The 67500-nt window shown below is 47.9% G+C and overlaps 3 protein-coding genes and 1 long non-coding RNA gene across 8 annotated transcripts in view; 3 read left to right on the top strand and 1 right to left on the bottom strand.

The window, feature by feature from the left end:
- The first annotated feature begins 6133 nt into the window (after positions 1–6133).
- On the top strand, positions 6134–16231 carry LOC117395187 (isovaleryl-CoA dehydrogenase, mitochondrial). Of its 2 annotated transcripts, XM_058992038.1 has the most exons (13): positions 6217–6355; positions 6582–6849; positions 7720–7809; positions 8225–8276; positions 8462–8631; positions 9084–9177; positions 9443–9573; positions 9949–10045; positions 10506–10599; positions 11277–11358; positions 12130–12234; positions 13463–13535; positions 14485–16231. In XM_058992038.1, the coding sequence occupies exons 3-13, from the start codon at positions 7804–7806 to the stop codon at positions 14616–14618; spliced, it is 1038 nt and encodes a 345-aa protein (XP_058848021.1). In that variant the 5' UTR covers positions 6217–6355; positions 6582–6849; positions 7720–7803; the 3' UTR covers positions 14619–16231. The 2 variants fall into 2 exon arrangements, with proteins under 2 accessions (XP_058848020.1, XP_058848021.1); XM_058992037.1 differs by lacking the exon at positions 6582–6849 and having other exon boundaries at positions 6134–6355.
- Positions 16232–19517: 3286 nt separating this feature from the next.
- LOC117423918 (bromo adjacent homology domain-containing 1 protein-like) lies at positions 19518–51015 on the top strand. Of its 3 annotated transcripts, XM_058992036.1 has the most exons (8): positions 19518–20252; positions 36022–36106; positions 40634–42394; positions 43443–43801; positions 43933–44092; positions 44930–45009; positions 45926–46017; positions 46533–51015. In XM_058992036.1, exons 3-8 carry the CDS (start codon positions 40654–40656, stop codon positions 46717–46719), a joined length of 2619 nt encoding a protein of 872 aa, XP_058848019.1. In that variant the 5' UTR covers positions 19518–20252; positions 36022–36106; positions 40634–40653; the 3' UTR covers positions 46720–51015. The 3 variants fall into 3 exon arrangements, with proteins under 3 accessions (XP_058848019.1, XP_058848017.1, XP_058848018.1); XM_058992034.1 differs by lacking the exon at positions 36022–36106; XM_058992035.1 differs by lacking the exons at positions 19518–20252; positions 36022–36106 and adding an exon at positions 37321–37970.
- A 6717-nt stretch (positions 51016–57732) lies between these two features.
- LOC131698542 (uncharacterized) lies at positions 57733–62311 on the top strand. Its single transcript, XR_009307626.1, has 3 exons — positions 57733–57851; positions 61038–61164; positions 62002–62311. It is a non-coding gene; the product is annotated as an uncharacterized LOC131698542 (long non-coding RNA).
- A 3742-nt stretch (positions 62312–66053) lies between these two features.
- Positions 66054–67500, bottom strand: part of LOC117422241 (prolactin-releasing peptide receptor-like) — a 6693-nt gene continuing 5246 nt past the window's right edge. For both annotated transcript variants that reach the window (XM_058992032.1, XM_058992033.1), the window contains exon 2: positions 66054–67500. This exon is cut by the window's right edge and continues 1031 nt beyond it. In XM_058992032.1, coding sequence (XP_058848015.1) covers positions 67330–67500 — 171 coding nt within the window. In that variant the 3' untranslated portion in view covers positions 66054–67329.

Raw genomic sequence — 67500 nt, 5'->3', positions numbered from 1 at the left:
CGAGTCAGCGCAGGGGTGGTAGCGGTGAGCTGAGATTAAAAAATAATTGGGCATTTCAAATTGGGTAGAAAACAATAAAAACTAACTGGCAACGACTAAATTTTTATAAAATAAAATAAAAAAAAAATATAACCATTTATTGCGGTATGCTGTAGTAAAAACATCAGTACTACAGTAAAATGGGTACATTGTCCAGCCAACCTGGTGTGAAAACTCCAGCCAGGAAAAAGAAAGAAAGAATTAAAGGAAAAAAGAAAGGAAGAAGGAAAGGAAGAAGGAAAGAAAGGAAGAAAGGAAGGTTAAAAGCAGCTCTTGAGTCTGAAGAGGTTGTTTCCGATGGCGTAGATGTAGGGGCTGGCGGTGGAGTAGGAGGCAGAGAGGAAGAAATCAGCGTGGGACCAGTAGGGGAACTCCTGGGAGTCCAGTGCAAACTGGAACACCAGGTGCAAGATCCAGGCCAGCTGGAAGATGAAGAGGGCTGCCAGCACGGCCCGGGTGCTCCTCTGGAAAGCAGCCTGCCTGCCGGGGCGCCCAGGCCGGGGCTCAGGGCCGGGGGCAGGGGGCTGGTCTGACAGGGCCTTGTGGTTGTGGTACAGAACCTTCACCATGAGTAAGCTGCAGACCAGGACGATGACAAGGGGCAAGCCGTTGAGCAGGAGCATGTAGGCCATCTTGTAGACCTGGCGTCCGAGCGAGCAGTCCAGCAGGGGGCAGTCAAAGAGGTCCGAGGAGCATGCGCGGGAGTCGGTCTCGTTCCCCTGGCCGTAGGAGACGAACTGATCCTCCTTGGGCAGCTCCATGAGGGCGGAGGGCAGGCTGAAGGAGAATGCCACTACCCAGCTGACAGCGCTCAGGAGCCAGGCGTTCCTGACCCGGTCCAGCACGGTGGGCAGGCTGACCCGTGTGGCCGCGTCCCTCAGCTTCTGGTACCGGAAGACGCAGATGAGCAGGGTGAAGAGGATGCTGCCGATCTCCCCCACGCCAGACATGAGCTTCAAAACCTTGCAGAACCAGCGCTCTGGTCTCAGCCCAGCCAGCTCGGTGAGGATGTCCGGTATGTCCACCAGGAGGCTCTCCACCAGGTTGGAAGAAGCCATGCCCGCCAGGAAGATCTCAAAGGTCTTGAAGCCAGATTGCTTCAGCACGGACACCAGCAGAGCACCATTCCCTATGATCCCCAACACACACACCAGAGACCTGCACACGAAGAGAGCTATCACTGCGGGTTCCATCTGAGCACAAGAGGGAGCGGGAGAGAGCAGAGAGGAGAGAGGAGCGGAGTCAGGACTTTCTTATAGTGTACAACCCCCCCCCCTTCCCTGGGTCTCCATGGAGACGGTGTCCATTCAAGTTGAAATAAGCAGTGACAAGTTTGTTAGCAGGAACAGGAGGAAATGACTCCCTCTTTAAGCCTTCTTCACTAAAGGGGCCAGAGTTTGTTGACATCCCCTTGGAGCCCCGGGGAGCTGTGAAGGGTTGGCTGGATGCTTCACTGATTGGCTGTTGTGTTCGTGTAAAAAAACTGAAAGGTGGGGGGGGCTCTGTAATTGTTCTCATTAGGGACGATCAGAATTTTTCCAGATGTACAGTTAAATGAGGCATGATGTTTTGTTTTTTTTAAAGACAATAGACCACTTTTTAGGTTTGCGCACATATCTGCTACGCTAGCCTAACTATAACATAAAGCAGAAAACATATGAGGAAGAAGAAGAGTGTTGTATGGTGTCTTTGTTATTTACAGCATTGTGTGAGTCCTCATGTCAGGGTTCTGTCGTGTTTTCAGGTGTCTTTGTTATTTACAGCATTGTGTGAGTCCTCATGTCAGGGTTCTGTCGTGTTTTCAGGTGTCTTTGTTATTTACAGCATTGTGTGAGTCCTCATGTCAGGGTTCTGTCGTGTTTTCAGACACCACAGCAGTCTGCGCTCCCGGTATCCATGCTGGTGGAGTGAGGCTGACAGAGATCTCAATGCATGTACTCCAGGGGTAAAAACAGAAGTGGGTAAAGCGCCCTTTGGGGTGCTCCAAGCCGGGCAGTGGCATGGTACCAGCGCAGAAGGCACCAATGCCCAGTCGATTACCCACGTGTCACTTGTGGGGGCCGTGCAGAATTGTGGGTTGAACTTCAATCACAGAGTCGCTTTATATAATACATTGGAGGATGTGTCGGCTTTAACCCTTGATATTTGCTTCTCGCAGGAGAGCGTGTGAGCCCTTTATTCCTGAAATGAGAAGGGTGGTAAACTCAGTATACCCGCGGTTACCCTCGCCTGCACTACTGCCTGTACTGTACAATCTGCTGGGGTCTGCTGCTTGCCATTATGATGGCTCTCGCGACACTACCCTCCCACGTCACTGTGAGCACCATAGGGACTACCCTTCCTGATACACAGGTTTACCAAATGCCAGTCATGCACGCTGGCAACGCAGCCCGCTGTGCCATATTGTGAATATACAATGATGTGAAAGGAAGCACATGGGTTTAAAGAGGGCCGTGGCGATGTCTTCATGTCACCACACAGCCCTTGGGTAGGAATGTGAGGGCGATCCTCGCTGCTGCCCAGTGCCAGTCTGTGCTTCAGGTTCAGGCACACTTAAGGCTGTAAGGTTTCCTGTGCTGCACATAGCATTGCACCTTCTGTGCCACTGGGGTTGATTTTTTTCCACTGACAGAGGCAAAAGCTGATTCCCAGTACTGCATGTGTAAAGATTTTAACGAGATTGTTCTAATTAGTGTCAGGTTTAATGAAGGTGCTGGTACGGTGATTGGGAAATGAGGCTTCTCATCAAAGGGGAACGGCGTGTAACACATGACAGGGTTTCTAGAGCTAGCGTGCAGTATTATTTATATCCACACGTGTAAGTGAAGCGCTTCTAACATGACTCGGACAAGCCAAGCCCTCCTTCCGATTCATTTCATCTCGTAGCTGCTTTTATAAAGCACACTAACACTTCCCTGTGCGAGGACGGGCCTCAAAGCTTTATTTAAAGAGTGGAGTTTTGCTTCTTTGTTTTTTGATGTTTTATTTGCCACACTAGAAGGTATAGCCAACAGTGATCTCAGCAGGAACATCCATAGGCACTGTCCCAGCACCATGGCTACAAACAGAGAGAGGCTTGTCACTGTCCCAGCACAGAGCTGAGTGCCACAGACACCACACCATGGCTACAAACAGAGAGAGGCTTGTCACTGTCCCAGCACAGAGCTGAGTGTCACAGACACCGCACCATGGGTACAAACAGAGAGAGGCTTGTCACTGTCCCAGCACAGAGCTGAGTGCCACAGACACCACACCATGGCTACAAACAGAGAGAGGCTTGTCACTGTCCCAGCACAGAGCTGAGTGCCACAGACACCGCACCATGGCTACAAACAGAGAGAGGCTTGTCACTGTCCCAGCACAGAGCTGAGTGCCACAGACACCGCACCATGGGTACAAACAGAGAGAGGCTTGTCACTGTCCCAGCACAGAGCTGAGTGCCACAGACACCGCACCATGGGTACAAACAGAGAGAGGCTTGTCACTGTCCCAGCACCATGGCTACAAACAGAGAGAGGCTTGTCACTGTCCCAGCACCATGGATACAAGCAGAGAGAGGCTTGTCACTGTCCCAGCACCATGGCTACAAGCAGAGAGAGGCTTGTCACTGTCCCAGCACCATGGCTACAAGCAGAGAGAGGCTTGTCACTGTCCCAGCACCATGGATACAAGCAGAGAGAGGCTTGTCACTGTCCCAGCACCATGGGTACAAACAGAGAGAGGCTTGTCACTGTCCCAGCACCATGGATACAAACAGAGAGAGGCTTGTCACTGTCCCAGCACAGAGCTGAGTGCCACAGACACCGCACCATGGCTACAAACAGAGAGAGGCTTGTCACTGTCCCAGCACAGAGCTGAGTGCCACAGACACCACACCATGGGTACAAACAGAGAGAGGCTTGTCACTGTCCCAGCACCATGGCTACAAACAGAGAGAGGCTTGTCACTGTCCCAGCACCATGGATACAAGCAGAGAGAGGCTTGTCACTGTCCCAGCACCATGGATACAAGCAGAGAGAGGCTTGTCACTGTCCCAGCACCATGGCTACAAGCAGAGAGAGGCTTGTCACTGTCCCAGCACCATGGATACAAGCAGAGAGAGGCTTGTCACTGTCCCAGCACCATGGATACAAGCAGAGAGAGGCTTGTCACTGTCCCAGCACCATGGCTACAAACAGAGAGAGGCTTGTCACTGTCCCAGCACCATGGCTACAAACAGAGAGAGGCTTGTCACTGTCCCAGCACCATGGATACAAGCAGAGAGAGGCTTGTCACTGTCCCAGCACCATGGCTACAAGCAGAGAGAGGCTTGTCACTGTCCCAGCACCATGGATACAAGCAGAGAGAGGCTTGTCACTGTCCCAGCACCATGGGTACAAGCAGAGAGGGGCTTGTCACTGTCCCAGCACCACGGGTACAAACAGAGAGGGGCTTGTCACTGTCCCAGCACAGAGCTCAGTGCCACAGACACCGCACCATGGGTACAAACAGAGAGAGGCTTGTCACTGTCCCAGCACCATGGCTACAAACAGAGAGGGGCTTGTCACTGTCCCAGCACAGAGCTCAGTGCCACACACACCGCACCATGGATACAAACAGAGAGAGGCTTGTCACTGTCCCAGCACAGAGCTGAGTGCCACAGACACCGCACCATGGCTACAAACAGAGACGTATTAAGGGAGGGCACTAAACCAGAGCCTTTAATGTTTAGAAAATGGAGAGATGTTGACAGACCTCATAGAAGATTTACATTATTGTCAGTCTAAATAAATGTGTCAACACAGCTATCAAATGAGATTAGGGGAGGGATTTAACTTGCTTATGTGGGGGGCATCTTGAAAGCCAGCAGTCTCACAATCAGGTGAGATTAGGGGAGGGATTTAACTTGCTTATGTGGGGGGCATCTTGAAAGCCAGCAGTCTCACAATCAGGTGAGATTAGGGGAGGGATTTAACTTGCTTATGTGGGGGGGCATCTCGAAAGCCAGCAGTCTCACAATCAGGTGAGATTAGGGGAGGTATTTAACTTGCTTATGTGGGGGGCATCTTGAAAGCCAGCAGTCTCACAGTCAGGTGAGATTAGGGGAGGGATTTAACTTGCTTATGTGGGGGGGCATCTCGAAAGCCAGCAGTCTCACAATCAGGTGGTCTCCTGAGCTGCCATTCTGGAGGTCATTTCCCAGCAGACTTCCAATTAAACCAACGGTCATCCTTCCCTGGTCAATTCAAACTCACAACAGCTGGCCACGGTGGTGACCCTGCTCTACACTCCATTGACAGTGTTACGGCAGGTGTTTGGTCCCGGCCATCCTATTGACAGTGTTATGGCAGGTTAATCAGTGTTGTTCTGGAGCTCATTGTAGCCTGATGCCCGATGCTCCATCACTAGTGTGAAGGCATATCCCTGTTATTTAGGATATTGTGTTTATATATATATATATATATATATTTGTTTGCTTGTTTTGTGATTTCACATCGGTAATTGGTAGATGCTAATTGCAAAGAAGCTGAGCGGGATCCCATCGGGGCTTGCTGTTTAGAGATCGGAAACACCGCCCTCCCTTGACAGGTCCAGGGTTGAGAGAGAGAGAGAGAGAGAGAGAGAGAGAGAGAGAGAGAGAGAGGGGGGAATACGTCTCTCTCTATATGTCCAGATATAGTATTGTGTTTGATTGTATTTATTACTGTATACTTTGTTTAATAACATGCATTTTTTAAAATACCTGTAACTGCTTTGGCAGAACCCTGGTTATTATTATTATTATTATTTATTTCTTAGTAGACGCCCTTATCCAGGGCGACTTACAGTTGTTACAAAATATCACAGTACAAAGTATCGTATTATAAAAGATCACATTACAAGTTATCAAATTCAAACTGGCTTTATTAGCATGACAGGAGTGATCCAGTGTTGCCAAAGCATTTCAACACATGCTACATCACATAAAATATAATGTTAATGTATTCCCTTAACAGAATGTATAACATTTCACATCTTTAATTATCTAGTCCTGTGTGAACAACTGTTTAATTTTACCTTCCCAAGATGGCGCTTGGGCTATACCACTCGTATCAGTGCGCAGATATGAAAGCGACCAGCAGTACCAGCGCCAACCCCGGCCCCGTGATCTCTCCAGCTGATGCTCTTTGTTAACTAGTTTCTGTGTCCAGACTCAAAGTCAAACCCAGCAATGCTGTCGGCCAGGAGAGCGCTGCTTGTGGGCTTGAGGAGCGCGGCGGTGACGCGCCGCGGATGCGCTGGCTCCACGGTCCCGATAGACGACGTTGTGAACGGACTGACCGAGGAACAGATACAGGTAAGGAACCGGGGCGAAGGGCAGCGAGGGAGCGGGGAAGCGGACTGCAGAGGCCGGGGCAGAGCGCTCGGCAAAGCAGTGATTTGTGAGAGTGTAGGGTGCACAACGCGGTCACATAGATTACGTGTAATAATAATAATAACAATTCGTTAATGTTTCCGTATAGAGGACGGTACATTACCAGCCGTGCACTTTACGAGCGCTAATCTAGGCACTCCGTTCACAGCTCTCCTGAACCGAATGATCATCTGCATCTTAACGATGAGCTGTAGTGTGAATCCGCGGTCTTCCCCCAGCACCGTAACCCTCGCACTGAACCCCTGTGCAGTTTAAAGGCTGGCTGAATTGTGTATCCTTTGTAATAAGGGGTGGGATTCTGCTTCCACTTCTGATTGGCTGCTCCCTCTGTGATGTCACAACCTCGGTTTTTGAGTTCAGCGAAAGGTTCCTGACCTTGACCGTGACCTCTTCAGTGAGCACCGCTATTGGTGAAGGTTAGGATCCAATCAGCTGCTACAACTGGAAGGCATCAGTTAGCAGTTTTTAAAAAGCTTTCTTGAGAAAGAAAACTAATTTGTTCAAGGATCTTCATTGTCACGTGTTTCAGTCTCAATTCTTAACCCCAGGTGTGGAAAGAATGACACCTGTAGAATGTTTATGAGCCTGTATGTGCATTCCGAATGGTAAAGGATTGCAGGTTACAGTACTGCTGGTCTTTTTGAATGATTGTTTTCAATATCTCACATTGATATTTTTGATATTCTGTGCTTGTTAAATACATTAGCCTTGGTGTTTGTTTATACTGCAGGTGTATGGAAAATGTTGTTTTTTTTTGTTCACATTTATTCAGGGTTAGAAAGTCACACTAGCCTTGAACCCGTGTTTAAGTAAAGAGTCTGAGCAGCCAAGCCCCTGCTAATTGTGCTCTGAGCTGATCACAGTTATCACAGCAGGAAGAAGTCTCACCTCAGTCTGGTTTGCCGTTAGCAGGAGATGCTGAAATTCTTGGCAGCAGATTATTTTAATAATAATTAGAGAGATCTTCTGAAACCCAGGATTGTATGCAGGTCTAGTGTGAGACGCACGCACGCACGCATGCACACACGCACACGCACGCACACACACACACACACACACACACGCACACGCACGCACACACACACACACACACACACACACGCACGCACACACACACACACACACACGCACGCACACACGCACACACACATGTGATTCCTAAAAACACAAGTAACAGCAATCTCATTGGAGAGATCTGATTGTGAACGTTTACAAATGCTCCAGTGTGTTCCAGTATAAATGTGTTGCTCATTAAATCTGTTTCCTGTTGTGTCATCTTCGTGCAGCTCAGACAAACCATCCACAGATTCTGTCAGGAGCAGCTGGCGCCCAAAGCCCAGGAGATCGACAAGAACAACGAGTTCAGAGAGATGAGGGTGAGCTGCGCTGGTTAAACTCGCCTCTCTGTCTGCTGGCACTGCTGCGTGTGCAGTGCCAGCTGGAGCACTGGAAAGAGAACGAACACCATGCAGTGCAGTCTGCTACACTCATCTGGGTGTTTTGTTGGCTTTAGTAAAACTGCAGTTTGGATCATTGAAGTATTGCAATTTTCTCCCTCTTCCCCTCTCCCTCTCTCTCCTCCTCTCCCTCTCCCTCTCTCTCTCTCTTCCCCTCTCCCTCTCCTCTCTCTGTCTGTCCCTCTTCCCCTCTCCCTCCCTCTCTCTCTCTCTCTTCCCCTCTCCCTCTCCCTCTCCTCCCTCTCCCTCTCCCTCTTCCCCTCTCCCTCTCTCCCCCTCTCTCCCTCTCTCTCTTCTCCTCTCCCTCCCTCTCTTCTCTCTTTCTCACTCTCAGGAGTTTTGGAAGAAGCTTGGTGATCTTGGAGTCCTTGGAATAACCGCTCCCGGTGAGTGACAATGTTGTGGCCACTTTATTAGGAACACCCTGTGTTATGGGGGAACAGGTCAGGTGATGAAATCAGCAGAAATGGGAGTGCAGCGAGTGATGAGGTATTGAATGCTAACGTGAGGTAAGAGTTAAAGCTGTGTTTAGGGGTGTATTACGCTTGTGTTGTGACCTTGCTGTCCCCAGCGGAGTTCGGCGGCTCTGCGATGGGCTACCTGGATCACGTGATCGTGATGGAGGAGATCTCCCGCGTCTCTGCCGCGGTGGGGCTCAGCTACGGGGCGCACTCCAACCTGTGTGTCAACCAGCTGGTGCGCAACGGCAGCCAGGCCCAGAAAGAGAAGTACCTGCCCAAGGTGAGACACACACACACACGCACGCACGCACGCACGCACGCACACACACACACACACACACACACACACACACACACACACACACGGCAGCCAGGCCCAGAAAGAGAAGTACCTGCCCAAGGTGACACACACACACACACACACACACACACACACACACACACACGGCAGCCAGGCCCAGAAAGAGAAGTACCTGCCCAAGGTGAGAGACACACACACACACACACACACACACACACACACACGGCAGCCAGGCCCAGAAACAGAAGTACCTGCCCAAGGTGAGACACACACACACACACACACACACACGGCAGCCAGGCCCAGAAAGAGAAGTACCTGCCCAAGGTGAGAGACACACACACACACACACACACACACACAGACAGGGTTACTGCACACACAGAGACCTCATTCAGTTCTGATTTACTATCTTCTTTCTTTTTTCCCAGCTCCTGAGTGGAGAGCATGTGGGTGCCCTGGCTATGAGCGAGCCCAATGCGGGCTCTGACGTTGTCTCTATGAAACTGAAAGCAGTGAAGAAAGGTGAGTGGGGCTCACTGTGTTAATTGGCAAGCTCTCAGATCCCTGGTACAGCACTGAGTTCTCTACACTAGACTGTATTGAATTAGCTGGCTCTCAGATCCCTGGTACAGCACTGAGTTCTCTATACTAGACTGTATTGAATTAGCTGGCTCTCAGATCCCCAATACAGCACTGAGTTCTCTACACTAGACTGTATTGAATGTGTCTGTGTTCTCAGCCCCCCCTCCACTGGGCCCTGTGTATTGAATGTGTCTGTGCTCTCCAGGGGATCACTATGTGCTGAATGGTAATAAGTTCTGGATCACGAACGGGCCGGAGGCAGATGTTCTGATCGTTTACGCCAAGACAGAGCCGTCCGCCAACGCACAGGGGATCACAGCCTTCATCCTGGAGAAGGTGGGCACTGGGAGGGACTGGGGGGAACTGCAGCCCTGTAGCACTACAATTTTGGGTGTCCACATAGAAAATGGTACTGCTTAGGCACTGGTGATGTCCATGTGTCTGCCTGCCTGCCACGCTCTTCACAGTGGACCGGGGGACTGCCTGAACGTTCACCTCATCTTCTCAAAGCTTGTATCACAGGCTGCTTGCCTCCTTTCCGATTGCGTTGCTAATTCTTTACAGTTTGAACCTATATAAGATTATGAGGGACGTCTCTGTGTGTGGAATGAGGTCAAAGGTCATTGAAATGAAGTGCAGGACAGATGCAGGCCGAGACAGGTTGTCCACACACACAGTTTTCCAGCGTTGTCCTGTATTTCCTTCCCACAGGGAATGTCAGGGTTCAGCACAGCTCAGAAGCTGGACAAGCTGGGAATGAGGGGCTCCAGCACCTGTGAGCTGATCTTCGAGGACTGCAAAGTGCCCGGTGAGGAAGGGGTTAACTCCCTGTGCTCAGTAACATGAGGAAGCCTCTATAAGAATACATGTCTGTGCCTGGCAACTGGAACTGAAGAACAGCTTCTGAACTCAGGCACCTAAACCTTAAAAAAAACAGTATTGCAATACTTCACAAAACTTCACAAAAAGGTAGCAGGGCAGCAAAACAATGCATGTAGTGGAATTTACTGCTTCGCCTTTCATTTTGCACACTGAAGTGTTGTGGCTTCTGAATGTTTTCCCATGCAGGGATGGAAATAAGACTACCATTGCATAGCAGTTTGACCCACTCCAGGTTTTACTACAAGCTTGATTAGCCCCGGTGTTTAGGTAACAAGCACAGTTGTGTCTTGTTAAGCTCATAGTAAAACCAGGAAGGGATCAAATTGCTGTGTAATGGGAGTCTTATTCCCATCTCTACAATGTGTCGGCACGCCTTGTTGTTTCAGAGCAGAGCATGCTGGGTCACCTGAACAAAGGTGTGTATGTGCTGATGAGTGGCCTGGACCTGGAGAGGCTGGTGCTGTCAGCAGGACCTCTAGGGTAAAGAACAGCTCGGCGGGCCAGGTTCAGTGAGGGGGGTCGGGTCTCATGAGGGAGGTGGGGGTCGGGGCTTGGTGAGGGAGGTGGGGGTCGGGGCTTGGTGAGGGAGGTGGGGGTCGGGGCTTGGTGAGGGAGGTGGGGGTCGATGAGGGAGGTGGGGGTCGGGGCTCGGTGAGGAAGGTGGGGGTCGGTGACAGAGGTGGGGGTCGGGGGTTGTTGAGGGAGGTGGGGGTCAGTGATGGAGGTGGGGTTTGGGGGTTGTTGAGGGAGGTGGGGGTCAGTGATGGTGTGGGGTTCGGGGGTTGGTGAGGGAGGTGGGGTTCGGGGGTTGGTGAGGGAGGTGGGGTTCGGGTGTTGGTGAGGGAGGTGGGGGTCGGGGCTTGGTGAGGGAGGTGGGGGTCGATGAGGGAGGTGGGGGTCGGGGCTCGGTGAGGAAGGTGGGGGTCGGTGACAGAGGTGGGGGTCGGGGCTCGGTGATGGAGGTGGGGTTCGGGGGTTGTTGAGGGAGGTGGGGGTCAGTGATGGAGGTGGGGTTCGGGTGTTGGTGAGGGAGGTGGGGTTCGGGTGTTGGTGAGGGAGGTGAGGTTCGGGGGTTGGTGAGGGAGGTGGGGGTGGGGGTCGGGGCTCGGTGAGGGAGGTGCAGATAGCTGAAAATGTCATTTTCCTCTACCTCTCAGGATCATGCAGGCGGTCATGGATCACTCCATCCCCTACATGCACGTCAGAGAGGCTTTCGGGCAGAAGATCGGACACTTCCAGGTAGGAGCAGCCACGCATCCAGGGCAAGGGAACAGGGCAGCACGTGCATTCACCTGATCTGAAGCGCTGGGGGTTTGGGACAGGCTGTGTGCTGGCGTGCTGTACGCTGTGTTCATGCTGATCTCCGCTGTGTGCTGGCGTGCTGTGTGCTGGCGTGCTGTGTTCATGCTGATCTCCGCTGTGTGCTGGCGTGCTGTGTTCATGCTGATCTCCGCTGTGTGCTGGCGTGCTGTGTTCATGCTGATCTCCGCTGTGTGCTGGCGTGCTGTGTGCTGGCGTGCTGTGTGCTGGCGTGCTGGGTTCATGCTGATCTCCGCTGTGTGCTGGCGTGCTGTGTGCTGGCGTGCTGTGTTCATGCTGATCTCCGCTGTGTGCTGGCGTGCTGTGTGCTGGCATGCTGTGTTCATGCTGATCTCCGCTGTGTGCTGGCGTGCTGTGTTCATGCTGATCTCCGCTGTGTGCTGGCGTGCTGTGTTCATGCTGATCTCCGCTGTGTGCTGGCATGCTGTGTTCATGCTGATCTCCGCTGTGTGCTGGCGTGCTGTGTGCTGGCGTGCTGGGTTCATGCTGATCTCCGCTGTGTGCTGGCGTGCTGTGTTCATGCTGATCTCCGCTGTGTGCTGGCGTGCTGTGTTCATGCTGATCTCCGCTGTGTGCTGGCGTGCTGTGTGCTGGCGTGCTGTGTTCATGCTGATCTCCGCTGTGTGCTGGCGTGCTGTACGCTGTATTGATTCTCTACAATGTGTTCATTCTTCTGTTTTGCTGTCCCAGCTGTTACAAGGGAAGATGGCTGACATGTACACCCGCCTCAGCTCTTGCAGACAGTATGTGTACAACGTGGCGCGAGCCTGCGACAGGGGGCACTTCAGCTCCAAGGTGAGACCCCGATAACAAAGAGGGGTACACACAGGGGAGGAGGGGCTCTGTTACAGTATAGAGGGGTACAGATTGAGGGAGAGTTGGGGGCTCTGCTACAGTATAGAGGGGTACAGATTGAGGGAGAGTCGGGGGCTCTGCTACAGTATAGAGGGGTACAGATTGAGGGAGAGTTGGGGGCTGTGTTACAGTATAGAGGGGTACAGATTGAGGGAGAGTCGGGGCTCTGTTACAGTATAGAGAGGTACAGATTGAGGGGGAGTTGGGGGCTCTGTTACAGTATAGAGGGGTACAGATTGAGGGAGAGTCGGGGCTCTGTTACAGTATAGAGGGGTACAGATTGAGGGAGAGTCGGGGGCTGTGTTACAGTATAGAGGGGTACAGATTGAGGGAGAGTCGGGGGCTCTGTTACAGTATAGAGGGGTACAGATTGAGGGGGAGTTAGGGGCTCTGTTACAGTATAGAGGGGTACAGATTGAAGGAGAGTCGGGGGCTCTGTTACAGAATAGAGGGGTACAGATTGAGGGAGAGTTAGGGGCTCTGTTACAGTATAGAGGGGTACAGATTGAGGGAGAGTCGGGGGCTCTGTTACAGTATAGAGGGGTACAGATTGAGGGAGAGTCGGGGGCTCTGTTACAGTATAGAGGGGTACAGATTGAGGGAGAGTTGGCTCTGTTACAGTATAGAGGGGTACAGATTGAGGGAGAGTTGGGGGCTCTGTTACAGAATAGAGGGGTACAGATTGAGGGGGAGTTGGGGGCTCTGTTACAGTATAGAGGGGTACAGATTGAGGGAGAGTTGGCTCTGTTACAGTATAGAGGGGTACAGATTGAGGGAGAGTTGGGGGCTCTGTTACAGTGTAGAGGGGTACAGATTGAGGGAGAGTTGGCTCTGTTACAGTATAGAGGGGTACAGATTGAGGGAGAGTTGGGGGCTCTGTTACAGAATAGAGGGGTACAGATTGAGGGGGAGTTGGGGGCTCTGTTACAGTATAGAGGGGTACAGATTGAGGGAGAGTTGGCTCTGTTACAGTATAGAGGGGTACAGATTGAGGGAGAGTTGGGGGCTCTGTTACAGTATAGAGGGGTACAGATTGAGGGAGAGTTGGGGGCTCTGTTACAGTATAGAGGGGTACAGATTGAGGGAGAGTTGGGGGCTCTGTTACAGTGTGGTTTAATGTAGACAGTGCAATAGAGAAACAGGATCACTTCTCTGTTTGTCCCCACAGGACTGTGCTGGAGTGATTCTGTACACTGCAGAAACAGCAACTCAAGTAGCACTTGATGGAATTCAGTGTCTCGGTAAGTGGCTGCTAATATCTATTTATTTATTTAAAAGCGTCAAACGCGTTGACAGTCCTAATATGATTCGTAACCCTAAATTATATGAAGAGTATCAGAATCTGGGAACATATTGAGAGCCGTCCATCTTTATATGAAGGGACAAGCCTTGAGGGGCGTCCTGTCCATCTTTATATGAAGGGACAAGCCTTGAGGAGCATCCCGTCCATTTTTATATGAAGGGACAAGCCTTGAGGGGCATCCCGTCCATCTTTATATGAAGGGACCAGCCTTGAGGGGCATCCCGTCCATTTTTATATGAAGGGACAAGCCTTGAGGGGCATCCCGTCCATCTTTATATGAAGGGACCAGCCTTGAGGGGCATCCCGTCCATCTTTATATGAAGGACCAGCCTTGAGGGGCGTCCCGTCCATCTTTATATGAAGGGACCAGCCTTGAGGAGCGTCCCGTCCATCTTTATATGAAGGGACAAGCCTTGAGGAGCGTCCCATCCATCTTTATATGAAGGGACCAGCCTTGAGGGGCGTCCCGTCCATCTTTATATGAAGGGACAAGCCTTGACAGGCTTCTTCTCGTTCCCAGACTGCTCTTGTGCTCTTGTGTTGAGTCAGCATCACAGGCAGGTTCATTGTGCTCTCGTTTCTATTGAAGTGTCGCGCACAAGGAGGTTAGCATACTAATAAACAACAAGGCCTTCAGAATCTTTACCTGCGAGATCGCTGCCCTTAAACAAATCATCGCTGTTAGAGACCGCTACCTCCGGGACAAAATACCTCAAATACATCCGCCTTCTCAGGAACTTGTTTCGCTTTTCTTTCATTGCTCTCTTCTGCGGTAGTTTCCATGGTTTGTCGTAGTGATGTCATGTTTGTTTTTTTGAGAAGCTGTGACTCGGCCTGTGATTGGTTGTAATATACTTCCTAATTGTTCTCCTCCCCTCTTGTCCCAGGTGGGAACGGCTACATCAATGACTACCCGATGGGGCGCTTCCTGCGCGATGCCAAGCTGTACGAGATCGGAGCCGGGACCAGCGAGGTCCGCAGACTGATCATCGGCAGGGCTTTCAACGCCATGTACAAATAAAGAGAGCCAGGGCTCAATACACAGGACCTGTGATCAGGGCTCCAAACCTGCAGCTCCTGCCCCCAGTCCTGGGTTCACAGCGTTGAGCAGAATCTCTTCCTTCAGCTGATTTCTTTTAAGGAAAGTTGCTATAATTGTATCACTTTGTTGCTACTGGACAGGAATGTTTCTAATGTAAAATCTGTAAAAAAGCAAAAAAGAGTCCTGCATTTGTGAGGCTCCGCGATGTGCTCAAAGGAACAGTCCAAGTTAATGATAATTATATATTAAGTTTGACCTTGACTTTACCATGGCTTATTATGCTGGTCTTCCTCTCCTTGGGTCTCTCTAATCAGCTGTGCGGGATACTGATTGGGTTGTTGGGATTGCTGATCAGAAACACTAAGTCTCTAAATGGGACTGCTAGAGTGCTGTGCGAATGGGAATTACAGGTGTATGAATCCTGTGCCCTGTTCCTCAGTCTGTCATTAATGATCATTATGATCAGGTAACACATATTACACAGTACTGCATCAGGACCATTTCATGAATCGGGACCCTGGATCCGGGACTCCTATTGCAGAGCACTTTCACCTGTTCCAGGTGTTAATACACGCTTGATTAGCCACAGTTTGTAACAAGCTCAGGTGCGTCTTATTAAACTCGTGTACAGGATTTACACTCTCACTGATGCCCTCGGCACATCCACAAGCCTGCCTTGTTGTATAGCCAGCTTGTTTGCTTTCATTCCTCATGGGTTTTAGCTGCATGATCACACTGCGTCCTCCAGCACTGCTCTGTCCATATGCCTTCCATCCACAGCACAGTCCTGTGTAGAGACCTCCGCACTTACAGCTGCTGGCCACCAGAGGTCACACCTCGCAGCTGCGGCCAATAGCGTCAGCAGCACGAATGTTGTTTTAATTGATTCTTAATATTATTGCATGATTTTATTATGATGAATGCCACCCACATGAATGCACATATAGATATATATATATATATAGAGAGATATATATATATAGAGATATATAGATATATATATATATATATATATAGAGATATATAATTCAACATAGAAGTGGCAAAACCCAGAGTCTGAATGATTGCAAACAGCAGGGAAAGAAGCTGAATGAAATGTAAAGAAAAAGTGCATTCATTTGAAGCCATTTACTGCTCGATGAATGATCAGCTTTTCCAGAAAAATAACACTGTTGACTAAAAAGAGTAATACAATTCAAGCTAGTTTGCCATCAAAGGAGTGCTGCACATCTATTAAAAGCTGTTTCCTCTTACCAGCATGAGCAGTGCTGCTGTGTGCTGGGGAGATGTGTGTTCACTGCTTGTTTAAATATTTGATATCTCCTGTTTCATTGAAAGGACTAGAACAGTAGTTCATTGTAGTATTATGATGATTATTATTAGTAGTATTCTTTACCAGCTGCAGTAAGGATCTCTAAGGCACTCTCAAGCTGTTATCAGGGTTGATCTCCTTTCAAACAATAGGAGTGAATTAAAGACTGGATATCTATACCCCAGATTTAAAGCAATCTATCTATCCCTGTGTATACTTTGTGCTGAGTGTGTGACACATAAGACGACAGTTACTTAATAAAAACAAGTTGGAAATGTCAGCTCTTCAGAGGCAGAACGCAGCATTTGTGAAAACAAACAACGTTTCTATTGCTCTGTGTGTGCACAGCTTGAAGATATAACACACACACAGCGTTTCTATTGCTCTGTGCAGAGCTTGAAGATATAACACACACACAGCGTTTCTATTGCTCTGTGCAGAGCTTGAAGATATAACACACACACAGCGTTTCTATTGCTCTGTGCTGCACAGCTTGAAGATATAACACACACAGCGTTTCTATTGCTCTGTGCTGCACAGCTTGAAGATATAACACACACACAGCGTTTCTATTGCTCTGTGTGTGCACAGCTTGAAGATATAACACACACACAGCGTTTCTATTGCTCTGTGTGTGCAGAGCTTGAAGATATAACACACACACAGCGTTTCTATTGCTCTGTGTGTGCAGAGCTTGAAGATATAACACACACACAGCGTTTCTATTGCTCTGTGTGTGCAGAGCTTGAAGATATAACACACACACAGCGTTTCTATTGCTCTGTGTGTGCAGAGCTTGAAGATATAACACACACACAGCGTTTCTATTGCTCTCTGTGTGTGCAGAGCTTGAAGATATAACACACACACAGCGTTTCTATTGCTCTGTGCAGAGCTTGAAGATACAACACACACACAGCGTTTCTATTGCTCTGTGTGCTGAAGCGCTTGAAGATATAACACACACACAGCGTTTCTATTGCTCTGTGTGCTGAAGCGCTTGAAGATATAACACACACACAGCGTTTCTATTGCTCTGTGTGCTGAAGCGCTTGAAGATATAACACACACACAGCGTTTCTATTGCTCTGTGTGTGCAGAGCTTGAAGATATAACACACACACAGCGTTTCTATTGCTCTGTGTGTGCAGAGCTTGAAGATATAACACACACACAGCGTTTCTATTGCTCTGTGTGTGCAGAGCTTGAAGATATAACACACACACAGCGTTTCTATTGCTCTCTGTGTGTGCAGAGCTTGAAGATATAACACACACACAGCGTTTCTATTGCTCTGTGCAGAGCTTGAAGATACAACACACACACAGCGTTTCTATTGCTCTGTGTGTGCAGAGCTTGAAGATATAACACACACACAGCGTTTCTATTGCTCTGTGTGCTGAAGCGCTTGAAGATATAACACACACACAGCGTTTCTATTGCTCTGTGTGCTGAAGAGCTTGAAGATATAACACACACACAGCGTTTCTATTGCTCTGTGTGTGCAGAGCTTGAAGATATAACACACACACAGCGTTTCTATTGCTCTGTGTGTGCAGAGCTTGAAGATATAACACACACACAGCGTTTCTATTGCTCTGTGTGTGCAGAGCTTGAAGATATAACACACACACAGCGTTTCTATTGCTCTCTGTGTGTGCAGAGCTTGAAGATATAACACACACACAGCGTTTCTATTGCTCTGTGCAGAGCTTGAAGATACAACACACACACAGCGTTTCTATTGCTCTGTGTGCTGAAGCGCTTGAAGATATAACACACACACAGCGTTTCTATTGCTCTGTGTGCTGAAGCGCTTGAAGATATAACACACACACAGCGTTTCTATTGCTCTGTGCAGAGCTTGAAGATATAACACACACACAGCGTTTCTATTGCTCTGTGTGCTGAAGAGCTTGAAGATATAACACACACACAGCGTTTCTATTGCTCTGTGCACAGCTTGAAGATATAACACACACACAGCGTTTCTATTGCTCTGTGTGTGCACAGCTTGAAGATATAACACACACACAGCGTTTCTATTGCTCTGTGTGCTGAAGAGCTTGAAGATATAACACACACACAGCGTTTCTATTGCTCTGTGTGTGCACAGCTTGAAGATATAACACACACACAGCGTTTCTATTGCTCTGTGTGCTGAAGAGCTTGAAGATATAACACACACAGCGTTTCTATTGCTCTGTGCAGAGCTTGAAGATATAACACACACACAGCGTTTCTATTGCTCTGTGTGTGCACAGCTTGAAGATATAACACACACACAGCGTTTCTATTGCTCTGTGTGTGCAGAGCTTGAAGATATAACACACACACAGCGTTTCTATTGCTCTGTGTGTGCACAGCTTGAAGATATAACACACACACAGCGTTTCTATTGCTCTGTGTGTGCAGAGCTTGAAGATATAACACACACACAGCGTTTCTATTGCTCTGTGTGCTGAAGCGCTTGAAGATGGCGAGCAGGTCCCAGCCCGGGGGATAGGGGGGCTCTGCTCTGCATGAATAGGATAAACTGCAGGGCCGGCGCCCCTCCTTTATAAAGTAGTAGTGTCGCTCTATGCTATGGAAGGACTTGCAGTAGAGAACAGTCGCACTCGCATCGCAAGCACCAAACTGCAGGTGACTGCTGCTTCTGAACCGGGACCTCGGCAGAGCTCACAGGGACGGAAAGAAGACTCCGATTGCATAGCGCTTTCACCCATCGCAGCTTTTAATGCGCGCTCGAATAGCCACAGCGTAGAGGTAACAAGCTCAGGTGAGTCTTATTAAGTTCATAGTGAAACCAGGAATGGATCACACGGCTATGCAACGGGAGTCTTATTTCCACCCGGGCTCACCACTGCTTTAGAGTCTAGAACACGGAACCCTAAAAGCCAACTGTAAAGAACCTGTCAATATCTACAAGTTATATAGCATCGAGAAGCGCGTCCTCAGAATTCATGCCAGTTCATAACTTAAACAACGAGTGTTGATCTGCTGCGTTTCAAAGTGTGTGATTGTTACCAGCTGCGTGTTTATTACGCAGCACAATTCTGTTCCCCAGACTAGTGTCCTTGCTGTGCTGTGTATGAATCCATGTCGATATACGATGCCTTGCTGTGCTGTGTATGAATCCATGTCGATATCTGATGCCTTGCTGTGCTGTGTATGAATCCATGTCGATATCTGATGCCTTGCTCTGCTGTGTATGAATCCATGTCGATATCTGATGCCTTGCTCTGCTGTGTATGAATCCATGTCGATATCTGATGCCTTGCTCTGCTGTGTATGAATCCATGTCGATATCTGATCCCAGCACCCTCTTGATCAGAGTTGAATGTAGCATCGCTTTTTTTTCCCCCCGTATCAGTTATTATTTGTATTGCAGGATTACGGAGCCGGGAGGGGACATGAGGTAAAATAATATATCTTTTTCTATTTTTTCTGTCATGTCCCCTCTCTGACTCCGTACAGGATCGAGTGCCAGCACAGCTAAATAAATAAATACATAAATATTGAGAAACAAACTGTGTGCATGTCGCTTTAAGAAGCTCCATGTTTTCCTAACATGTGATCCGATCACACAGAGAGAGGATGATGCAGTTATGTAAAAACACGCATCGTGAAAGTGCGTGTGTGTCAGTTCTGGTGTTTCGTTTCTTTACTGCGCGATATTTTTCTGCTTTTGAACGGATTTAAAGAAGACCGAATCCCCTGGAAAGCGGTAGATTTAGAGAGCGAGCCACCGCCTGCACATTTTCATATTAATATCTGCGATGTGTTTATATAGATGCGGAATGTGTGAACAGTCAGCACAGCTGCTGTGAAGCCGCGGATTCCCTCGTCTGGCAGGAGTGGCGGAGAGACAGGAGTGGTTGTGGAAACGCGCCTTCTTTCGGATTTACTTCTTCGGATGGGTGGCTTTGGAAAAGGATACTAAAAGTGGACTTGTCTAATTCTTCATCTTCATCTTCATCATCACCATCTTCGTCTGTTTATTTTGTTAGTATTTTCGGTGCTGTGTGGAGAGAGGGAGAGGGAGGAAGGAGGGAGAGAGTCGACCCGGTAATTCAGTGACATACTACGGGTGCAGTTAAATATTCAGGATTACTGCAGCAGTACAGTCAAAATAAAACTGCCCTGAGCGAGTACCGTCCACTACCATCCAAAACAAACCACAGGAAAAACAGCGAGGTGATGATGACTTGACAGTTTATAATATCCACGAACAACAAGACAAGGCTGTCGGACCGCTGGCTCGTTACATTTCATTTACAGTGTCGCCGTGCTCGCACAAGGTATTTCAAACACGATAGGCTTTGTTTTACTTTACTTCTTTATCAGAAATGATGTGTATTTTTTATATAATAATATTAATATTATTTTATTTTCGTGTTGAACGTGTTTACGTCAAATAATATACGTCGTGTGTGTGTGTGTGTGTGTGTGTGTGTGGACGGGGTTGCTTTGTAATACTGTGAAGATGCAACGCGTGGGTTTGCTGGTGGTGGGTTTTCGTTTTATCACGAAGTAAGTAAAGTGGGGGTTCCAGCGTGTTTTGCTGTGTTTGGGAGGAGGGTGGGGGGCGGGCGGATTCGGGATGGCAATGACATGTTTTGACACTTTGACTTGGGCCGAGCTTTGCTCTCTGTGTGTGTGTGTGTGTGTGTGTGTGTGTGTGTTTCTGCCCCTGTGTGTGTGTGTGTGTGTGTGTGTGTGTTTCTGCCCCTGTGTGTGTGTGTGTGTGTGTTTGTGTTTCTGCCCCTGTGTGTGTGTGTGTGTGTGTGTGTGTGTGTGTGTGTGTTTCTGCCCCTCTGTGTGTGTGTGTGTGTGTGTGTGTGTGTGTGTTTCTGCCCCTCTGTGTGTGTGTGTGTGTGTGTGTGTTTCTGCCCCTCTGTGTGTGTGTGTGTGTGTGTCTGCCCCTGTGTGTGTGTGTGTGTGTGTGTGTGTGTTTCTGCCCCTGTGTGTGTGTGTGTGTGTGTGTGTTTCTGCCCCTGTGTGTGTGTTTCTGCCCCTGTGTGTGTGTGGACGTGTGGACGTGTGGACGCGCGTCTTGTTGACCTGCTCTGTGACGTGTGGCACTGGCACGGACGAGTGGGCTTTTTAAAAACGCAAGGGCGGCCGCGTTTCCACTACAGATGGAAGCAACTTCTAGAAACGGCGCCGCCTGAGCTTGCCTGTGTGCTGGAAACACAGAAAGGAGGTTGCTGTTCGTGTTGTTTTTTATCCAGAAAATAACGGAATAATAATAATAATAATAATAATAATAATAATAATAATAATAATAATAATAATACACTTTTTCATGTAAATATTTGCTCTCTAAATTCGTCGTTGCTTGTAGGCATAGTGGAAATACAACAAAGATGAAAAGGACGTCACATAAACTAACACTTTGTATTTGGTGATACACATTTGCAGTGTCGTCCGCCGCCTCTCTCCTTTTGTACGCGGGGGGTGCGGAGGGGGATTCGCTACGGACACAGCAGGGGCTAGAAGATGAAAGCCGGGCAGTGTGTGTGAGAGAGACTCTGTGCGATTTTGTCAGATCTTCCAAGATTTAACTTTGACACCGTTAGGAAATGACACACTTCCTTACAAAAAAAGCAACGTTTTTTTTCTTTTTTTTTTCTTTTTTTTTTCTGAAGATTCCACTACAAGTAGAACCGTTCTTGGTCTCTGCATGCGCATGCGCACACACACAGCACACCTGCCCAGGCAGCCTCGTCTCCAGCACACGTGGTTCATTACGCAGCGTAAAGGAATATCCCCTGGAAAGTGTCCCGAGGGCATCAGATGATTCGAGGGCATTCGCCGTTTACAACCACCTTTCACTTCCAGAGCTCGGCAACTCTACCAAATCAAGCCACCCTGTCCCCTAACCCAACCCCAATCCTAACCTTAAGCAACCCCTGCCCTAACCCCTAACCTCAACCCCAATACCTAACCATTAAGAATCCTCTGATGCCTCAGGACGCTTTCGAGGGATAGTCCTGTGTGCTGCGGTTCATGACACTGTATGCACCGTCAACGACTGTGCAGAGGGAGGACACAGTGACCCAGAGTTCGGTCCACGTGAGCTGGAATCGACCCCAGGCGAGGGCAGAATGGATGGATGGATGGATGGATGGATGTCAGATTTCTAGGGCTGTCCGGGTCGTTCAGTTTTAATAGGCTGGCACAAGCTGTCTGTTTGCTCGGCGGTGACAGTGTTTTATTGCTATTGTTTTTATAGTGGATGCTTGGAGATTTACAGGTTTGATTTTGTTTTATGAACTCCAGTTTAACAAGTTTGAATTCCCTGAGGGGCGTGAGTGAGTTTTACCGGCAGGATTGTAAAACAGTGTTAGCAATGATTTTCGGCATGGCTGTTTTGAGCTGTGTTGCTGGAGTCCGTTTTAGTGTGTGCTTTACGACCTGCTTATTCATTTTTATAGTTTGTTCATGAAACGGAGGAGGAGAAGTAGTAAATATTGCAATAAAATTATGAACAGAAACACACGCTGCCCAATGTGCTGCTGCCCAGGACGGACAGAGCACGGCTGGGAGGAGCTTGGGTAGAAGAAAAAAGTGGCGTAAGTGAACTGCTGCACTGCACTGCACTGCACTGCACTGCACTGCGGGGCGTGCTGTGAATCAGTACTCCTGCTCAGAATTGCCTTTCAGAAGCATTTGTGTGTTCTATAAATCCAATCATTAATGTGTTCATTTCAGACTTCCCTCACTTTACAATAGCTTGCCAATGGAAATGAACTAACGCACTGAGTGTTTTAAAAGCTGATTGGATGATTGCTTTCCTGTCATCAGTACTGGCGTCCCGAGGCCGTAAACTGAGGGCAGGATAGCTTTTCAGAAGCCAGGGATGGGAATTAGGGTCCCGTTGCATTAGTTGTTTGATCCATTCCTGGTTTTAAATAATTTAATTAGACCCACCTGAGTTTGTTACCGTATACACTGTGGTTAATCAAGCTGGTATTAAAACATGGAATGGGTGAAACTGCTATGCAGTAGGAGTCTTATTTCCATCCTGGAAGCAGATATTTGTTCATTTGCAAGCCTGGTAAATGATGAAGGCATCTTTGTGAGCAGGCACACGGACGTTCACAGAGAATGCTGTTTGTTTATGAGTCTCTCAAGTCTCTTGGAGAGGTGTCGGGTGTAAAAGGGGTTTCCAGAGTACGGATCACAGGATCCCAGCTGGCTGAGAGAGGATTAGATGAAGTGATCTCTGGTTCCAGACCTCTCCACGGTCCACTGAAACCTAATCTGGTTTAAATCCAGTTTGCTGTGGAGTGCAGTTTGTTTGTTTGAATGACGCTGTGGAGCTCCATTGCACTGCTGTTGGAACTTGCACTGATTCCCAGTGTAAGAGGAGGAATGTGTTTTACAGATTCCACACAATTTCCAAATCCTTATACTGCTGCACATGTTGATGTGAGGCGTGTGATGGAGAGGGAGAAGGAAGGGATGAGGAGAGGGGAGAGAGGGAGAATGCTGGGGGTCTGAGGTGAGAATTGCTCGGGGATGGAGAGGGAGAAGGAAGGGATGAGGAGAGGGGAGAGGGGAGAGGGGAGAGGGGAGAGGGGAGAATGCTGGGGTGAGAATTGCTCAGGGATCGAGTGTGTTGTTCAGGCCAGTCTTGCTCCTGTTCCTTCACAACACCATTTTCACCTCCAATGAAATGCTCTGTTTTGTGAGAGTGCACCGTAGCCACTAGCCACTGTGGTGTGGATTACACTGCAAACCGTGGCTTAGATTGAGAGTGCCAGACTGTTTGAACTTGCCCTATTAAAAATAATGACAAATAATTTGACATCACAGGGATGGGAATAAGACTCCCATTACATAGCCGATTCACCCATGTTTGCATCTAGTTCTTAAATAGCACAGAGCTGCGAGTGCAGAAGTATGAGTGTACAGAGTGGGATTCATATACTCTAGAGTGTGCAGCAGCATGAGTGTACAGAGTGTGATTCATATACTCTAGAGTGTGATTCATGTACTCTAGAGTGTGATTCATGTACTCTAGAGTGGGATTCATGTACTCTAGAGTGGGATTCATGTACTCTAGAGTGTGCAGCAGCATGAGTGTACAGAGTGTGATTCATATACTCTAGAGTGTGATTCATATACTCTAGAGTGTGATTCATGTACTCTAGAGTGGGATTCATGTACTCTAGAGTGGGATTCATGTACTCTAGAGTGGGATTCATGTACTCTAGAGTGTGCAGCAGCATGAGTGTACAGAGTGTGATTCATACACTAAAGGGACTGTGGGACTGCTTTATGCTTGTCTAATAAGTTAATTGGGACACTGTACAGTAACAGGGCTGATCGACCCCTGAGTGAGTGGGTAGAGGGGGGGTGTGTTTCAGTGAGTGGGTAGAGGGGTGTGTTTCAGTGAGTGGGTAGAGGGGGGTGTGTTTCAGTGAGTGGGTAGAGGGGGGTGTGTTTCAGTGAGTGGGTAGAGGGGGGTGTGTTTCAGTGAGTGGGTAGAGGGGGGTGTGTTTCAGTGAGTGGGTAGAGGGGGGTGTGTTTCAGTGAGTGGGTAGAGGGGGGGTGTTTCAGTGAGTGGGTAGAGGGGGGGTGTGTTTCAGTGAGTGGGTAGAGGGGGGTGTGTTTCTGAGTGGGTAGAGGGGGGGTGTGTTTCAGTGAGTGGGTAGAGGGGGGGTGTTTCAGTGAGTGGGTAGAGGGGGGTGTGTTTCAGTGAGTGGGTAGAGGGGGGTGTGTTTCAGTGAGTGGGTAGAGGGGGGTGTGTTTCAGTGAGTGGGTAGAGGGGGGGTGTTTCAGTGAGTGGGTAGAGGGGGGGTGTGTTTCAGTGAGTGGGTAGAGGGGGGTGTGTTTCAGTGAGTGGGTAGAGGGGGGTGTGTTTCAGTGAGTGGGTAGAGGGGGGGTGTTTCAGTGAGTGGGTAGAGGGGTGTGTTTCAGTGAGTGGGTAGAGGGAGGTGTGTTTCAGTGAGTGGGTAGAGGGGAGGTGTTTCAGTGAGTGGGTAGAGGGGGGTGTGTTTCAGTGAGTGGGTAGAGGGGGGGTGTGTTTCAGTGAGTGGGTAGAGGGGGGGTGTTTCAGTGAGTGGGTAGAGGGGGGGTGTTTCAGTGAGTGGGTAGAGGGGGGTGTGTTTCAGTGAGTGGGTAGAGGGGGGTGTGTTTCAGTGAGTGGGTAGAGGGGGGGTGTTTCAGTGAGTGGGTAGAGGGGGGGGTGTTTCAGTGAGTGGGTAGAGGGGGGGTGTTTCAGTGAGTGGGTAGAGGGGGGGTGTTTCAGTGAGTGGGTAGAGGGAGGTGTGTTTCAGTGAGTGGGTAGAGGGGGGTGTGTTTCAGTGAGTGGGTAGAGGGGGGTGTGTTTCAGTGAGTGGGTAGAGGGGGGTGTGTTTCAGTGAGTGGGTAGAGGGGGGTGTGTTTCAGTGAGTGGGTAGAGGGAGGTGTGTTTCAGTGAGTGGGTAGAGGGGGGGTGTGTTTCAGTGAGTGGGTAGAGGGGGGGTGTTTCAGTGAGTGGGTAGAGGGGGGTGTGTTTCAGTGAGTGGGTAGAGGGGGGGGTGTTTCAGTGAGTGGGTAGAGGGGGGGGTGTTTCAGTGAGTGGGTAGAGGGGGGTGTGTTTCAGTGAGTGGGTAGAGGGGGGGTGTGTTTCAGTGAGTGGGTAGAGGGGGGTGTGTTTCAGTGAGTGGGTAGAGGGGGGTGTGTTTCAGTGAGTGGGTAGAGGGGGGGGGGGTTTCAGTGAGTGGGTAGAGGGGGGTGTGTTTCAGTGAGTGGGTAGAGGGGGGGGTGTTTCAGTGAGTGGGTAGAGGGGGGGGTGTTTCAGTGAGTGGGTAGAGGGGGGGTGTGTTTCAGTGAGTGGGTAGAGGGGGGGTGTGTTTCAGTGAGTGGGTAGAGGGGGGTGTGTTTCAGTGAGTGGGTAGAGGGGGGGTGTGTTTCAGTGAGTGGGTAGAGGGGGGGTGTGTTTCAGTGAGTGGGTAGAGTGAGGTGTGTTTCAGTGAGTGGGTAGAGGGGGGGTGTGTTTCAGTGAGTGGGTAGAGGGGGGGTGTGTTTCAGTGAGTGGGTAGAGGGGGGGTGTTTCAGTGAGTGGGTAGAGGGGGGTGTGTTTCAGTGAGTGGGTAGAGGGGTGTGTGTTTCAGTGAGTGGGTAGGGGGGGGTGTTTCAGTGAGTGGGTAGAGGAGGGTGTGTTTCAGTGAGTGGGTAGAGGGGGGGGTGTTTCAGTGAGTGGGTAGAGGGGGGGTGTGTTTCAGTGAGTGGGTAGAGGGGGGTGTGTTTCAGTGAGTGGGTAGAGGGGGGGGTGTTTCAGTGAGTGGGTAGAGGGGGGGGGTGTTTCAGTGAGTGGGTAGAGGGGGGTGTTTCAGTGAGTGGGTAGGGGGGGGGTGTTTAAGTGAGTGGGTAGAGGGGGGGGGTGTTTCAGTGAGTGGGTAGAGGGGGGGTGTTTCAGTGAGTGGGTAGAGGGGGGGGGGTGTTTCAGTGAGTGGATAGAGGGAGGTGTGTTTCAGTGAGTGGGTAGAGGGGGGTGTGTTTCAGTGAGTGGGTAGAGGGGGGTGTGTTTCAGTGAGTGGGTAGAGGGGGGTGTGTTTCAGTGAGTGGGTAGAGGGAGGTGTGTTTCAGTGAGTGGGTAGAGGGGGGGGTGTTTCAGTGAGTGGGTAGAGGGGGGGTGTTTCAGTGAGTGGGTAGAGGGGGGGGGTGTTTCAGTGAGTGGGTAGAGGGGTGTGTTTCAGTGAGTGGGTAGAGGGGGGGGTGTTTCAGTGAGTGGGTAGAGGGGGGGGGTGTTTCAGTGAGTGGGTAGAGGGGGGGGGTTTCAGTGAGTGGGTAGAGGGGGGTGTTTCAGTGAGTGGGTAGAGGGGGGTGTGTTTCAGTGAGTGGGTAGAGGGGGGGGTGTTTCAGTGAGTGGGTAGAGGGGGGTGTGTTTCAGTGAGTGGGTAGAGGGTGGGTGTTTCACTGAGAGAGCAATGCCAGGGTGGGGTCCGTAGCGCACAGGAAGGAAGGGCTTGACGTTGTTTTTGCAAACGTGTTTGTGTTGCTTTATTATTCTTGGTTTTATCTATTGTATTTTTTTTGTTGTTTAAGTTCAGCTTGCTTTGAACCTGATTGGAACTCCATCAGAAATTCAAAGCAAAGCTGAAGTGAGCCTTGTACAAGTCTCCCCTATAGTAAAAGCACAGCAGAGTATGATAAAGTTGTTTAATGTTTTGAGTGTTCTAGCAGTGAGTGTCCAGTAAAGCTGCTGTTCCAGAGAGCTCCCTTGAGGTTAGTTAGAAGCAGGGTCACAACACATGGATTGCCTAGTCATGATTACTTACTGTACTGAAAAATGATCATCATGTTTCTGACAGTCATGCTGAACAGGAGCAGCGCCGCGGCGACAGAGAGGATTTGTTCCTCTTCCTGTTTTCCATGAAGAAATACTGGAGGGAGAGGCTCTTTAATACTGGAGGGAGAGGCTCTTTAATACTGGAGGGAGAGGCTCTTTAATACTGGAGGGAGAGGCTCTTTAATACTGGAGGGAGAGGCTCTTTAATACTGGAGGGAGAGGCTCTTTAATACTGGAGGGAGAGGCTCTTTAATACTGGAGGGAGAGGCTCTTTAATACTGGAGGGAGAGGCTCTTTAATACTGGAGGGAGAGGCTCTTTAATACTGGAGGGAGAGGCTCTTTAATACTGGAGGGAGAGACTCTTTAATACTGGAGGGAGAGGCTCTTTAATACTGGAGGGAGAGACTCTTTAATACTGGAGGGAGAGGCTCTTTAATACTGGAGGGAGAGGCTCTTTAATACTGGAGGGAGAGGCTCTTTAATACTGGAGGGAGAGGCTCTTTAATACTGGAGGGAGAGGCTCTTTAATACTGGAGGGAGAGACTCTTTAATACTGGAGGGAGAGGCTCTTTAATACTGGAGGGAGAGGCTCTTTAATACTGGAGGGAGAGGCTCTTTAATTCATCCCTCCTCTTCTGTGAAAGAGTATACAGCAATGGGTTTATTTGAAAAGGACTTCTCACTGGGTAGAAAGGCGGCATTCATGGAATTAAAAACTTTTGTTTGGCTAATAAGTGATGAATTCCATTATTATAACCGACACTAGTTAGAAATAAGGCTCCCATTGTGTAGCAGTTTGATCCATTCCTGGTTTTACACCTGAGCTTGTTACCTGTACACTGTGGTTGATCAGGCACATGTTAAAACCTGGAATGGGTGAACAGGAGTCTCCGTTCTGTCCTCGAGTTTGGAGACCAGGATCTAGCGTGCACAGGCGTATCGTGTAGAGGAAGCTTACGGATTTGCATACACTTTGGCTAACACAAACACCAGTGCTGTGCTCAGCAGACAGTGTGCCTGACCAGGAACCGCACTGAAATACACACACCAGTCTGTCAGCGTGACTGTTTTAGGTTCGGTTCATTCTGTATTGCATGTGACCATCTTAACCACGCCTTGGTTTCTTCTTGCTGTGTGTCTGTGGGTGGGTCGCTGTGACACCCAGCAGACCGTTAGCAATGCATTGCACAGATCTCTGCGTGCATCCCAGCACTGTGGAAGCGCATCAGGTCTGATTGCCAGATCATTGGTGTGTTTGTGCAGCGTCTGTGTGTTTTATAAATGAAACATTCCCCTTTCAGAGAAAAAAGGTACTTTTACAGAGCGTTTAAAAGGGACCAAGAACAAAGTACACAGAAAGAGTACTTGGAACTGCAAACACAAGTCAAAAAGGAAATTAGAAAGGCCAAGCGAGAGATAGAAATGAGCCTCACTGCTAAGGGGGCTAAAACCAATTCCAAAAGGTTTTTCCCAAAATTATAACAAGAAGAGAACATTCAAAGAGGAGGTTAAATGTCTAAGAGATACAAACGGCAAAATCATAGACGAAGAGAAAAAAATTGTAAATATATTAAATGATTACTTTTCACAAGTTTTTACAAAGGAGGATACGGGCAACATGCCCCACATGTCGACCTGTTCCTATCCAGTCTGAAATAACTTTAGCATAACAGAGGCAGAAGTGTTAAAGGGACTAGGAGCTCTTAAAATAAACAAATCCCCTGGGCCGGATGAGATCCTCCCAATAGTACTGAAAGAAATTAACCAACTCCCCAGTAATGTTGTTGAAGCTGACACCCTGGGATCCTTCAAGAAGCTGCTTGATGAGATTCTGGGATCAATAAGCTACTAACAACCAAACGAGCAAGATGGGCTGAATGGCCTCTTCTTGTTTGGAAACTTTCTTATGTTCTTAAAAAGCAATAATAACTGTAATCAAGAGCTGGTAATTTTAAAGGAGATGTAATTCAGTCTCAAGGTGTGTTCTTTTGCATGGTTCCCACGCTCTGGTGACACAGTTAACATAAGCTGTAAGTTACCTGAGGCTGTCTGAGTCATAAAACACATTGCAGTCAGCACTGATGAACCAAAACCAAACCACATATACACAATACAGTGTTAATAATAATAATAATAAGGAGAAGAAGAAGAAGAAGAAGAAGAAGAAGGCTTGTGACCTGTGCAGACAGCTCTTTCTTTTGTATTTATTTCAAATAGTTCATTTTAACATACAGCATTCGGTCACAATGGTTTACACTGTGTGGAGGCTCTGTGGCCCCCATTCACTTCAAGGACTGGCTTTTCAAAGCCCTGTTTAACCTAAGAGCATGGTTCTAAACACTCCGTTATGTCTTTTTAATGTTTTTTTTTTCCAATTCTCAAACTGATTGCAGTTCCGGTTTCCTAAAGTAAAGGATCTCAGCATTTCAGAGTGTTAGGGTCACTACAAACTGTCCTGTGATCCTGACCACAGAGATTCTTTATTTTATTCATCCTGCAGAGCAGATTCCTGGCAGACCCACTTGTTTAATTTCACTGCTTGGAAAGGAAAATTCCGCCTTAAATTCCTCTGCCTGCAATCAATCATTCCACCTTAAAGCTTGTGTTACTGGAAAGGCCCCTGAAGCTGCCAGGAAGCAAGTGCAGGGTCTTCCTTAAAAGGGCAACGGCCTTCACTGCTCTTCACTCAATAGGGTGAAACAGCAAGCTGTTTAACTGCTGCTAAAACCTGGAGGTTGAAGGTGTGTGAACTGTGCAGCGCTGCTGCTGTCATACACTTCCGTTTGGAGTACAGAGGAGAGGGTTCGAGTGCTTGTTGAACTCCCCACATCTCGTATGGACGTCCCGTATCATATTAACCCATCAAGTGCCATTGCTCTCATTCGAGGACAGGATACGTTGTAATGTTTAGGAGCATTTTGAACTGCACCTCCCTGTTATTTTAATGAGCTCTTTAACGAGATTGTTAAAACTAATTACGCTAATTTTAACTGCAAGAGCTAAGTCTCAATGTAACGTATCAAATTACTTGAATACAGCTTGTGTTGTGATTATTTTTTTGGTACTTAATGGGTTAAATTTTAGTAATGCCCCCAAACATTGGACACAATAAGAAGCTGAACACTGAACAGTGTGGATGTTGTGACGAGGTTGTGTAACACGCTGGTGAGACCGCACTGAGAGAGCTGCTCCTAGTCCCTGTCCCGCAATATAAAAAGACATTGTGCAGGGAGTCGAGCCAAGAGCAGCCCCCCAATCTCAGGCCTGGAAGGTCTGGGGGTTCAGGGATCACAGTCCATTCTGAGGAGTGACTAAACCATCCTAAAAGGAGTCCCTACAGTGAAGCCTGGTCAGCCCTGAGAGTGCAGGACAGAGGACAGGAGACCCTTCACACAGAGAGTGCAGGACAGCATTTGTGTGTGTGTCTGTGTGTCTGAGTGCTTGTGTGCTTGTCTGTGTCTGAGTGCTTGTGTGTGTGTCTGTGTGTCTGAGTGCTTGTGTGCTTGTCTGTGTCTGAGTGCTTGTGTGTGTGTCTGTGTGTCTGAGTGCTTGTGTGCTTGTGTGTTTGTGTGTGTGTTTGTGTGTGTGTTTGTGTGTGTCTGAGTGCTTGTGTGTGTCTGTGAGAGAGTTTCTTTTAAACACCCACATGCATTTCTTCCCGTCAGCCTGACTGATCCTGGAAAGAGTTTCACTTGTGTTTTCTCTGGAAATGCGTCAAGCTCCTCTATCTTTATGACCTATCGAGGGTTCAGATAGAGGCCGGGTTCAAGGCTGATTAAACAACATCATACAGCCTTCCCCCTGGAGCACTTCAGTGCTGGAGTATTGAAGAGTACAGACCCTGCTAGAGACAGGTGTGTGTAAGGCTGTTCTGTGATGAATTTCACCAGAAGGATGTTCCCATTTCAAGCTAAAGGCTCTTAACAGATTAGCATTTATTTTCTGTGCTGGGAAAGTGCTAGAAGGGAGTTTGCCTACCGCAGAAAATGACAGCAGCACGGCTTGCAGATGACAGATCTCATGGGTGTGTTAGTGGCCAGCAGAGGGGTTTCAGGGGAACGTTGTGTTGTGTGCTTCGTTCCCCCCTTCTCTATTCTGATTGCACACATGCATTTTCAAATCAGTCCTACAGGTTACACACCAGTTCTAAGAATCACAAGCTTCCACAGAAACACACGAACAGAAGAGAAATGAAACATGTGAAATCTCATCCAGCTCTGCAGCTGGGATTGGAATAGAGAGCTGTGACGTGATACTGGAAGGGTGAGGGGGAGGATGCCCCCCCCCCAATGAAACCCAGGCTGTGATACTGATTCGAGAGTCACATACAGTAATTATGGGATAGTCTCTTTCGAAAGCTGATTAGTAGCTGTGAGGGGTGAGCAGTTTCTGGGTAAGGAGGGTTGCTTCAGAAGTCCTTGTAATTATTGTAATTATGATTTCTGCCGTGATAACATCAACAGGCTGCTCTCAAGCACTTTTCAGAAGCGTCTTCAAATGTTTTTCTGAACGAGCCCTTCATCCCGTGCTATAGACTGTACCCGTACTGCGTGTGCTTGTCCGACACGCTGCTCCCAGTCTCCACTGTTCAAGCACAGTACATACAGTGCATTCACATAGACAGACCCCGGTAGCGCCATGAATGTAGAAGGAACTCTGTGCTGTGAGGGGTTCTCGTCTGTAGGGGGGGAGGGGGTGGGGCCCGTGGGGGTTCTCGTCTGTAGGAAGGGGAGGGGAGGGGAGGGGGTGGGGGTTCTCGTCTGTAGGGAGGGAGGGGAGGGGAGGGGAGGGGCCCGTGGGGGTTCTCGTCTGTAGGGAGGGGAGGGGAGGGGGTGGGGCCCGTGGGGGTTCTCGTCTGTAGGGAGGGGAGGGGAGGGGAGGGGGTGGGGCCCGTGGGGGTTCTCGTCTGTAGGGAGGGGAGGGGAGGGGAGGGGAGGGGCCCGTGGGGGTTCTCGTCTGTAGGGAGGGGAGGGGAGGGGAGGGGAGGGGGTGGGGGTTCTCGTCTGTAGGGAGGGGAGGGGAGGGGAGGGGAGGGGAGGGGAGGGGGTGGGGGTTCTCGTCTGTAGGGAGGGGAGGGGAGGGGAGGGGAGGGGAGGGGAGGGGGTGGGGGTTCTCGTCTGTAGGGAGGGGAGGGGAGGGGAGGGGAGGGGCCCGTGGGGGTTCTCGTCTGTAGGGAGGGGAGGGGAGGGGAGGGGAGGGGGTGGGGGTTCTCGTCTGTAGGGAGGGGAGGGGAGGGGAGGGGAGGGGAGGGGAGGGGGTGGGGGTTCTCGTCTGTAGGGAGGGAGGGGAGGGGAGGGGAGGGGAGGGGGTGGGGCCCGTGGGGGTTCTCGTCTGTTCAAACCGAGCCGCGCTGCTTCGTTATAAAGAGAGGCCCGTCTTTAAAGAGGTGGCTCGTTTGCATTTCTAAAGTCACATCCCCTTAATCAGACGACGACGTCCCGTTCGCTTCACAATGCGGCCCTTTTGATCTGCGGTGAGACTTGCCAAAGCAGATCCCTCGAAGCTCCTGCAGAGCCTCTTGAAATGCTCCTTGTGTTTGCAGAGTATCTTTGTGAACCATCAAATATGAAGTGTTTGGAACTCTGGGACTTGAATCAAATCAAATGTAAGAACGTGGTGCGGCTCCTAGTAGCACATTGTACGTGTGCAGTGCACAGAACTGCCATCGAGCTTCTGAGGCCAGCCATGGGTCTGATTCTGACACAAGGGCTTCTTTATTGATAAAAGAAATCTATTGTAAGGCAAATCTGCAGCTGGTACGGGTACATACTCTCCCAGTCTTAATGTGTGTCTTAACAAAACGCTCCATCGTTTCAATGGCCATTCGGTGTTACTGTGCTGCAGCCAGTCAGGACCACCCCATGTGTCAGGGTACCTGTCGTATCCGGGACCTGCAGATCCAGCTTTCATGCTGAACTCACCAACGGGTTGTGTTTTTTCAAGCAACAATTTCAAACGGTTTTTGTGTTTTCTTCAGAATGGAAGAGGAGAATGAGCGGGCCCGCCTGTGAGCCTCGTTGATTTTGCACTCTGCGTTGTTTCTGTTTATTTATCTTTTCTCGTACTCTTTTCTAAGGGCAAGCGGTTCCCTTCTGGATACATTTATAGAAGTAGATCCATCCAGATAGATAGTCCCTGTCACTTCAAAGAGACCGAGCGAATGCTGTGCCAGTAAGTAGAGTAGACTTGATCAGCTCAGCATTGACCTGCGCAAATAATCATTGAACACGGGAGCGCTGCAACACACGGGCCACACTATAGTACTAGGGATTGCATTGATTACCATAGGGATCATTAATAACAATGATTTACAATCGACACAGTCCTGCTGTGCTGCGTGCATGTAAACACATTGTAAACATGCACAACATCACAGAGCTGTGAGCTTTCCACACTGCCTGTGCTGTACATGTAAACACATTGTAATCATGCACAACATCACAGAGCTGTGAGCTTTCCACACTGCCTGTGCTGTACATGTAAACACATTGTAATCATGCACAACATCACAGAGCTGTGAGCTTTCCACACTGCCTGTGCTGTACATGTAAACACATTGTAATCATGCACAACATCACAGAGCTGTGAGCTTTCCACACTGCCTGTGCTGCATGCATGTAAACACATTGTAATCATGCACAACATCACAGAGCTGTGAGCTTTCCACACTGCCTGTGCTGCATGCATGTAAACACATTGTAATCATGCACAACATCACAGAGCTGTGAGCTTTCCACACTGCCTGTGCTGCATGCATGTAAACACATTGTAATCATGCACAACATCACAGAGCTGTGAGCTTTCCACACTGCCTGTGCTGCGTGCATGTAAACACATTGTAATCATGCACAACATCACAGAGCTGTGAGCTTTCCACACTGCCTGTGCTGCATGCATGTAAACACATTGTAATCATGCACAACATCACAGAGCTGTGAGCTTTCCACACTGCCTGTGCTGCATGCATGTAAACACATTGTAAACATGCACAACATCACAGAGCTGTGAGCTTTCCACACTGCCTGTGCTGCATGCATGTAAACACATTGTAAACATGCACAACATCACAGAGCTGTGAGCTTTCCACACTGCTTGTGCTGCGTGCATGTAAACACATTGTAAACATGCACAACATCACAGAGCTGTGAGCTTTCCACACTGCCTGTGCTGTACATGTAAACACATTGTAATCATGCACAACATCACAGAGCTGTGAGCTTTCCACACTGCCTGTGCTGCATGCATGTAAACACATTGTAATCATGCACAACATCACAGAGCTGTGAGCTTTCCACACTGCTTGTGCTGCACATGTAAACACATTGTAATCATGCACAACATCACAGAGCTGTGAGCTTTCCACACTGCCTGTGCTGCACATGTAAACACATTGTAATCATGCACAACATCACAGAGCTGTGAGCTTTCCACACTGCCTGTGCTGCATGCATGTAAACACATTGTAAACATGCACAACATCACAGAGCTGTGAGCTTTCCACACTGCCTGTGCTGTACATGTAAACACATTGTAATCATGCACAACATCACAGAGCTGTGAGCTTTCCACACTGCCTGTGCTGCGTGCATGTAAACACATTGTAATCATGCACAACATCACAGAGCTGTGAGCTTTCCACACTGCCTGTGCTGCGTGCATGTAAACACATTGTAATCATGCACAACATCACAGAGCTGTGAGCTTTCCACACTGCCTGTGCTGTGTGCATGTAAACACATTGTAATCATGCACAACATCACAGAGCTGTGAGCTTTCCACACTGCCTGTGCTGCATGCATGTAAACACATTGTAATCATGCACAACATCACAGAGCTGTGAGCTTTCCACACTGCCTGTGCTGCGTGCATGTAAACACATTGTAAACATGCACAACATCACAGAGCTGTGAGCTTTCCACACTGCCTGTGCTGTACATGTAAACACATTGTAATCATGCACAACATCACAGAGCTGTGAGCTTTCCACACTGCCTGTGCTGTACATGTAAACACATTGTAATCATGCACAACATCACAGAGCTGTGAGCTTTCCACACTGCCTGTGCTGCGTGCATGTAAACACATTGTAAACATGCACAACATCACAGAGCTGTGAGCTTTCCACACTGCCTGTGCTGTACATGTAAACACATTGTAAACATGCACAACATCACAGAGCTGTGAGCTTTCCACACTGCCTGTGCTGTACATGTAAACACATTGTAATCATGCACAACATCACAGAGCTGTGAGCTTTCCACACTGCCTGTGCTGCATGCATGTAAACACATTGTAATCATGCACAACATCACAGAGCTGTGAGCTTTCCACACTGCCTGTGCTGCACATGTAAACACATTGTAATCATGCACAACATCACAGAGCTGTGAGCTTTCCACACTGCCTGTGCTGCATGCATGTAAACACATTGTAATCATGCACAACATCACAGAGCTGTGAGCTTTCCACACTGCCTGTGCTGTGCATGTAAACACATTGTAATCATGCACAACATCACAGAGCTGTGAGCTTTCCACACTGCCTGTGCTGCATGCATGCCAGGCTGGGCTGCTTGTGTTGGAAGATTTCAATACATGTACAGCAATGCACTTGTAAAGCTGCTTTCTTGAGTTATTTTTCATATGTAACGCATGAAGGGGGTCGTGTTTTTTCCTCTCCAGGCAGGGGGGAGAGATCATTTAGAAGACTAATATACGTGGTTGATATTAACCGGAGTGTGATAATAAACAGTGCTGTTATTATCACATTTGCTACCCTTTAGGTTTCAAGGTGTCCAGAAGAACAAGGAGAGAGTGACGTTAACAGGAGTGCTAAGCGGGTTAGAGAAGGATCATTACTGGCGTGCGGTATGTTTCACTCTCCTGTAATACAGTCGATATCTGTGATAAGTTACAAAATGGAACGGTTTTATTCGTTAAACTGAGCTTTATTCAAGAATTGCGAATATTAACCTTCTGTTCTGGAAGGCAGTGTCGTGCTGTCATGTTAAACGCACGCACGTACTTCAGGAATCTCTTCATTCAGGAGAGCGCCGGATTCAGGTGTGACCTCTCTATCACTTCTCTGCATGTTACTTTGGCTAATGGTGTACATAAATTATGTCATTAATAATGTGGTTGACGGCTTTACAGCGTTGTAGTTGAACTTTAATACCATTTACTCGATAAAATGGATGTATTACCGCGGCGGTGATGAAGAGGGAAACCCGAAAGCGGGTGATTTGAGGTGTGCTGTAGAAACCAGAGCTTCGTTAGAATGTATTCATGTTTAAAAACGCTGTGGAGGCTCGTTTCCCGGGAAACCGCTTGTGGTTTTATCATCTTGTTTTAATTCATATTTTGTTTTCACAAAATAGCTTCAATACACGATCAGTTCGAATGTTTCAGAGATGCGTGCCTGCCAGCATTTAAATCAGTCAATTACAAATAATGAGCGCTGGTTTCAGAGTTGTATAATTCCAGGTGTACATCCATTACCTGCAGATTCATATTCTGTGTTCTACTTTGTATGTGTTCTTGAATGGAAAGCATATATGCGAATAAATAAATAAACAGAAAGAAGTCGATTTTCTTTCTGTTCGGGTATTTTTTTTTTATTTAATAAACAAACAGGCGACAGCAACTTTGGCTACTGCATCATTTGAGAAGTTTGTAGTTGTTTTGTTCGTAGAATGGTTCAGTATATCGATTTAGGAAAATAAAAAAAATGAAATGAAATCACGTCCCTTTGAGAGAGAGAGAGAGAGAGAGAGAGAGGGGGAGGGAGAGAGAGGGGGGAGAGGGTGAAAGGGAGGGAGGGAGGAGAGAGAGAGAGGGAGAGGGTGAAAGAGAGGGAGAGAGAGAGAGAGAGGGGGGAGAGAGAGAGAGGGGGGAGAGGGTGAAAGAGAGGGAGGGAGAGAGAGAGAGAGAGGGGGGGAGAGGGTGAAAGAGAGGGAGGGGAGAGAGAGAGAGAGGGAGTGAGAGGGAGGGAGAGAGGGGGGGGGAGAGGGTGAAAGCCAGATTTTGTTACTTCTGTCTAAAGAAGTAAAGAGAAGGTTTTGATTGGTCGGCGTGCCCGTCGGGGGCAGGCATTCGGCGTTTTGATTGGTTCGACGGAGGCTTAGTGGAGACTCTCCGCCGCTCCGATTGGAGGGGCTGTATCCGGAAGAAGGGTTCGGGCTGCGCTGACACTTTGTCGCTCCTTCCACGGAACTTTCAGTCTAAAATAAATAATGAGCAATGCAATTCTCATTTTATACAGCTCTTCGAAGTTTCAATCGAGTCCCAGCTGCTGATATGTTTTAAGGATTTACAAATGAATCGTGAAAAAGGACAGCCGAAGCCGGGGACGCACAATCTAATGAAAAAAACAAAAGCTAATATCGAGCATTGATGGAGAATACTGAAGGTTGTTTTTAAAGAGGTACACACACAAGCACAGCTGGAGAAAAAATAAAGAAACTGCCTCGATTTGTTTTTAAACACTAACGGGTGGATGCGTCTCTGCTTAACACAACGCATCGGCAGGTGATTTCATTAAAAACACGTCCGAGTGTGATTTGAGAGAGAAGTAGGTCACATTCGTGTTCACCCGTTGCTGCTGCTTGTCAAGTGTGAGAGATCTTAGTTTCATATTGCGACGCTACAGTATCTCGTCCATACTCGTTTGAATTGCAGAACACTGTTTCTGCTGTCATCGGACTCCAATCTCGACCGCGACTTCCTGGTGCAGGTAAATAATCACAATAATAATAATCATAATCATCATCGTTTTATGAATTTGATTGTATTGCATTACTGGCACTGTTTGATTGTTTTTGAAACTCTGTTGTTTTCGTATTATTAACAGTACTGTGTGCTTGTTTAAACTGCCCAGCCCTGCTTTTTGAATGGCCATGGTGAGCTGGTATAGGCTGGTCTATTTTTGCATCTGACCACGATATGCAAAGCTGTACAGAGTCAGTAGGCGAGTTTCATGTATTGTGGATTATTAAGATAGGACAGTCATTTTAAATGTCGTGTTTTTCTGATCTATCTATCTATCTATCTATCTATCTATCTATCTATCTATCTATCTATCTATCTATCTATCTATCTATCTATATATATATATATATATATATATATATATATATATATATATATATATAAATTATTAAGACACGTTTAATAGCAGCCTGTCTTCAGTAAAGCGTATTTAAACGCATCCCGTATTTGAATTGCTAACCACGCGGTGTGGTTTGTGTGGGCGGAATTTTCTTTAGATCGTGGCGTTATCTCCGACTCATCTTCCTCCTCTCATCCCCCTCTCATCCCCTGAATCGTTTGCCCATGTTTATGACTTTCGAGCCCCGCCTTGTCCATTAGCGCCGTCTGCCGGTTGGAGGGAGGGAGGGGGAGGGGGAGTGGGTGAGGAGCAGCTACGATCTCCCCCAAGGCGGCTCCTTTAGGGCCGCTAGAACTGGAGTGCGTTCATTTAAACACAGAGCACACGTAAAGGAAATACAGATGAGACGTCAAACTAACAATAATTCCGAAAATACCGACAGTGCAGCACGTTGGCGTGACGTCATCAGGGGACCCCCTACCAGGAGCAGCTGAGAGGTGTGCAGGGCTTCAGACTGTGAAAGCGATCCGTACGGATTTCTCTGACGTTTTCAGTAGTCTGTATTACAGTAAGGACAGCGGGAGTGGGGTGTGTGATGAAAGAAAGTGTGAAGAGGAAGAATAAGTGGTTTGAGCCCAATTCTGATCTGTTTTGAACCTCCAGCAGGAGAAAATACCATGCTGGCAGGTCTGCAATTCTGAATGTTGTTCTTACAGTTAACCCCGGCTAGCAGTTCAATTATTATGGCAATGAAAAAAAAAAAAGTGTATCTCTATATTTGGTTTGTTTTACCATTAATATCTTGCAAATAGTGTTTACCGTTTCCCATCCACCTCAAAAATAAAGCATTGAATATTACAGGGCTGAGGCGACTTGCATGGTCACCTATAGCTCTTCAACTTCATTCATGAAATAAACAGTCATGCTGTCCCTGATTCAGTGAAATGAAATCGACCTAACCTCCTTGTGAACTGCACGGAATTATTAATATTATTATTATTATTATTATTATTAGTATTGGTATTAGTATTAGTATTATTAGTATTAGTATTATTATTATTATTATTATTATTATTATTATTATTAGTATTAGTATTAGTATTATTATTATTATTATTATTAGTATTATTATTATTATTATTATTAGTATTATTATTAGTAGTATTTCTTGGCAGACGTCCTTACCCAGTAATACTGTGACGTCATTGTTTTTATAAAGTCAGCAATGTGAAAGCCGTGCTCATGTTTATTTTTGTTTGGTAGTTTATTTGATAACACTATATTGTATAATAATAATTATGATAATAATAATAATATCACGTGGACTTTAAGTTTCTTCCGCAAGTGAATCCCTCCTTGTTGTCTCTCTCTGTTTCATTTCTTGTTTGATTTTACTCCCTGTGACTCAGCATGCTGTCAATAATATTATTATACAAATAATAGAATGCAGTTTAATTCTGTGTCGTCTATCTAATCACTGGACATCGATGAACTATCAATCACAACTCAATGAATGAGTGAATACTGCTGATGCTTTGAGCAATTACATCACCTAGCAACCGTCGCCGACTCATTCCAGATCCGGGTTAGACCAGAAAAGAATGCCGTCTGGAAAACGGGTTTTATTCCAAACCTCGACCATCTCATATTATTATTATTATTATTATTATTATTATTATTATTATGTTTTTATTTAGCAGACGCCTTTATCCAAGGCGGCTTACAGAGACTAGGGTGTGTGAACTATGCATCAGCTGCAGAGTCACTTACAACTACGTCTCACCCGAAAGACGGAGCACAAGGAGGTTAAGTGACTTGCTCAGGGTCACACAATGAGTCAGTGGCTGAGGTGGGATTTGAACCGGGGACCTTCTGGTTACAAGCCCTTTTCTTTAACCACTGGACCACACAGCCTCCTATGTGATTATGGGTCTGGGGGGTTCAAAAAGTGGAAGACATGATGATGTCATGTAGATCGTCTGGGGGCAAACCGAGGTGCCCTATCCTAGCAATTGTAATGAAAAATACACGCTTATCCCAGTTTAAACAATTAACAACTCCGTTTAAAACGGGCCTGTATCTCATTAAAGTGGAGAATGTGGACACGCCCCGCTGTGATACCCAAGAGCACTGAGTTTGTTACCTACACAATGTGGCTAATCAAGCTTGTGGTAAAACCTGGAATTGATGAAACTGCTGTGCAATAGGATTCTTTTATTTCTAAACCTGAAATAAAATGTGGCTGGTGGCTCACATGTCTCTCTCTCTCTCTCACGGTCTCTCTGCAGGCTCCGTTGGAAATGATGTCATGACCCACTCGCGGCGGAAGGATTCTCTGAGCAGGTATCGGAGCGAATGCCGGGACAAGGTGGGGGGCAGGCCGCATGGTGACGGGATGAGCGGGGCCTGGCCCGAATGCTCCCGTCGAGGAGGCGGATCCAAGCAGGGCGTGTCCGAGAGGGGAGGCGGAGCCAAGCAGGGCGTGTCCGAGAGGGGAGGCGGAGCCACACAGGGCGTGTCCGAGAGGGGAGGCGGAGCCACACAGGGGGTGTCCGAGAGGGGTGACAAGGACAGGGACCAGGGCGCAGACCCAGATAGGAAGTCCTACCCCCTGCGGAGGAGGGCGGCCCTGCTGGAGTTCGACACGCGCAACTGCCATGTGGTGCTGACCAGGCTGGAGCAAGAGCACCTGCTGAGGGAGAGGAGCCGGGCAGCGGCGGGGAAACACCCCTCCGGGAGAGGAAAGAGGAGGAGGCAAGGCCAGGGGGGCCAGGAGAAGGACCACTGCAGCAAGAAAAGGGGCAAAGACCCCAGCCTGCCACCCAAAACACAGCTAGAGCCAGCCCTGGAGCCACGCAAGCGCAGAATGGCCTCCCTCAACGCCGAGGCAGTCAACAGCCTGCTGCTGGAGCGCGATGACGGCCAGCAGGCTCACAAAGTCCCCAAGAAGGTAATCCGGCGGTTAAACAAGGACCCCCATGAGCCGTCCGCAGATCTGCCGGCGAGCTGCCCAGGGCCCTGTGGCAGCGGCACAGTGAAGGGACCCCAATCGCTGGAGAGCGGCCCCAAGTGGCGCGGCAGGAAGGTCAAGGTGAAGGAAGAACCCAAGGAGGTGGACTGGGGGGCCCCGGCCCCCAAGAGGCTTGCGGGCCTCAACGCAGCGGCCCTGCTGAAGCTCACTAGTGCCTCTGCTGGGGCAAGACGGAGACTAAAACTGGACAGCAAAGGAGGAGGGGGAGGGGGAGGCGGAGGGGGAGACAAGCAGGGGCAGAAATCTGAGCAACACAAACATCATCATCATCATCATCATCATCATCATCATCAGCACCAGCACCAGCACCAGCTGCAGGTGTTGCAACAGGGGACCTGCCTGGGTTACAAGAAGGATGCTGGCACCCTCAAAACAAAGTGGGAGACAGGGAGGGGTGGCTTCCCCGTACCGGGGTACCAGTGCCGGAGCCTCCTGGGGTACCCCCTGAAGTCTGTGAAAGAGGAGCCCAGGGAATCCCAGCTGGACCCCTTCTACTGCGGCCACCAAGACAAGGTGGAGTACTGCCACCGCCTGGCTCTGTTCCTGGGTCACCACAGCCAGGGCTTAGCCTCTCAGTACGGGGGTCCGGGGGAGGCCTCCCCGCCGCCCTCCCCCCTCAAACAGGAGTTCCTCATCCCCCACCACTCGCTGGCTCACTCTGCCCTGGCCGTGGGCTCACACACCTACCTGTGTGCCGAGCCCTGCTTCTCTGGGTATTACCTCCACATCGGCCACCAGGGTGCCTCCTCTCCCCCCCTCCTGTCTGGGACAGGGCCCTTTCACCCCTCCGCTGTCCGGAGTTCGAAGCTGCTGGTGTCCACTGCTACACCGGGGCCCCCCTCAGGTATCCCTCTCCCTCACCCCGTATTCTGCAGCGCACTGGAGTCCCCCTGCTTCGGGGAGGCCTGCCGGGTCAACAGATTCTCCGCCACCGCATACAGAGCGATGCACCCGCTCACCAGCAGGGGGTGTGCTTTCAACAGCTGCCGCGGAGGCTGCATGCACGCGCTCAAAGAAGGTAAGAGGAAGGGCTGGGCTGGGCTGGGCTGGGCTGGGCTGGGCTGGGCGAGCATCGTAAGCAGGGTTTCTGAGTATACACCGTGAACGATCGTGGAGTACTGCAGTTAATCTAGGAATCAGGATATTCATTAAACTGAAAAAATCACAAACTCCGATGTGTCACTGCTTGCACTGGCAGCATCGCAGCCTCTTGTAACCCATTGCTCGGCTCCCGTGCTGAGAGATTGCACGCTGCACTGCGTTTATCTCTCCTCAGCTCAGTAAACACATAGAAATTCCACAAGCTGTAATCATCCGGCAAGAATGTTGCAGCTCCCTGGCCTTCAGGAACTGAGTCACGGGTGCCCAGAGAGCAGGAGAAACAGAGACCGAGAGAGAGATACAGATGCAGGGAGGAGAGGGAAGGGAAGGGGTTAGCAGTGGCAGGTCTATAGAAAAGAGAACTCCCCTCAACACTGCAGAGCTGTACAGAGGTCTGTAGGAAAGAGAACACCACTCGACACTGCAGAGCTGTATAGAGGTCTATATGAGCTCTCAGAAATGTCTAAACTCTTACGAACATGTGTGCGGAAGCCCTGCAAACCACCAAATCTGGACACTGAGTGCTGTGTAAAGACTGTGGGCAGGTTTGAGTGTGAATGACAATGTGTTAGTGTGTGTGCGTGTGTGCGTGCGTGCGTGCCTGCGTGCGTGTGTGTGTGTGTGTTTGTGCTGAATGAAGGTCTCGTAGCTGTCCCGGGGAGCTGGTTGCAGCACCTTGCTGGATCTCTCCTGGCAGTCCTCTAAAAGACACACACACACACAAACACCCTGCATTGACTCTAATGCAGTGTACAGTTCTAAACTTCAGTGAGACACGAGCACACACACACACCCTGCATTGACTCTAATGCAGTGTACAGTTCTAAACTTCAGAGAGACACGAGCACACACACACACACACACACACACACACCCTGCATTGACTCTAATGCAGTGTACAGTTCTAAGCTCCAGTTCCAAGCTCCTGTGTCTGATCGCTATCCCTGTGCCTCCCTGTGTTCCAGAGCCCTACCCCAGCCCCCTGGATGAGCACAGTCCTGCTATCCCGGTCTCCCCAGCCCTGCCTCTGTCTGGCTGCCCAGTGCCCACAGTGCCCCCTGCTGCCCAGTCCGTGCCTCGCCTCCCATCGCCGCTCTTGGACCCCAGCCAGACGCAGCTCAAGGTTGCCCGGGAGTGTCCTCAGAGCGGCAAGCCCCCCAGCGGCTCTCGATCGGGGGTCCGCAGCACGGCCAGCTGCCCTCTCCTCACCCCGGCCCCCCCTCCCGCCGCTGCTGCGGGAAAGCAGCAGCGAATCACACGGCGCCGCGCAACCAATGGCTGGCTGCCTGTCGGAGTGCCAGTGGAGAAGGAGGTCTACATCGTGGTGAGTACAGCCCAGGGCATGTAACAGAGTCAACAGTACAGAGTTAAATACTTAAAACAGTCCTTAAAGTATCTGAGTGAATGTGATGACGTTTGTCTCTCTCTGCCCTCCCCCTTCCCTCCCTCTCTCAGGGGGAGGAGGAGCCTGCTGTGAGACGCTGTTTCGAGGGGGTGCAGCGGGACGGGGATCTGATCCGGGTTCGGGACACCGTGCTGCTGCGTTCCGGACCCCGAAAGAAAACCCTGCCCTACGTGGCGAAGATCTCTGCACTGTGGGAGGACCCCAAGACAGGTGAAAGAGAAACTGCAAGCATATAGAACTCCACTCAGCACTGCAGAGCGCTCTAGTATAGGATAGAGAACTCCACTCAGCACTGCAGAGCGCTCTAGTATAGGATAGAGAACTCCACTCCGCACTGCAGAGCGCTCTAGTATAGGATAGAGAACTCCACTCAGCACTGCAGAGCGCTCTAGCAGTATAGGACAGAGAACTCCACTCAGCACTGCAGAGCGCTCTAGCAGTATAGGATAGAGAACTCCACTCAGTACTGCAGAGCGCTCTAGCAGTATAGGAAAGAGAACTCCACTCCGCACTGCAGAGCGCTCTAGCAGTATAGGAAAGAGAACTCCACTCAGCACTGCAGAGCGCTCTAGCAGTATAGGATAGAGAACTCCACTCAGCACTGCAGAGCGCTCTAGTATAGGATAGAGAACTCCACTCAGCACTGCAGAGCGCTCTAGTAGTATAGGATAGAGAACTCCACTCAGCACTGCAGAGCGCTCTAGCAGTATAGGAAAGAGAACTCCACTCAGTACTGCAGAGTAGAGAATGTGTCTAATACCCCAGTACAGTTGGTATGTACGAATGTCACACACAGTTTTGTATATTCCCATATATCTAGAGACCCATTTATCTGCGCATGACAAAGCTTGGTGAGGACATTCTTTTGCACAGGTTACTTAATGTATCAGTATCTGGGGGAGCTGGGGTTCATTTATACTTGTCTGTTGAGGGCTGCTTAACCAGCGGTGATGACACTTGGTTGGCCGTTCTTTTTGCCCTGAGCATGGGGAGGTGTGGTTGTCTGAGCCTGTTTCCAGCTCCCCTGTGTGCCTCTGTACCCCACAGGTGAGGTGATGATGAGCCTGTTCTGGTACTACCGGCCGGAGCACACCCAGGGAGGCAGGAACCTGAGCACGCAGTGTGAGGTGAGAGCCCCCCTCTCTCTCTGTGTCTGTCTGTCTCTCTCTCTGTGTGCGTCTGTCTGTCTGTCTGTCTGAGCACGCAGTGTGAGGTGAGAGCCCCCCTCTCTCTCTGTGTCTGTCTGTCTCTCTCTCTCTGTGTGCGTCTGTCTGTCTGTCTGTCTGAGCACGCAGTGTGAGGTGAGAGCCCCCCTCTCTCTGTGTCTGTCTCTCTCTCTGTGCATCTGTCTGTCTGTCTGTCTGAGCACGCAGTGTGAGTTGAGAGCCCCCCTCTCTCTCTGTGTCTGTCTGTCTCTCTCTCTCTGTGTGCGTCTGTCTGTCTGTCTGTCTGAGCACGCAGTGTGAGGTGAGAGCCCCCCTCTCTCTGTGTCTGTCTCTCTCTCTGTGCATCTGTCTGTCTGTCTGTCTGAGCACGCAGTGTGAGTTGAGAGCCCCCCTCTCTCTCTGTGTCTGTCTGTCTCTCTCTCTGTGTGCGTCTGTCTGTCTGTCTGTCTGAGCACGCAGTGTGAGGTGAGAGCCCCCCTATCTCTCTGTGTCTGTCTGTCTCTCTCTCTCTGTGTGCGTCTGTCTGTCTGTCTGTCTGTCTGAGCACGCAGTGTGAGGTGAGAGCCCCGCTCTCTCTCTCTCTCTCTCTCTCTCTCTCTCTCTCTGTGTCTCTCTCTATCTCTCTCTCTCTCTGTGTGCGTCTGTCTGTCTGTCTGTCTGTCTGAGCACGCAGTGTGAGGTGAGAGCCCCCCTCTCTCTCTGTGTGTCTCTCTCTCTCTCTCTGTGTGCGTCTGTCTGTCTGTCTGTCTGTCTGAGCACGCAGTGTGAGGTGAGAGCCCCCCTCTCTCTATCTCTCTCCTGCTGTTTCTTCATTTCTTGTGGCCTCGCTGTCACTGTAACTGGCCGAATGGTTTTGTGTTCCCCCTCTTGTTTCCAGAACGAGATCTTCGCATCTCGCCATCAGGATGAAAACAGCGTGGCCTGTATTGAAGACAAGTGCTACGTCCTGACATTAGCACAGTACTGCAGGTGAGGGGCAAACGTTGTTTCTTAAAAACATTCCTTAAGGCTTATCTGGGGGAAGCATATTAGCGTTGTGCTGAGCACTGCATCCTGTGCAACACTGACATGCTTCCCCACCACGCTCACCCACAGCTGGCATTACGGAGTCATTTCAGAAGCACATTCTAGGTGGGGATAATTTAATAAACAATGATCTGAAACACCAATAGAGAATCATCCAGAACACACTTAACAGAATAAGAAGTAGAGTAAGAAATGAAACATGAGTCCTATTGAAGTCTTTGTGAATACGACTCCTATTGTAGAGCAGTTTCACCCATTCCAGGTTTTACTTGATTAGCCATAGCTTACAGGTACAAGCTCAGGTGTGCCTTATTAAACTCCTAGTAAAACCAGGAATGGATCAAACTGCTGTGCAATGCGAGTCTGATTTCCATCTCTGATAATGACCATGTCGTTTGTAAAAGAGTGGAGTAGTTTGGGAGCACAGCCTGTGAGTTTCTTGTCTCTTGCTGTTTCAGATTTTGTGCCTTGGTGAAGCGCCGCGGAGAGGGGCTACCGGACAGTGCCCCAGTGGTGCCCCCCTCCCCTGACTACGCCACCCCCCCGCACCGCCGCGTGCCCCCCAACATCGACCCCAGCCTGGTGTTCCTCTGCAGGCACGTCTACGACTTCCGCTACGGACGCATCCTCAAGAACCTGCAGTAGCGACCAGCGCCACACCAGCAAGACCAACTGGACTGAGAAACAAGCCCGTCCGGCCTGGGCAGGCGAGAGAGGAGGAGACGAATCAACCGACCGACCAATCATTCACTCAATCAGTAACACAACTGAAAATTCAATTGAGGGGCGTCCAACCATGATAGTGCCGCCCACAAGCAGTACCGGTTTAGAGATACAGAGGGCAGCAGAGAGTGCTGTGCTTTGAGTTAACCCTCCGTGTCCTGTTTGAGCCGCCCAACACAGTGCACCTCTCACACAGGACTGGAGGTCTGGAGGACGCCCTTGAATACGAGCCCTTGCATATCTCTCTGTGCGGATCGATCCAGCTCGATATTAGAGACTAATCAATCTGAAATACTCGGGCAACGCTACTGTAGTGACCTGCTTTAGACCACGAGGGATGCATTTAAAACAAGCAAAAAAACCACTTGTACGGTCAGCCATATTGTATGAGGTATCGTGATGACAGTAGTGTGTGATCGTCAAGTCTCAGAGTAACATCAATTAAACTGAGATAAGCCCTGAATTGCAGGCATGGTAACTCTGTGGGTGTGAATGAGCAGCTTACCCACTTGCTGACTGGTGATGGGACTGGCAGCCCCCACAGTGTACCAGTAAGCCTGAGTCAGTCCGCTCCTGTTAAATTATTTTTTAAATTATTTTAAAGTCTATGAACTGAACTCATTGAAGAGGCTCGAGACCCTGCTGTAATGATAGTTGGTATTCGTGAAGGGGTCAGTGGACACGGGCAGGCTGCTGGAATCTCAATTCTTAGAGCTGACTTGAGTACTGTCGTCTTCTTGTCTTGTTTTATTGCTTGTGTGCTGGCAAGCAATGCTGATTGAAAATGATCTGTCTGACACCCCCCCCCCCAACCGAGGTATTTAAATATTTAGTGGAGGACCAGGTAGGCGGTTTGCCTATCCCAGGGTACACTGCGCTGCTCCTGTGGGAACGGTTTTGGCACCCAGCCTGTGAACTGACCAATGAGAGGGACGCGATACGGACGATGCGTCCCTGCCGTTACCGATCACTGAGCCCTGAACCCTGAACCCTGAACCCACCCCCCCTTCTTGTGAAAACCAAAGGACTTTACTGAGCGCAGAACCCCGCCCCCCTCCACTCCCCTCCTCAAATCCATTCTTAGTTTGCACTAATTAATTCTCTGTTTTGTTAGAAGTTTTATGATTATGTGATCTTGGCTTTATCCGCTACTAATATAAAACAAGAGGTATATTGTGTGTGTGTTTGTGTGTCGGTGTGTGTGTCAGTGTGTTTGTGTGTCGGTGTGTTTGTGTTTGTGTGTGTGTGTGTGTGTGTGTGTGTCGGTGTGTGTGTGTCGGTGTGTTTGTGTGTGTGTGTGTGTGTCGGTGTGTTTGTGTGTCGGTGTGTTTGTGTTTGTGTGTGTGTGTGTGTGTCGGTGTGTTTGTGTGTGTGTGTGTGTGTCGTGTGTTTGTGTTTGTGTGTGTGTCGGTGTGTCGGTGTGTTTGTGTTTGTGTGTCGGTGTGTCTGCATGTGTGTGAGTGTTTGTGTGTGTGTGTGTGTGTGTGTTGATGGAAGCAGCTCTGTTGTCCAGAGGGACTGTTCATCCAAACCTTCACCCAGCCTGACCCTAACCTTCACCCTGCCTGACCCTGACCCTAACCTTCACCCAGCCTGACCCTAACCCTAACCTTCGCTAGCTCCGCTCCCCAGGGGACTCACATACATCACAATCATGGAGGATATTTCGGCTGGACTTCTCAGTTTTTCCTGCAAGGAGAAGCTGTTTTCCCATGTGTACTGTACTCTCATTCCAGACTTTACAATAACCCAGGCTGGGCCCAAGCTGCAAACATGCGTTCTTGCAGAGCGTGTTAACAGTGCATTCCTCTTAATCGCATTTCTCATCATCACAGTTTAAAAACGAACAAAAATCCATTTTGAAAAATGGAATGTTACACATTTTAAATGAAGTCGAATAATAATATTTCAAATTTCACTTTTCTTTTCTTGTTTGCAAAGTGATCTACACCATATCCCACCCCTCCAAACAAAAAGGTGTATGTATTTATATACAGTGTAGTGTGTGTGTATATTACACATGTATGTATATGTCAGATTACCTAAAACTTTGTATTTCTTAATGGGCCAATCCCCTTTTGAATAGAAAACACCAAGACGTATTCACTGGTAATAATAGCTGCCACCGGCCCAGGCCAGCTCCCAGGGTACCCCGAGTATTCATGCTTCAGGAGAGATCTCTGTGTGGTGAAGTTAGTTCAGTAGCAGCTTGGTTCAGACTAGCCAGAGTCTACTGTACACCACAGCAGCGCTGCAGTCAGCACACATGCCTTGTATTGCAAACTGCAGGGTGCCAAAACCATACCAACGTGTGATTGATCCAGAGCCTGTTATATATATATATATATAGAGAGAGAGAGAGAGAGTGTATATTTTAGTGTGTAAAAGTAGTCCTGTATAATACAGAAGTATCGTCGAATTGTGACATATTTGGTGCCCTAATCTCGCATAACAAGGAAGAGGAAGGCGTCGATATATTTATATTTGTTCCCAATATTCCCAGATTGAAATGGTGAAGATCTACAGGCAGCTTGGTCTGGTGTCAGTAGAATGTTTGTTATTATTATTTGTATTGTTGGATATCGATTTGCTTCGTAGATGTTTGCTTGAAGGAACTGAATTGTTTGCGAGGGTGCGGAGTGTAGCGCCCCCTGCAGCATTGGGAGTGGAACGTGGGGGCTGTGCTTGAGTGTGTGTGTGTGTGTGTGTGCGTGCGTGCGTGTTTGTGCGCGTGTGTGAGTGTGCATGCGTGTCTGTGTGTGCGTGAGTGTGTGTGCGCATGCTCGTGTGTGTGTGCGTGAGTGTGTGCGCGCGTGTGTGTGCGTGCGCGCGTGACTGAGTGAGAGTGTGTGAGAGAGAGAGAGTGAGTGTGTGTGTGTGAGAGAGAGACGGAGTGAGTGAGTGTGTGTGTGTGTGTGTGTGTGTGTGTGTGTGTGTGTGTGTGTGCGTGAGAGAGAGTGAGTGGGTGTGTGAGTGAGTGAGTGGGTGTGTGGGTGTGTGCGTGAGAGAGAGTGGGTGAGTGGGTGAGTGGGTGTGTGGGTGAGTGGGTGTGTGGGTGGGTGTGGTTTCTCATTAAGCTCCTGGCAATAGAATTAGCAAAATAAAAAAAATAAAAAAATAAAAAAAAGACAGCTGCAGAGGTAACAGGGTGGACGCCCTAAAACCATTGACACAATCCAAGCCAAAATCCAGATCCCAGTGAGAAGTGTTACTGTATATTCATGTGATTTGTGTGCCAGCCTCGCGTCTGCTAGACGCTGGACCGCAAGAACTGAACTGAAGAGCCGTTAATAAGCATTGCAGGGTAAAAACATTACAATGAGAAAGCAACAAGAATCCAAAAGTACATGCTTTAATGTTAAAAGAAAAGGAAACCGATGTGAACAACTGTATGCCTCCAGTGAGCTGCCCCAGACCCGCTCTGTGCAGAGCAGTGTGAGGGCCTGTGTCCCAGGACTCTCCCTGTATTGATAAGCCTGTGTGTGGGCTCCACACTCTCAAACCACCCCAAACTGGGCTCCACACTCTCAGGTAGTGCAGTGACCCCCAGACCAAACCCCAGGCCTGTTTCAGATCTCATAGATCCCTGCTCTGATCCGACAGCTCCAGCTAGCAATGTGACAGGCATTGTGGAAAGCCTGGTAGCGTGTCCCAACAGTGTTTCTCATGTCCCAGAGAATCTAACGTGCTTTTATTATAGAAAGTCCTGAGGACAAGACAAGCAGAGACCAGGTCCTGTATATTCACACTGAACAGGGCTACAGACCATCATCAATATTGTGCTAATGGTACAACGCAGGTGAATAAATCAATATATTTAATTAAAGTCAATTCAATTCAATTAAAGACGCTTGTACGTGTTTTGCAAATCCTGAAGGTAAAATTATGTATTTTTTATTTTTTTATTGTTAAATAGAAAAAAAAGCACTTAACCCCCACCACCCTGCCCCGCCCCATGCCCCGCCCCCTCTACCCCGCCCCGCCCCTCTGCCCCGCCCCTCTGCCCCCACCCCGCCTCTCTGCCCCGCCCCGCACCGAGTGGGTACAACGAGGAGCGAGACGGACATTCCAAATACACTTTTTCTTTTTTTGGGTGGGGACGGGACTTGAAATTAAAATATTCTGAAAAAAATGTAATGTAATGTAAAAATTTTGGAGAAAAAAAAGAAAGTGTATCGATTTAGAAAAGAAAATATATATGTTTTGATTTAACTTGAATCCTTCGTGCTTTGTTTTTTTGTACCTTATCTATGCAATGCCTCAATGTGTCCAGGAGAGGGCAGTGCGAGCTCGTTTTAGTAGATTATCTTTCTGTAGTACTGGAATGTCTCCAGGAGAGGGCAGCAAATAAAACCAAAGAAAAAATAAATGACTTGAAACCTCCGCAAAAGCATTGAGGGGGAGTGTTACAGTGCCAGCCCCGTTTTGTATTACAAGCAGTTCTCAGTTTCTTATTTTAAACCAGTATTGCAGTCTGGTGTTGAATGCAAGCTCTACAGCAGTCACTGCTGGCTGGTCCACACTGTTTAAAAGCTCTGCGTCAGTGAGTACTGTATTACATGCACTGGAAAACAATGCTTGTTTCAAACTCGATTCGTACCACACCCTGTCACATTCAACCTAAGCCACACTTTTGCCTGTAAAGCTATTAAACCCAATCCTAGCACCAGACAGACCTACCTCCTTTACCCTGATTCCAGAGGAAACAAAAACCTGGACCATTGATGGGGACCTGAGGACCAGACTTGAAAACTCCTGCTCTTAAAACACTCCGTGCAACCCTTTAATGATGTCATGTGAAAGCTGCAGCAGGTCTGGGTGTTACTGGTCCTGTGGAGTGCTCAGGTTTTCTCATTCCTATAGTCCTCTATACAGCTCTGCAGTGTTTTCTCATTCCTGTAGTCCTCTATACAGCTCTGCAGTGTTTTCTCATTCCTATAGTCCTCTGTACTGGTCTGCAGTGTTTTCTCATTCCTGTAGTCCTCTATACAGATCTGCAGTGTTTTCTCATTCCTATAGTCCTCTATACAGCTCTGCAGTGTTTTCTCATTCCTATAGTCCTCTATACTGGTCTGCAGTGTTGAGTTCTCTTCCCTTTAGACCTCTATACTCTGTAGATTCCTGTACAGCGTTTTATTTCTGTAACAGCACAGACACACACACAGTATATGCTGTTTCATAAAGAGAACGCTGTCACTGTGTACATGTTTAGGCTGTTCTCTGATTCTCTGAATGGATTTGTGCTTTTCTTCATGTGTGGTTACCATGTGGAAGCGAAGGGCAGTGGATGAAGTGGGACTCTCCTCAGTGCGGCCGACAATGACAGAGTGCTTGAGAAGCTCAATCTGAGGGCCAGGAGAGAAAGAGCACGAAGCCTGCCCTCCTCCTCCTCCTCACACTCCAGTCATGAGCGTCACACCCGCAGCGTGGGCTTCAAGGGCAACGTTCGTTTTTACTTCTGTGCAATGTATTTTTATTTGTGGTGCGTGTGAATTTAAAAGTACTAAACGATACTAAATCAGTAACTTCAGCCGTTTAGACCGGAAGTCTCTTTCTCCATGTTATTCACTGAAATCATGGCACTCTCTATCGGAGCAGATCTGCACTGACCTGTCAGCTTTGATCCTCACTAATGATCAACACGAAGCACTCTGTGTTCACACTCTGTGTGTTTTCAGCACTGACCCTGTCTGCTCAACACCGACTCTGAAGGTGATTTGTGGAAGAGCTCTGTAGGGCTGGTGAAAGTTCCCACAGTCTCTTCCCCAAGCCTGCTGTTAATTGGCTTTGCTGCTCCGCTGGTTTGTCGTTCAGCTGCCCTCTCCTTCAGAACAGTTGAGGACCTTGAAGTGTGCGCTGTTAAGCGTCTCCTTTCCCCTGCACCCGTCATGGCCGGGTTCTCACCTCCTGGACGTGTCGCTGGTTCTGTAATAGGGCTGCTCTCTCCTCGCATTGTTAGAGCTGGGGTTTGCTGTACACACTGTAATGGCTTGGCATCTCGGCCCATTGAACTGGAAGGAGAGGCGAGGTTTGACACGTAGTGATAACCACACGGTTCAAAGAGGAACGTCGTCCCATTCAACCACAGAGCAGGCTGTGCAGTGCAGAGGTCTGGCCCAGGCTCATGCTGATGTCAGTGTTATTAACTGAGGGGGAGATCCCTTACAGCACATGGGATGGGAGCTGTCAGTGTTATTAACTGAGGGGGAGATCCCTTACAGCACATGGGATGGGAGCTGTTCGCTTGTACATTAGGGTGTGCACAAAAAAACCCAGATCTCTTTCCTCTTAGTCCCTACCACTCAACCAAACTGCCCACAAGTACACATGAAGCTCGTAGCTCATAATGAGAATTGAAACGGTGAATAGTGCTGTTTTGCTTTTAATTCCTGTCCTGAGAGAAAGGGCTGATTGAGTCGGGCGCTGTGCCTCCACAGGCCTATTCCCAGAGCCTCTGAGACGTGATTATCCAGCCTCTCAATCTGCTTATTATTAACAGCTCTGCTGCGTCTGCACTGCTGGCTGCTCTGAACTGCTACTGTCTGGCCCACTTTGTTCCTTTTAAAAGTGTATTCACCAGAGGATTTTAAAACGCTTTCCACATCTCTCATTCATTCAGCCTTTACAATCTTAAAAGGAGATGGCAAAGTTAACCCTAACCAACTTTAAGAGCAACACAGAAATCAGGACCAGAGGTTAGGGTTAGGGTTAGGAAATGGGATACCTTGCCATGTCGTTGATCCTAAATCACTGGGATCCCTTTAAACCCGACTCAACAAAGCTTTGAGATCAATCAGCTGCAAAGAACTGGCTGATCAAGGACCAGGAGGTTGAGGTTGGGGGTTGAGTGTTGTTGGTTGGGGTTGGGGTTGAGTTTGGGGTTGGGGGTTGTGGTTGGGGTTGAAGTTGGGGTTGAGGGTTGAGTGTTGAGGGTTGGGGTTAGGGGGTGTCTTGCCTAGCTTGCTAGGGGTAGCACTGACTAGACGACTAGTTGCATAGTGAAGTGACAGTTGACCTCAGAAACAGGTAATTGACTCGTCACACGTCATGGGATTGTGAAGTCATTGTGAAGTGTTGTTTCAGATACACAGAAATGCAGCTGCAATTTGATAAGTTATCAATTATAGTCGATTTATTTATTTTTAATTCAGTGGGGCCATTTATTTTACCCCTGATTTTCTCCCCAAATTAGAATGTCCAATTATGTTCTTCCCCCTCACTGCAGCAAATCCCCACACAGTTCAGATCCCACGACCAAGCCAGCTTCCTCTTCTGCACCCAGGCACTTACAGCTGCCATGCTGTTTCACAGGGTCGCTTCTCTGCACGTCTCGCTGCTCTATTACTGCTGCCATGCTGTTTCACAGGGTCGCTTCTCTGCACGTCTCGCTGCTCTATTACTGCTGCCATGCTGTTTCACAGGGTCGCTTCTCTGCACGTCTCGCTGCTCTATTACTGCTGCCATGCTGTTTCACAGGGTCTCTTCTCTGCATGTGTGGAAGGCAGTGGGTTTGAGGAGCTCAGTGGTTAGATAAAGAAAGCGCTGGGCTGCAGTGTGGAAGGCAGGGGGTTTGAGGAGCTCAGTGGTTAGATAAAGAAAGCGCTGGGCTGCAGTGTGGAAGGCAGTGGGTTTGAGGAGCTCAGTGGTTAGATAAAGAAAGTGCTGGGCTGCAGTGTGGAAGGCAGTGGGGTTTGAGGAGCTCAGTGGTTAGATAAAGAAAGCGCTGGGCTGCAGTGTGAATTGAAGGGTTAACATATTAATCAGCACTTATTAGGATTTCCATTAGCTTACCGTTTCAGTGTATCTTTCGCCCTCTGCATCTGTCTTTTGTATAAACAGTCAATTAGAAGCAATTGCTGAAAATAGAACCGGCAATTAGTATCTCAGAGCAGCTCCTGCACGTCCAATTAGATAGCTATGTAAAATAATGAACAAGCCATTCTGAAGCGAGGCTCTTTAGTGCTGCCTGGGAGGTTGAGTACATTGCAAAATAAGTGCGTATTTTGTATTCTGTTACAGTGTGGAGTCTAATGAAATAAAGGTTACGAAACATGAATCATTCTACATCAATAACATTCGATTGCAATGATTACACACTGCATTCGTCTCAAAGCAGTTACAGGTCTCTTATACTGAGCTAAGCTAGAGAAGAGGCCTTTGTAACCAAAGCATTATTACAATCATGAAATGCTTGGTGCACAAAAGCATGTTGTTTCAATAGAGGTGCGTCATTTAATCAAAATAAATTAAAACACTGGCTGCTATTTTCTGTGTGCAAAAAACAATTAAAAACATTGTGCAAAAAACAAATAATAACAGAACCGGGTGCAGAGCAAACAGCACTTCACATCCTGCTTGTGATAGCCCTGGACTGGACAGAGCAAACAGCACTTCACATCCTGCTTGTGATAGCCCTGGACTGGACAGAAGTGCGCGCAGACACACACACACACACACACTCACACACACACACACACACATATACACACTCACACACACACACACACACTCACACACACACACACTTATACACACTCACACACACACACACTCACACACTCACTCACTCACACACACACTTATACACACACACATACACACACACATACTCACTCACACACACACACACACACACACACACACACTTCTACACAAATACACACACACACTTCTACACACAGACACACACTTATATACACACACATACACACAGACGCACACTTCTACACACAGACACACACACACAGACACACACACTTCTACACACACACATACACACACACACTTCTACACACAGACACACACTTATATACACACACATACACACAGACGCACACTTCTACACACAGACACACACACTTCTACACACACACATACACACAGACACACACACACTTCTACACACACACATACACACAGACGCACACTTCTACACCCAGACACACACACTTCTACACACAGACACACACACATTCCCAAGGAAACCCGCAGCAGCACTTTCCAAAGGGTCAGCAGGCCAGCTGTCTTCAGTTCCCTGTGATTAATTGGCAGCAGATGCAATCATAATGAGCTGCGTGTGCTGACAGCCCAAGCCCTTGATTTTTTCAAGCATGCTAATTCAGTGACAATGGCTGTTCAGGTTAAGCTGTTTTTGTTTGTAAATTGATTGTGATCCTGCCCCAGGAGAATTCAGCACGGGCTGATTTTCTCAAACTGCTGGCTCCAATTCACAGAAGTGGCAGAGTGAGTACACTGCAGTTAACATCTGGGCTTCAAGAACAGTCAAGTGCTCAAGCAGACAAATGTGTGCCTTTTATACTGGAATCTCCACCAGTCACTGTCCTGAGAACTGCTGACGCTCCCCATTTGCTTTACTGGGATTCACAACTTCACATTCACAACTTCAAAGCACTCAGAATTCCAGTCGTCAAACATATCATGTGTTTCTTTCTAAAATGACCCTGCTCCCGTAGGCCTATGGAAAAATACTGTAATGCCAGACTACAAATTGAATCCATGGCAGAATCCAGACAAAAAGGAGAGGCTGAACTGTATCAGACCTGTGCTTGTGTTTGTGACGAGTGTTTGTGTTTGTTGTCATGGAGACAGCAGGCTGAAGCTGCACAGTCAGGTCTGCCGGATTTGATCTTCAGGTTTTTATTATCATGTTATTATTAATAATAATGGCTGAATCTGAGGGGATTTCACAGCTGGGGTGACACAATGAAAAGCCACAGACCTGTCGATAATGTGCAGAAAGGATTGCTTCCATAGATCTACCTTCAGGTTGAAGAAAAAAACAGACTTAACCCGTTCAAAACGATTCTGTTTCAGTGAGGGATAGAGGGGTGCTGATCGAGTGAGATAATATCCTTAAGGAATAGAAAGAAGACAAGCGTTGAATTGACAACAGAAATGGCAGAAGGCTCAGGTGTCGTCGTCCATCCATCAACAGTCCAAAGCACCTTTGACCATTGTTCCATAGTCCAATTTCTGGGTTCCTGTGCATACCACACCTTGAAAATCGAGTGATGCAAGCTATTTCACTCAATGTTTTTCCTTCTTTATGCAAGTCAAGGTTGTTATAATAGTAGAACACACTAGTGGAGGCTTTGAGTAAATTGTTGCTTCTCATAATGCATCAGAGTGGAAAAATGCAACATGTCTAAGACTTTTGCACAGCAGTGTATGTAATTAGACAATTGTATACTTTAGACAAATAAGATAAGCTGACAGTCAGAATGAATGTGCTCTCCTGAAGGAGCACACAGCACTGACAATTATACAGTATAGTCTCTGAGAAGACTATTGATCAAAATAAAGAAAGTGTCTTACATGAGTGCCTGCAGGTCCCTATGCATGAATGATGAAGATGTATTTATGCTGAATAATTCGGAGCAGAGTGGGACATGCTAATCACCAGCTTTGAAGAAAAGCCACTCCGAGTGATTTCTTTCTTAATTTCTTTTTTGTGCATCTGTTCTGTTCAGATTTAGTATAAAAGCACCTCTCGCTTGGTTTCCGGGCGGCTGCCTGACTCATTTTCATTGAAATGAATTTGCATTGTCCAGAACGCTGGGTTATTAGATACAGGGTCTTTTCAAAAGCACACTCCGAACCCCTTCATTAGAAACGGTGTGCCTTCAACACAGCTCTCCTCATCACTGTGCATGTTTTTACATTAATCTGTCATCAATGTAAGCCTCCTATTCCACCCAGTTTGAAACCCCCGTTCCAATGTGAACTCACAGCTGCAACCCTGTTACCCAGGGCTGTCCAATCACGCTCCTGCAAGCCATTCCACTCCAGATTGAACAGGGAAAATGAACCAATTAACTGCTGGACCGGGGTTTTGTTGGTTCAGTTAAATAATTGAGAACAAATATCAGTCTCCTTGTCTTAAAACAGTGATTGAACACAGTGCCATTTTCCAACAAGAGCGCCACCTTTCTGTAAGGTAGACACTGACCCTACCGCTGTTTCAAAGGTTAAGTCGGATTGAATTTCCTTTTACAGGAGACTGGGAAAGCACGTGACGACCATCACTCCAGCAGGTCAGTGGAAGATTTTCTATTGAAACATATTTGCATTAACAGATAAAAGTGGCCTGCACAGTTTGGGTTGCAGCGGTATAAGATGGATTACCAGTGATGGGCTCTTCCTCCATCACACACCTCTATCATTTTTTTGTTTCATTATACTGTATACTTGGCAACGGTTGCAATTGGTAAATGGAAAATCTCAATGCAAAATCACACAATGGACCAGGTTCTCAAAGCGTTTCCACCGTTCTTTATTTAATTCCTGTTTTGTTAAAGGAGAAAATGTTTTGTCAGTGCTACACAATGAAAAACAAAACACCTTGAGGGTGCTGAAGAGAACGTGAAATCTACAGCTTAGTTATTCGGTTCTCATTTTGTAAAAACGAACAGGTGTTTTACCTCTTTCAAAAAATAGACGTTGGTTAAAGACTGGAGTAAACGCTTTCAAAATCTGGCCAGCAAGTCGTTGATCTCACAGATTTCTAGTCAGCGGGTGTTTTTCTGGGGGTGCTAAAGGGAAGTGGTTGCTTTGATCTGTAACTCTCCCTGATTCCTTCCCTCGTCAGTATGAAGCTGGGTACACATTGCACATGAATCCCAAGCAGGGTTTAGAACTTACACGCCTCGCAAGGTCTCCATAGTAACAAGCAAACAAAAATTCCAACAGCATATGCATGAACATACATATTTAATCATTGAAATGCATCATGTATTGCATGTCGTTTCTGTAAGGTGAACCGTGACTGTGCTTCAGAAACCAGCCGGCGTCGCATCACTCGCATGTCTTTTTATTACCTTCTATTGCCCCTTTGTGAGCACTGAGAGAGGTCAGCGAGTAGCAGCAGATTGAGGCCGGGGAGGTGTCTCCGACTCCTCAGCATCGCTGTCTGCAAATCACACAAACACCCAGCACCCAGCACTCAGGCACAGTGTCTGCAGTGTGTGATTTCATTACAGGCCTTTTATAAGGGGTTTGAGAAACAAACGCAGGGTTAAAATAACAGGAGAGAGCCGTGCCTGAACATACATCCCTAACATCCTTACCGCTTGACAAATACATCCCGAATCAATCAGAGTTTCCATTGACTTCCAGTCCCATTGAATTCCAATAATGCCAAAGTGAACGCTGAAAATTGAATGCAATTTGCCCACATATGGCTTTGCATGACTTATTTCACATGGCAGGGTGTGGAAGGGCAGGCAGCGTGTAAATGTTGTAAGTCTTATATTTGTATTTATATGTGTTGTCTTCATAAAGGCAGACAAGACAGTCATATGAGACTGTGACTGGACTGGTTATTGTGACCTGATTGGAGGGGAACATGTGGGAATGTGGTCAGGCTAAGCTGACTGATCAATTGCCAATTCAGCCTGACCATATGTATAAAGGAGCTCAATTCAGCCTGACCACAAGGATAAAGGAGCTCAATCAGCACAGCCTGCCAGAGCAGCAAGGTCATCTGGACGTCTGACTGAATCTCGCAATGGTGCAGGGGCCGTAGTTTCTGCTTGAAACGCCCCCTCCACAGAACAGAGGAGATGACTGGTGTGCCTGTGTTTGTAATTCTTGTTCTTGAAATGTCTTATGGGTTGCAGATTGCCATTTAGACTGGCCTCTAATCTCTCTGTGAATATATGAATATTGGATGAGTTTGTTTGATTTTGTTAAGCAATTGACAAGACAGTCCCCTGTGTTCAATGACAGCCTAGGAGATGAGTAGAGGAGACACTGCTGTGAGACACAAACACACACAGAAACAGACACGCGCACGCACGCACACACACACACACAGAAACAGGCACACGCACACAGACACAGACATGCACACACACACACAAATACACACACAGAAACACACACGCACGCACACAGTCATGACGTTCTATACAGTCCCCCCTTCCAAACCCAGTGCACTGCACAGCATGTATTTTCTCTGCACTCCAGAGAAGTGATTGATAAAACCATTCAGTCTAGAGTGTTCCTTGCAAAGGCTTCTGTGTGGGCCACTTAGTTTATTGTTTCATTTTTTCCATTTGCCAGTGGAAGAGCGCAGAGCTTGAAACCCATTCGGATATTTATTCCCCCCCCACCCCCACCCCCATTTCAAAGTGTAGAAAGATCAGCACTCGCTGTTTGGAAGAGAGCCAGCCTGTGAAAGCATTTATTATTAGGGAGAGATTGTTAAATGCACAAGAGTGTTTGGGGGTTGGAACTGGGTAAACATGTCTATGCATATCTAGAGATTTCTACCGGTATATGATATTCTTAATGCACTATACTCCATCAGAAAGAAGACTTCACTAACAATAGAGCTGCTTCTCTTCTTCTTCTTCTTCTTCTTCTTCTTCTTCTTACTATTATTACACCAGCTTCAGTGTATGTGAAGTGCACCTCTCTCTGGGAAGTAATTTAACAATACAAAAGTGCATTGCCTGCAGCAGATGAAAGGGATCGCTTAACAGCTGTCATTGTGCAGTATTCTAGGCTAATGCCATATTCAGCACACTGTGCTGTGCTGGCCTGGGCTTCACCATGCTCTGCTATATGCTTTACAGAAGCAATAAGGCTTTCACTGGCCTGAAATCGCAGACAATGCTGTGGCAGGAGTGTTTGTGAGAGAGAGGGAGAGGGAGAGAGTGATGAATGAATAGATGAGTGAGCGAGAGAGAGGGAGGGATGAATAGGTGCTGATGAAAGAATTCAAGTTCAAAGGGCAAAGGTTCAAAACAATTTGAGCATAACAAGGGTCCAGACTGTGATTATTATCCATCTGCAGTGAAAGAGACATATTCTGAAGCAGGTCCTAAACATCCCCAGTTGTTTTTGACAACTTCAATGTATCAAAGCCAGATATTTCAATTTCCTTACCCCTTATAAAAGTGTAATAAAGCACAGTGAAAGCATGGTAAAGCACAGGTCAGCACTGTAAAGAATAGCAATAAACATGGCAAACCAGGGTAAAGTGTGGTACATGCAGAGTATAACCATGGGAAAAGCTGCAAAAATACTGTGGTAAAGTTTTATAAGGGACTTGTACCAGCATATCAACCTTCTTCACTTTCACTCGTGCAGAAAGGATACAGTATGCAACTCTAGTAACCATAGTAAATACTGCAGAATACTTACCTGCCTTCCAGTATTCACAGCTCAGGTGCAGTAAACTGCAGTGTGTGTTGATAAGGGATTCTGTCCCACAGCTGCAGCGATCCCTGACTGAGACTGCAGAAAGTGACCCGCTATCGAAACCCACAGCAGCCAGAGCCAGGTGTGTCTGGTCCACGGTTATCCACTGGTTGCATTTCCTTTGGTATCTTGGACAAGCAGGTAAGTCATCCAGACAGAGTTTTATTTAATTCAGGTTTTAAAGTGTGGCTAGCAGGGCTGTGCTGTTACTTGTTACTCATACTCGGAGTTGCCTTTAAGAAGCATTTACCGTCCAGTATTCAATAAATCCATTCCTAACGTATTGATTTAAAACCAGAAGAGCTGTCCTCCCTCACGTTTACAATCGAGTGCCAATCAACTTCCGCACTGAGTGTTTTAAAAGCCGATTGGACGATTGCTTTCCTGTAACCTGAGGCGCTGGCATCAGTACTGGCGTCCCCAGGTTGTAAACTGAGGAGAGGATAGCGTTCCTTGTTTTAAAGTCAACACGTACCAGCACAGCCCTAGCTGATAGGAGGTTACAGTAAAATATACAGTATAAACACAGTGAAAGCACAGTCAACTGCAAACTTACCATAGTAAACTTTTCTTTAAAAATATTAATAATAAAATGGATTGTAAAAACTAAAAGCAGCGCCCTCTACCTGAACACTGCAGATTCCAGCACGGGAAATGTCCCACAATGCTATTGTGAATAAAAACCTCATTTGCAAACCTGCACATCAAGTGTGACTGGCATTTAAATAACATGCCTTTCAGAGCAAAAAGAATCATTGTGTTTTAATAAAAAGCTTAACAAGAGCATCTTATGCAATCGCGTAATAACTGATTCTGATTATTCCAAAAATAATGCCATGCAATTCTAGCCCATTATTATTTTCATCCAGAGCCCATCTCCCACTCTCCATTAGGGATCATTAAATACCAGCCATCATGTACTGAATGGACAATTACACAGACTCTGTTCTTTTTTTTTTTGTTTTTTTCTTTACCAAGCTGAAAGTGTTTCTGGCAGCTTGAGGAAATTGTGGATTTCAGGCCGCACCCAGGACTCTGCCCTCTACGGGACAGACAGACGAGCTGTGGAGGGCTGTGCTTCCATTTCCATCTCATACAACTCCATCCCGAGCTGGAAATGAGCGCTGCCTTTCACTGTAAAGCACCAAGAATCCGGAGAAATGCACTGCAAAAAACAGGGAAATGTAGTAATACTGAAAGAAACTTATTTTACTGAAGTTCTGAGTGATCATGCACACTTTGTATTATTAGTATTATTTTTTAAATCCATGACCCATCTCCCACTCTCCATTAGGGATCATTAAATACCAGCCATCATGTACTGAATGGACAATTACACAGACTCTGTTTTTTTACGTCATTTCCTTGACCAAATTTAGTCTCATTTCCCTAGCGTGATACACGGTGTGAGACAAAGCACATTAACACTTAACATCTGCGTTTCTTCTTCACTTCACCAAGGTCAGCAGAAACCCAGATAACAAGAAGTTACACTTCAGCCTTGATCATGAATTGCTATATTAAGGAGGCACAGACCTACTGAAACTTGTAAGGTTCCAGGCAGTTCAGCAAAAATAATTAACAACTTGATATGATATGAGTTTTGCTCAATTCTCGCAGGCAGCAAGGCGCCGTACCCACGCATCACAAGGCTGGTGATTGCAAACAGCTGATGTGCACCAGCTCTGTACAGCTTGATTTTCAGAGTTCATTACCCCTGCTCTGATTCAGAGCTCACATTACACACAGGGACATCGCAGGCTGTTCAGAGGCACAGTTTCAATGATTTTCTTTCCTATTAAAAGGGGCGCATCAGATGATTCCAGTTTGTAAACCCTTCCACTCCTCGGTGCTGTTCCACGCACAGTGCCAGCTGAGGCTCCCGAGTCTTCAGTATGCTTTGCTGTGTCCTTCTTTCTTCTTTGTACTTCTCCGGATGAGAGACCCCATGGGAGAACACGAGGTGGGCAGCGGCCTCATGCCTGATTCCCATGCTGGTACAGAAAGCCCCTCTGACTTGTAGAGAGTGACGGAGATGGAGATGCACCTCACAGGCTGCAGCATGTAAACATGTTGATAATAGACACTTTATAAAGCATGAGAAAACTGCAAAATGACCATGCAAATGTACTGTGGTAACTTTGTATACGAGTGGGTGAAATGGAGAAGAGCTTGACGATCTGGATAAGGATTTAATTGATTCATTGTAATAATTAAGAGATAATCAAGGGCATGGGTGAAACAAAGACCTGGACTAGGAGTGCGGAGGTTCCGGCTCTCCGTCCATTCCAGCCCAGGACATCGTTTCCAGCCGGTATTTACCTGCTCACTGTACTTGGACCTACAGCATGTGTGGCTTTCAGGACTGAGACACAGTGCGTATCTCTGCCGTCAGGGTTTGAAGTGACTGACAGCTGTGAGTGACGAGTGGAGGGTGAATCACGGTAGGTGTATATCATGTGGATCGACGTCGCAGCTCAGCTGGTGTAATCTCTAATCACTGCTGTCAGCACCCCCCACGATGTGATAATGTGAGACCGCGGCTCAATCACAGGGCTGACCCCGGAATCGGAGCTGCTCATCAGATCAACGCTCGTGCAAAGCAGCAAGCAGGAGCACTGATTAGAGTGAACACCGGTCCTTCAATCAATTACAGCGTGATTGTCATAAATGAAGCCTGGAACTGAAGGGACCCATTTCCTGAACAAAACACTCAACTGAGCCTGGGCGGGTTGAAATGCTGTTTAAATCATTAAAGAAGACCCTCAATAAGCTTCCCACAGTAAAAGCACAGCAAAGTGTAATAAAGCACAGCGAAAGCATGGTAAAGTGTAATAAAACTCCAAAATACTGTGGTAAACTTTTATAAAGTGGGGAGAATTCTGCTTGTTCTTGAATGTGATCTGCTCAGAGCTCAGAAAGATAAGCAGCAGCAAGAGGGTCACACTGTGCATTTATAACGTGAGCAAAAAACAACAGCGAGGTCAGCCTCTGAGATTGTGAACTAAAGAGCCCCACCCAGAGAGCTCTTTGCTTGTGTGACACAACAGCAGAGCTCTTGCTGCTGAAGGTACGTACAGCGGAATGCTCTTTAGAATTGTGAAAGGGCAATTCATTAAACTGGGTTACTCATCCACCACTCTATAGGGGGTATTTTTTCTTACATGCTTAATGTTGTAATTACATTTTTTTTGTTTCTAATGGTATTTAGTGGCCTTAAAGAGTGGGTGTGGTGTATAATGACAGTTAACTAAAAGAGTGCCTCTTAAAATTAAGGAAGCAATCTCCAGAGATGATATAAAGAAGCTGGTAGGAGGCTCTTATTCAGATTGCTGAGACACTGTGTGGTGTGTGGGAGAGGCTCTTATTCAGATTGCTGAGACGCTGTGTGGTGTGTGGGAGAGGCTCTTATTCAGATTGCCGAGACGCTGTGTGGTGTGTGGGAGAGGCTCTTATTCAGATTGCCGAGACGCTGTGTGGTGTGTAGGAGAGGCTCTTATTCAGATTGCTGAGACGCTGTGTGGTGTGTGGGAGAGGCTCTTATTCAGATTGCTGAGACACTGTGTGGTGTGTAGGAGAGGCTCTTATTCAGATTGCTGAGACACTGTGTGGTGTGTAGGAGAGGCTCTTATTCAGATTGCTGAGACGCTGTGTGGTGTGTAGGAGAGGCTCTTATTCAGATTGCTGAGACGCTGTGTGGTGTGTGGGAGAGGCTCTTATTCAGATTGCTGAGACGCTGTGTGCTGTGTAGGAGAGGCTCTTATTCAGATTGCTGAGACACTGTGTGGTGTGTAGGAGAGGCTCTTATTCAGATTGCTGAGACGCTGTGTGGTGTGTGGGAGAGGCTCTTATTCAGATTGCTGAGACGCTGTGTGGTGTGTGGGAGAGGCTCTTATTCAGATTGCTGAGACGCTGCGTGCTGTGTAGGAGAGGCTCTTATTCAGATTGCTGAGACGCTGTGTGGTGTGTGGGAGAGGCTCTTATTCAGATTGCTGAGACGCTGTGTGGTGTGTGGGAGAGGCTCTTATTCAGATTGCTGAGACGCTGTGTGGTGTGTGGGAGAGGCTCTTATTCAGATTGCTGAGACGCTGTGTGGTGTGTGGGAGAGGCTCTTATTCAGATTGCTGAGACGCTGCGTGCTGTGTAGGAGAGGCTCTTATTCAGATTGCTGAGACGCTGTGTGGTGTGTGGGAGAGGCTCTTATTCAGATTGCTGAGACGCTGTGTGGTGTGTGGGAGAGGCTCTTATTCAGATTGCCGAGACGCTGTGTGGTGTGTGGGAGAGGCTCTTATTCAGATTGCTGAGACCCTGTGTGGTGTGTAGGAGAGGCTCTTATTCAGATTGCTGAGACGCTGTGTGGTGTGTGGGAGAGGCTCTTATTCAGATTGCTGAGACGCTGTGTGGTGTGTAGGAGAGGCTCTTATTCAGATTGCTGAGACGCTGTGTGGTGTGTGGGAGAGGCTCTTATTCAGATTGCTGAGACCCTGTGTGCTGTGTAGGAGAGGCTCTTATTCAGATTGCTGAGACGCTGTGTGGTGTGTGGGAGAGGCTCTTATTCAGATTGCTGAGACGCTGTGTGGTGTGTGGGAGAGGCTCTTATTCAGATTGCTGAGACGCTGTGTGGTGTGTGGGAGAGGCTCTTATTCAGATTGCTGAGACGCTGTGTGGTGTGTGGGAGAGGCTCTTATTCAGATTGCTGAGACGCTGTGTGGTGTGTGGGAGAGGCTCTTATTCAGATTGCTGAGACCCTGCGTGCTGTGTAGGAGAGGCTCTTATTCAGATTGCTGAGACGCTGTGTGGTGTGTAGGAGAGGCTCTTATTCAGATTGCTGAGACGCTCTGTGGTGTGTTGGGAAGCAGGCTAGTGGTTTGGGAGTGCAGGAGATACAGGATTATTATTGGAGGGATATTTCAGTGACCACACAAGTGTTAGCAACCGCTGTGATAGGCAGACTGTATGCCTTTCATTTTAAATAAATAAATATAAAAAAAACAGCTTGGAAACAATCATCTAGATTAAAACATGACGTTTATTCTGTATTTTTACACAGTATTTGAAACCGGTTCTACAGTGTTTGTTTGCATGCCTCCAGAGAATCACTCAACACAGGTCTCAAAACACAAACTCAAAAAGTCACACAAAGCACTGTGCAGTAACCAGAAAACACGCTGCAGAAATATCCTGTTTAATAAAAGTGTACGCTAAACAGACATTTATTAAAATACATTACAGTAATAACTCAGCGTTCTTCTATAGATTATCAAGCACTGTGAACAACAATGGGCTGATCAATTCCATTAACATTGATCATGTATTCCCTCCCATGTGTGTCTGGGATACATTTCAAAATACAGACACATGAACTAAACGTGGCTACACTGAACTTCCATTACATTATTAAAAACAAATACTTACAACCAAATGAAATGATCTGGAACATAACTTTGTTCCAGGTTGTGGATTTGATATGGAGTTTCCCAGAGTATAGATGCTCACTCACTGTGTTTTCCCCCTTTGCTTTCCCAATGGTTATGCAATGCATTTACCATAGTTTACCATGTTTTCTAATCTGCTTTATCATACCTCTGGGCTTTACAATGCTTCCCTATGCTTTACCATGCTCTCACCTAACCTCACTCCTCCCAAAGTGAATTGGTCATCAGGTGAAGCAGCCGAATGCTTCTAAAAGTGACACGGTGTCCTGGTGTGATCATATCTGCACTGGTTGGAACATTTGTTAGCCAATGAGATTGCTCCCTCGGATTTTGCCATGTTCTTATGACTAGCAGTCTGGTGAATGCAGATTTTCTCCAGTGTGGAGGGTTTAAGGAATGGTCACGTGTCACTGTCTAGACCTGATCAAAGACCTTGCAGACTCGCAGTCCCATCCAGGCTGATGCGATGCTCCTCCAATCTGGAAATCAAGTGGCCCTGGCACACTCCAGCAGGAGCATTGCAAGCAAAAACTACGCTGGATAAAATCCCAGAAGGGGGTTGAGGTTTTTGTTGTAGAGAGAGAGACAGTTATCTCCAAGTACACTAGACCGATGATGCCTCCTCAAATTACAGCTATCACATGACCTTTCCTTTTCCTTGCTGGCGTGCTGTGCTGTTATCCCAATGAAATCCCAAAGACCTGCTGTAACCAGTGCCATGTGCACCTTTGCAAGGTTGATGTCCTCTGCAAGGTAAACATTCTTATTAATGGGACCACTAAGAGAGATCCTTCACACTTTATCAATTCAGGGAGGGGTGGAGTCCACGTATCTCTCAATGAAACCCCAGAGATGGCCTGAGAGTCTCCGGCTAGGGGAAGGAGAAGCGCCCCTCCAGCACCTGCTTGTCTGTGATGTCGGTGGGGATGTCCGCCATGATGAAGCAGGTGTGTATCTGGGGGATTCGATGGGAGGTCAGGGTGTGGGTGAGCGTACTGCTGCCCCTGGCCCCCTGGCTCTGTGTGCTGCCCTGGTGCCCCCG

The sequence above is a fragment of the Acipenser ruthenus genome, chromosome 18 (genome assembly GCF_902713425.1).
Source record: "Acipenser ruthenus chromosome 18, fAciRut3.2 maternal haplotype, whole genome shotgun sequence".
NCBI classification, from domain to species: domain Eukaryota; kingdom Metazoa; phylum Chordata; class Actinopteri; order Acipenseriformes; family Acipenseridae; genus Acipenser; species Acipenser ruthenus.
The sequence above is the reverse complement of the archived record's forward strand: the minus strand, read 5'-3'. Positions and strand labels throughout refer to the sequence as shown.

Excerpts from the sequence above, each read along its gene's own strand:
- LOC117423918 (XM_058992034.1), top strand. The coding sequence starts at position 40,654 with ATGACCCACTCGCGGCGGAAGGATTCTCTGAGCAGGTATCGGAGCGAA. Across the intron at positions 43,802-43,932 it reads AGAAGGAGGTCTACATCGTG|GGGGAGGAGGAGCCTGCTGT; the intron begins GTGAGTACAGCC and ends TCCCTCTCTCAG. Across the intron at positions 45,010-45,925 it reads ACCTGAGCACGCAGTGTGAG|AACGAGATCTTCGCATCTCG; the intron begins GTGAGAGCCCCC and ends TCTTGTTTCCAG.
- LOC117395187 (XM_058992037.1), top strand. The coding sequence starts at position 6,230 with ATGCTGTCGGCCAGGAGAGCGCTGCTTGTGGGCTTGAGGAGCGCGGCG. Across the intron at positions 9,178-9,442 it reads ACTGAAAGCAGTGAAGAAAG|GGGATCACTATGTGCTGAAT; the intron begins GTGAGTGGGGCT and ends TGTGCTCTCCAG. Across the intron at positions 9,574-9,948 it reads CAGCCTTCATCCTGGAGAAG|GGAATGTCAGGGTTCAGCAC; the intron begins GTGGGCACTGGG and ends TCCTTCCCACAG.